At 49.2% G+C, this 60948-nt stretch overlaps 1 protein-coding gene across 1 annotated transcript; it reads right to left on the bottom strand.

Annotated features, from left to right (window-relative positions):
• Positions 1-41894: 41894 nt before the first annotated feature.
• Positions 41895-60654, bottom strand: CD101 (CD101 molecule). Its single transcript, XM_065675772.1, is given in 15 exon segments — positions 41895-42276; positions 43785-44180; positions 44991-45117; positions 46838-46865; positions 47008-47081; positions 48219-48352; positions 48593-48985; positions 49912-50280; positions 50970-51353; positions 54088-54119; positions 54121-54433; positions 55372-55443; positions 57104-57424; positions 57427-57480; positions 58583-60654. Coding segments are annotated over 15 exon segments (2964 nt in total). The 5' UTR covers positions 58629-60654; the 3' UTR covers positions 41895-42055.
• Between the last annotated feature and the right edge of the window lie 294 nt (positions 60655-60948).

A 60948-nucleotide genomic window follows, 5' to 3' on the forward strand; every position in this document is an offset into this window, starting at 1 on the left:
GTGCAGGGCTGAGGTCCTTGCTTATAAACTGCAGGCTATACACAACTTTTCCTGATGCTCTCCAGTGTTTACAAAGGCAGTTCAGGGCAATTCATCTGCTAAGGGTGCATTTATTTTTGAGAGCTACTTAGCTCTTTGTCCTGTCTCAGGAACTCAAAAACCTCAGGTCTTTATGTGCATTTCAAAGTGACCCTTAAAAGACAGAGCCCACTTTTGGAAATTTGGGCTGTGTTGCCAAAAAGGACTGAGGCTCGTGACAGGAATGCAGGGACACCTGTGCTCCAAGGCAGGTGGATATTTGGGCTAGATTGGCGCTGTCCAATTGGCACTAGAAACAGAAACTCTTGCTTAGTCCCCACAGTCAGAACAGCTGCTTCACAGCTCTTGGCTATGGAACCTGGAGCCCGAATTCAAATGCAGCTCTCAAAGGCAACACAGACCTAAGTTCCTCTAAAAGTTGGAACTTGATGATCTTAAGGTCCTTTCCAGCCCTAACCATTCTGTGATTCTGTTATTTCTGCATGTACAGGACATACACAGCAATCATTTTTATTTCAAAAGCATGAACCCTTCAAAATACCTTACAAGGTAGATATCCAGCAGCAGGACATTTGTGTATATCCACGCTTCTGTGAGTTTGCTCTCCAGCTCCACCCATTAAGACAATCCTGAGATGTAACACACCACTGGGCTACGAAGTTCACACACATATGTGAAAAGAGTTATACTGAGACCTCTTTGCCCCTTCACCAACATGCGGTGAAAAGAAAGCACTGCTGTTACCTCTTTCAACTTTTACCGCTTAATAAGAACCCATATAGACACAAATGGGTACACATTGCTGTTTAGCTTAAGCAGCTTGTCAAGGGTTTTTTGCAAAACTGAAGAACCCCAAAGTCTCAGTCACTGGCACCCTGGGAAGTGAGAGCTCGGGACAGCAGGTGTGTTGCAGCAAGGTAAAACCCCACCTGAGTAGCTACACCTTAGTATTGGTAAAACAACTGTGTATAGACAAGGCCATAGTTTCAGCACAGGCTTATCCTCTCTAGTTGCGTGGTCTCCCATGCTGTACTTAGCCTTCAGTTTGACATCCACAAAACTTACCTCTTCTAACTCATCTGCCCCTCTCTGTTTCTCTATGCCTCATTCACAGATAGGGTCCTCTGATCTGGTCTTTGCTGCTGTGGCAGACTTCTTGATGGCCACTGCTGCTCAGAAGAGCCTCTGTCCTGTTTCACCCAGCCCTCTCAAAACTTCAACCACCTCAAAACATTTTTTCTCACTATTCTATTCTTCTTTTCCTTCCCTTTCCAGGGACTTGAACCTACAAGGGACACAGGTGATGTGAGAGATGCCATTCACACTGAAATACTGGGAAGCCCACACTGCCCTTGAAGGGCTGTGGAACAAGGAGCTTCTGGGCTCCAGCCCCCCACTCACCTCCATCTTTTTCTGCCTTTGGGTTGAACACTTGGACCCCCAGACCGGATACCCACACAGTGATTGCAAGCTGCCTGGCATTATTGCTTCGCATTGCCCTCCTTGATGGTGCATTAGATCTCATGCTGAACAAACACCTCAGTGCCTGCTGAAGCTGGCTTTCCCTCCCTGCAGCCACCTGCCAGCACTGGCTTTCAGGGTGCCAGCTGTCACTCGCTCTGTGTCCTTCCTGCTTAGACACAGGCATAGCAGTGCAGCAGCAAAGGCACACAGGCAGGAAGACAGAGAAAGGCATTCAGAGAGCTGGAGCAGCACCAAGGGAGTGAGGAATAGCAAGAGAGGAGAGCTCTTCAAAGAGGAGCATCAAAGCATCTGAGATGGGAGAGAGAGCTGGGAATGACAGATCTGGTTTAAAGAGCCATTTATCTCCCAGCTCTTACTATGTAAATTACTCCTGCTCTCTGGCTGCTGCTGCTGTGGAGGTAATTGCTAATACATTTTGAAAGCACCTCCTGTGTGCCAGGACACCAGGCCCTCTGCCCCCAGCCCTCACAGTGGTGTCAGCGGCAGGGATGCCCCCCACTATGTGGGGCTATGCTGTCCACATTGTGCCAGCACTGGTATGATGCCTGCTCTTTGGTTGGCCTGTTCTCCATCTGCCCTCTCCAGCTTCCAGATCTCCACAGGCTTCTCACTGTGCTGTTATCCTCAGTCTTCCCATCCCGTCGGCTGACGTTACTGCATTCTCTCCTTCCCATCCTCCTCCATCCCACTGATCCTTCCACTTCCCACTCCTCATCCTCCTCTTCTGGGGGCTCTCTTGCACCCTGGCCTCTTTCTGTCTGCCTAGCTCAGTACAAGTCTGCCCGGGAAGGCCTTCTTCCACAGCCTGAACAGCATAGTGAGGGGAAAGAGATGCTCGCGAAGGCTGGAGTCAGCAACATTAAAACAGAAAGGCTGACAAAACTCTCTGTGCTTTCTTTTGTCGGGTTTACGGCACTTCAATCTCCCCGTTGAAACAGAGGCACAATATGGCACCTAACCGAGGACCAAGGAGGTGGGTATTGCCTTTTGGAGTCTCAGTCAGCCTGTTGCCCAAAGCTGGAGCTCCTTTCTTTCAGAGGAGCACTGCTCGTTTTGCTATCGCCACTCCTTCGAAGTGAGCCAAGCCAAAGCTGTTTACCACAGATCTCCCTTTTCCTTCTCAAGATGACCTGACTCCAAGGGCAACCACACATATCCTCACTGAGTCCCTGTTTTCTCTCCATGCACCTATATTTCCCCTCTCTCAGCTCTGGTGCCTTTACCCAAAATTGGATACTTTCTTCCCTCCTCACAAGGGCAAGTCCCTATGGTCCCTTTGCCCCTTTCCACACCTCAAGCATTCCCATGCCCAGCATGAGCTCTTCTCCCCATCCTTCCTCCTCCAGTTGCCCTTCAATGACTGTTTCCCATCCTGGGGAGAGCTAAGCACAACTACAAGTTAGAAGAGAAAAGCAAATGAGTACGTGGGGTGGGTGGGAGGCAAGTGGCTACTGCAGGAGGAGGTGGGAGGGCTCAAGTTTACTTGTCTCTGGGAGTCTTCCACACATTTGCTATAATATCAGGAATAATGTCTCACCCTGATCCCCAGAGAAAGCAATGGTTTTGAATGCACTGCCCTCCCAAGGGTTAAGATGTAACACATTTTTTTCCCTAGCTTCATCTAGCTTAGTGGAGGGAACAAGGCCCCAAAATTCACCTGATGGGCTGAAAATGAGCATAAGAAATTGCAGCCCAAAGGGTCAATTTTCCAGAAATATCTAAGTACCCAAGAACACGGGCTCAGAATGAAAGTGTCTCTCAAGCCATCTCTTCCTTCACTGCTGCGCTGTGATAATAAGGTGCTTTTTATGTAAGTGACCTATTTTCCAGGGAATCCAGTTCTCCAAGTGGGGAATTGGAAAATGACTAGTGCAGCAGTTTTGTACTTTAATATGTTTTCATTCTCCACAAGCAACAAGCAGCTACTGTACCCGGAGGACAGAAGAACTGTCTGCTCTCATCAGGGATGCTCCCTGGTGCCTCGCCCAGACAGGAGGCAGGAGGTGAGCAAACAGCATGTGCTGTGCAAGTCCCTGCCAGGCAGAGCTTTCCTCTTGCACCTGCTGACAGAAAAGCCTGTCCTCCCTCCCCAGCCCATTCCTGGCCTTTTTCCTGTGAAATCCTTTAACATGAGGTTGCGGGAAAGAAACTGAGGAGCCAGAAAGTTGCATGGAGTGAGAACAGTAAGGTGGCTGTGGGCTTCGGAAATAGTTCGGAAAGAGGGGACATGGCTGGTAGCAAGCACTGGCTGCCCACTATCAGTGGAGCAACGTGTCAGGCAGGGTGATCGGGCATGCTGAATGGAAGATGGGGTTGCTGTAAAAAGGAGGGACGTATGGACACCACTGCAGGAGGCTGAGCACCAAAAAGACACTGCCTCCTGGGTGTGCTTTGAATTTGATGTAAGTCCAGAGCACGGTTTTAGGGCATGAAAAAGATTGCTTTCCCAGTTCGAGGACAGTGATTCCTCAGGAATCTAACCCAACTCACTGCCTTCATCTCCCAGAAGTTTTGTGTGACACGAAGGCCATGAACACCAGAAATCAGCCGTCTCATACCTCATCTCCTAACTAAAAACTGCACTAGTCAGACACTGCCCACGAACCAGCTGGGTGGCACAACCACATGATGCTCACAGGGAAGACGAAGCCAAACTTCTAAGACACAAGAAGTCCTGTAAAGACTCACTTAGGTCCATCCCATAACTGCCAGCAAAAAGGGAAGCCTAAAAGGGAGGAATAAGCTCAAAGCCTGTGTGCAACAACCACAGTTCACTTTCACAGTGATCCCAACTGTGGCACAGTTGTGACTGCATTCCCACACTTCTCCAATCAGTGCCACTGCTCTCAGTGCCTTGAGGAGCACAGCAGACCCCCTCCACTTAGGAAAAGCCTTGCACAAGGTCAGGGGTAGCACCAGTCCCACAGCATCATTCGCTATTGCTGTCAAAGAGATGTGAAGCCCTCCCAAGATGAGGCTTGCCTTTCCTTTGTCATTTGCCTTGTGCAACCCAGCAGGTCTGTGCCCACCTGTGGCAGGTCAGCATGGGACCAGCAGGACACATGGCACTCCGCTCCTCCCGGCCACGTTAACCAGGCAGGAAAGCGCAATTGGGTTTTGACCATCAGTAAAATAGTGCCGGCATGGTAATTCAGATACCCTAAGGAGAAGAGGAAGAAGTACGCGTCTCTCCCAGAGGAGCTCCCTTCCTATTCAGGCACGTGGCATCACAGCAGTTCCACCCTGCTTGCACGCTAAGGGTTCTCCCTTTGCTGAAAACTCATATTTTTAAAATTTAAAAGCTGTGATTCTGGCACGAGAGATGCATTCACCAGGGACAAGTTTCAGCTCACCAAGCTGCTGTGAATCAGTAGACCCCTTTGCCCCAAGGCATCAAAAGAGATTAAAAACCATTAGTACACTAGAAAGACAACAGCGGTTTAATCAAAACATCTTGGGAGCAGCTTATGAATACTGTTAGCAGGCAATATTTTCTAGAGTATTTGTCCCTCATTAAGAAGGGACTAACTTAAGCAGCTTCCTTTTGAGTTTTTGCTTTCTCAGACTTGAATTTGATTTAATTGCTAGCTCAAAGGCCTGGCTGGCCACTCGCCGCCTTCTGTTCCTCCTGTATCTATCCCTTCAGTTCGGCATTCCTGATTTTTAGCCAGAATGCTGATCGCGGCCTCTTTTGTTTACTGGTTTCCTTCTCCTGGTATCTGCAATTCTAAATAAGTTGAATATTTATTATCAGCTTGTTGTTTCATACCGAGGACTGAGCTCCTCACAAGATGCACACCCAGACAGGCTTCTTGGAGTGAGGGGTGCCTTCCTCTGTTCTGCTGTGGCCCAGATGAAGTCCTCAGGGACCACAAGGGCCAGGGATGGTACTTCTGGGTTCACAGGGAGGAAAAAGTATTTGTTCAAAAGAGAAGGCCAAAACTGCACTCACTGTGCGTGCCCTGGCAGCCTCTGTGAGGCTGGCTCCATCCTGCCTGGCTTGGACTAGCTGCCACCCCAGAGGTCTCACACACCACCCCAGCATAAGGTGTGTAGGACCAGAGGCTGCTCTCTGCAACCCACAGAGGGCGCAGCATCGCTGCTGGTCTTGGTAGAGCTGCCTGCAGTGGCAGTGTCGGAAACTAAAGGGGCTTGCTGCCATCACACAGGGGAGGACAGTCGGGAACAGGCTGTGGACTGAAGGAAGCTATTGCTGGAGGTAAAGCCCCTTCATTTCCACTGCTATGGTATGGGCTGCCTTCACGTGCTGGCCAAACACTTGCTGCTGGACTTTCCTGGCTGAGCTGATAGGGGTGGCAGCACTGTGCAGAGGCTGGGAAAAGCCATCCTGGGACTCTTTGAGAAACCAGGGCAGGTAGGAAGGATAAGGTTGTTGTGATCAGGGGCAGCTTTACAGGGAAATAAGGCTGGGAAATCCTAACCACTGGGCTTTTCTTCCCTTGTCCACTGTGCACAGATGCAGAAATCAGCCTTGCTGCTTTGCTGCAGCTTTCTAGTAAAGCCATGCATGGACAAAACTGGGCAGCCTGAAAGGAAGCCACTGCAGAGTGGCATCCAGCAAAGTGGTATCCGCTCTTGTGCTGTGCACCAGCTGATGGGTACCTGATCTGTGCCCTTCTCCCACACCCCTTCCCTGCATCTGACCACTGCAGAGACATCCTTTTGTACAGCTGGCACAGAACGTGCCTAAACCTATGTTTAGGGAGACTATCCAAGTGGCCTTCCTCCAGTGTCTCTTGTATTCACAGTAAAGTGCACAATCTAAAACTTCAGAATGAAAATATTTCTTTTTCTGTAGGATTAGCATCTAAAGAAACCCCCCATTCAAACAAAAAAAATAGTGAACAGACCTTCCTCCTAACTCTGTATAGGAAAGTAAACAGCACTCAAAGTTGCTGAAAATGGAACAGCATACCCTCTGTCATCCTTTTTTGGACAAAATTGCCATGATTTTCACACCACTAGGCTAATGTACACCATCTAGTATTTGTCCAATCTTTTTTTTAAATAACCCAATCATAGAGAAAATTCCATCAGTTCCCCAAGATGCTGTTTTACACCCCTGATCACAACACTAGGAAATTCTCCTGTTCTTCAATCTCACATGTTGTTATGCGTTATTTCATTGCTGCAGTTACTCCACCTGCCAAACACCCAACACATCAGAGGGCTGTTCAGTTATAGTGCCTTGACATGCCACTGCGTGACTTCTGTGAAATATAGGGCTGAAATTCAATCTACGTGCCTGTAGCCCAAAGCTATTAAGACCAGGCTATAGATTTATAACAACATGCTTTTTCTCCTTGTCACTGGCCCAAGTGCTCAGCAGCTTCACCTGCTCTGCTGTGCCCTCTGGGACCCTGGTTGCTGGTTGCATGCACTGCCTGCCTGCTGAGCACTGGCTGGGATGCAGGAGGAACAGTGAGGTTGGAGGAACACTGGTAAGTGCCACATATGCCCCATCGGGCCTATACCGTCTCCCCCCACAGAAGTATCAGAGCAACAGGACAGCCTGGGGTCTGTCCCTGGCAGGACACAGAGGAATGTGTGCTCAGGCTGCCGCAATTAGGGACAACACAGGGGTAACATCTTGGGTTATATCAGGACCAAGTCAATCAATATAGTTGTGCAGATGGTTGTGTGCTTTGGGTGATTAATAGCATGAAGGATTCACACTGACCTTCCTTTCCCTCTGTGAGATTCACCAAGCTGAACAGACAGGTCCCAGCTGCATGTCTCCATCCTCCTCAAAGTCACAAGACCATGAGAAGTTTGACAGTTGCTGCAATAGCCATGCACAGCACATTTTGGACACTCCCCAAGCAAATGGTGAATGCAGAGAGAAATCGCACCTTTGACTGCGTTCATTAAAGGATTCTGGGTATTTGAGGCTCTTGGAGGACAAGCTGGGCAACCTACTCCATTGCCTGAGCCACAAATGCCCTTTTCCCACACCTTCCAGCTTGGCATGCTGTGGGAGAGGCCGATCACTGCACAGAAAACCCGAGTTACCATATTCAAGTTATAGCACACCTTCCGGCTCCTTCATTGGATCCTATTTTAGGAAATCTTCAAAATCCAGATCAGAGTAAGTCCCTGGGTAATAGCAATGCTCCCTAGGCCTTTGTACTTCCATCCAGCAGAGGATGGAACAAACACTTCTCTTGAGGAAGCTGCCTTTATACTAGGTTGCTTTTTCCCGCCTCCCGAGGAGCCATGAGATGTGCAGAAAGTTAATCATGCAGAACTCAAGCACCTTGAGTTAGGATGCACAAAATTATTAGAGTAGAAAAGAGGATGTTTCATATGTCCAAACCACTTTCAATTAATGACAATATGTAAGATCAGGACACAGGAGTGGTGGATCCCATATTACACTGTGGCATGCCTCACCACTCACAAAATCCATTTGGGCTTGTTGAGTGGCTTGTAGGGCACTGCATGCCCTTGCCCTGACTTGTACATCCCTGGCCCACGAGGCAAGGTAGCACCAGCTTTGCAGGTGAACCTGAACTGCTTGCAAAAGCCTCTAGTGGCCTTAAAGGCTGTGATGAGCTGCCTCTGCCTCACAGCACAAAGCATTTTGTCTAAGAATTTGGGGCGGCATGGAGAATTTCCAAGCACACTCAGGAGCCCAGCTCCTTGGAGGCACCATCTAATCTGCACATTTGACTGCAGCTCTGGTGCTGGTGGGGCAACTCCACCCCACAGATTTCTTCTCCTAATGAGCAAAGCCTTCTGCACACTTAGCAGATTCACCACATATAAACAAATAGGTCATTCCTGTAATCTTTTCATCTAGGTATTAAAAAGCTTGTCTGAATTTAAGCTTGGGGTGTGTCAGCCTTATTACTCCTTAAGACTTCTGTTCTGCCTGGCAGAGGCAATGCCAAGGCTGCTGAGGTTAATGAGAGCCTTTCCAGTGGCTGATGAGCGCCCTGCATCACACTTTTGGGACCTCCAACATAGCCCAGCTGCCCCGGTCCCAAACTGGGGTCTGGACAAACAGGCTGCTTTATTTCCAAGCACAGAGCACTCTGAGTCCACAATGAGGGACTCCCAAGCTGCTGCCAGGAAGACAGAGAGTTTTCTGAATAAATACTGCCTGGCATTTGGCTGCAAAGACTTGATTTTATCAGAGAAAACAGATGTGTGTGAATGGGTGGTGAGCAACGGCACGTGAGAGCGAGAGGGCACTTTGTTAGCAACTCAGCCTCTGAAAACCAGAGCCGGTAAGGGAGCTGACTCCAACTCAATATCCCACAGCAAATTGAGGGTACTTGTTGCACACAATGCAATTATTGTATCTGGGTCTAAATGAACTCAGCAATCGCTTCAGGATATAGTTATTATTACAGTTAACGGGAAGCTAACACCAGTTACTGTTCCAAAATGTACTCTTTTCGTGTCTCCTGATTGGATACCATTACTCTCCTGCCCCTAACAGTGATTACTTTCCACAGCCTCCATCCATTTTCCTTGCAACAAATACAGCTCCCTCGGTTTTTGACTCCTTCCTCATTGCATTGATCTAGCTTACATTTCTCTCCCTCTGTCCCACAGGCACCCACAGCCTCCAAAATGTGAAGCCCAAGCCAAAAAAAGTTAAAGCAGTAAATTTTCACCAGACAAATGTATGTACAGACGCTGTCACTCCAACACAGGGGACATCACACCACTGTGGATATATGTCACAAGTCAAAACCCATTTACAAGACAGTGTGTTCTTATATCCAAAGAATGGGCTCAGAATAATTTTCCCAACGCAAACTCCTCACTCTGGGATTTGAAATGATACTGCAGTAGGACTGCTTATTGTGGTCTACTGACAGAGCCCCACGGCTCAGTGGCTTTCTGGGGAATGCAGAATGAGTTGGTGTTGCAAACCCTGGCCCTTATTTGCTCCCTTTCTACTTTTGAAGGTTCACTTTCAAACACAACACCTCTCCAGACAGTTAAAGATTTCAGAAATCAACACAAAATGTTTTTCATGCTCTGGCTGAGATTCTCCTCCAAGGTACACACTGATCCTAGCTTCACCTTAAACAATATATACATTTCCATAAACGTTGCTGTTCATCTCAGTGGGGCAGATAGCCACTTAAAGAGCAGTTGTCTGGTTTTGCACTATTATGGAGAAGCATCAGAGTGGCAGACACAAACTAGGAGGTGGGTGGGTGCTTTGGCTGGCGACAGCCACTGCCCCCACCCTTGAAGGTGCAGCTGGAGCTCATGTGAGACTCACCTTTACAGGTGAGGAGCTGGTTTGGGCATTCAATCCCATGGCCAGAAGGAAGATTAGGGCATGGACATCCCCTGTCTCTGAGGCTGGAGGACAGAAGGGCAAGGAGAACTCTGCCCTATCATCATCAATCTACATACTGGATCTGCTGCCCCTACAGACAGCTACTCCTGCACTCTCCCTGCAAGGGTTAGAAAGCCAGTGGGGAGCAGTGATTACGGGTGGATAACCACCCTTCCTGCTCTGCCACCAGCAACCGGTGGGATGTTGCAGCAGACCACTCTGTGTGGCCATCTCCACTGCAAAGCACTGCTGATCCCTTCACAAAAGCGCCGACTCTTTCTATGATGTCTACAGAACATAAATCACAGGCAAACCCAGCAGCCACACGTGCTGGCACTGATAGGAGCACGGCCGCCAGCGGTGCCTTTGCTTGTAGGGCGGCACAAGGAGCATCTCAGACTGGCCCCCAACCAGCTTCGCCACTGACAGTGCCTCAACGCCCTCTCTTGGCAGCTGCATTTGCATGTCCGCAGTGACTCTGCCCGCAGAAACCACCGGCTCTTAACTGTAAGACATGCGCAGGGATAGGATGCTTGCCGGGACCAGCTGTGAGAACCACAAAGAAACAAATAAGGAACCAGCCTGCCAGAGAGTGGGGGATGCGTGGGACTCTTCTGACAGCGCAGTTGGCTTAAGTAACAGAAAGGAACGTTTTCTCGTGCTCTGAAGGTGGGACAGGACATTCACACTTGTGCAGCACACAAGGCATCAGACACCCGCCAGAGGAGAGGAGCTGTGCAGCAAGTGCTTGACAGTGAAGGATTAGACTCTTGCAACTGGCTAGGGAGCCTCCGAAGGAAATGTTGAGGAAAGGGAGGAATTTTTTTCGTTCTGAGATCAGGGAAGGGTTTCATAAGCTGCTTCCCCTGTAAAGCAGAGCTAGTGAATGTTGGTACTGGCTGGTGTCCTACTGGAAGAGTCTGTGTGCTGCAGTTAAACCCACAGGCTGACCAAGCAAAGCCTTGATACTTCTTGGGATGGGGCGTGTTAACCAGTGGATCAAAGAGCTCACTGCACATCAGCTCACTGGTGGCTGGGTTTCATTAGAGATTTTTCTGCAGGAGCTACCCGAGGCTTGCAAGAGATACAGTAACTAAAGCAACTTGCATCATCAGCTCCCTCTGTCGTCTGCTGGTGAGACAACCCCATGGTGCCAGCCAGTCAAGTTAATCAAGCAATACTTAGGGACCAAATAATTTGCACCAGTGTGGTTTGTCTGGCTACATGTGATAGATATGTCATCAGCCTATTTGCCCACAGAGGCAGAAAAGAGCCAGGCAGCAAAGGCTGTAACAGCCTGAGTACCAAGGGAGGCTGAGAGAAAAAAAGAATAGAGAAAAGACTGAAGATTGACAGATGAGGATTTTGGCAGCAGGAAAAGCACTCACTGTGTATGCTACGTGTACCTCGAGGCATCATTGCAAGGCTTAATTAATCACAGGGGCCCTGTGAAGTTCAGGTGCTATGGGAAACCAATGTGATGGCACCAGTCTTGTGACCACCGCCACCTTCAATGTGAGCTGCCCTGGGGGGATGGGGTAGAAAAAGATCCCTCTTATTTAGACGAGAGAGCTTGGCTGATGCAGGAAGAGGAATTGCACCTCTGCTTCATGAGTCTTCTTTATCTGTCCGGTTTGGGTACCAATAAGGGTAGAGAGATCATTTTGACAGCAGCGACAAGATTGCTCAGAAAATGGACCTGTAAAAATTGATTCCTGAGCTCATTGTTAGGGATGAAAAAAAGGAATAATATCATGCTGTCCAGAAATGCAGATTTTCCAGTTTGCTTGCTGACACCTACCATGGAAAAAATAAACATTGTGGGTTGGCTAAACCCTGGCTTTTGACACAAAAATTCAGTGCCATTTACTTAATTTTCAGGCCCTTTGTTTTGCCTGTTTGTTTTTTTTTATCGTCTTTCACAACAGAATATTATTTCAAAATGAAAAAGTGAAATGTTTTGTTTAGGAACTGTGGGAATAAAACATTTAGATTGAAAAAAAGCCAACCCTTGCCCATTATTTAAGCCCAAACTATTTGTTGAACTTGACATGTATTTGCAAATTGATTCAGTTGCCTTGAAAATTGAGGAGTTTTTTGCTTGCTGATAGCTGCTTCAGGGGGTGGAAGGAAAATAGCCTATTTCTGCCTTAGAGTTCATTCATTCTTGAAGCTCTTTAACTCAGCTGGAGTCAGAAATGTTCATCTTCACTGTGGGAATGAGCAGGCTGCAAAATCAGCCTGGAGGCGAGGGGTGACAAAGGTGAATCACCCCAGTGCATCTCCTTGCACCACAGTCTAGAATGGGGAGGGCTGCAGACCCTGCTTTGTTCCTGTGTCCTGACATCCCAGGAGGTTACAGAATTTGGGACTGCGCATTGAGGCCTGTCAGGAAAGCTTTTGGGAGCCAAAGCTCCCTGGCAATTCTGTTTGGCCACAGGGGGTGCAAAAGCATATTGTTTTCAAACAGAGCATGTCACCAGAGCTCCACTTGGCACAGACCCCCTGTACCCACCACTGCACTGGGCCAGGTGGCTTTCGTTAGGAGAAGCAGCAGTGAGGTGTGAAATCTCCCTGCAGGATATAGCAATGCCCTAATACCCCTTCCTACCAGGAGGGCAGCAGGGCAGCATCTCTCTTCAAGATAATGGTCTTCAGTGCTTATTCAACATTTCTGCTGTTTATTGTACTTTTGCACTTCTAATTAAGCTCCTTATTAAAGCAATTAATTCTCCAAACACAAAACTGCAGTGAGTGAAAATTACTACCAACCAAAGGCTGTTTGGTGGAGTGTGGTAAATGAGTCTCAGAGCATTGTATCTTAATCCTGGTCCCCGTGGATAAGGATTATTGCAAGAAAGACTTCCTCTGCTGCTGGGGCTCATCAGAAGGCAAGGACAAAGAAAGCGTGCTCTCTTTGCCCTTCTCTTTGACCTTCCTCCCCTGGGAGCAGCACTACGAGATCCTCCAAACCTCATCCCTGACAACACAGCATGAACACCCTCTTATTTTGTGAAATTCTGAGTACATTAGGGTTTAATAACAAGCTCAAAGCCACTCCTCCCTCTGGAAACCATCTCTTCCTTTTCATACTTTTCTCACCCCAAGCTGTTGGCTCTCCTAGACCTTACCCTAGCCAGAGGCAGGAAGAACTAAAGCTTCTTATTTTGCTAGTTAGATACGATGATCTTGTATAGCATAAAGAATCTTCTCCCTGTGAATCTACCATTCCCAAAGGCAGGCTGTGATAAGCCCAACCCTTAATTCTGGTCTCCTCCAAAAGAAAAGAGGTGGGTAAGAAACAGCAACACAAGAAGGATGAGAAGTAGCTAGGGCTGAACAAGCAACCCATCTAGCACAAGGAGGGAATTCACCTGCATTCTGACTTCCCTGTTTAGAGCATCCCATGATTTGCTTAAGCAGAGAGGCAGTGATAAATATATATTATATATTGAGTGACAAATGTAAGAAAACTCATTTCCCACCCTCACTCTGTTGATACTTGTTGTGTAGTATTCAAATAGTACCTTTTTTAGAGCAGACTCACTTCACCTGCTAAAGCTTTTTTTCTCTCCCTTGAGCATTATTCTCCCCACTCCAGACCTGCTGGAGTGGGCAAGGCACCTTTCCAGCCAGCCACAGCAAGCATTTGGCAAGCACAGAGCCTGTCAATGAAATCGAGAGGGGATGAGCTCCAGCACCAGCAAGCCAAATGCACTGCCAGCAGCCCTGCTGTCCTTTAACTTCATCCATCCCTTCCTAAAACTTTTCATGCTCTAGATCCACCACAGCATAATTCCCTGTCTGCAAATGTCCCTTTCCCACCATCCGGCTCTATTTCCCAGGGGAATGGTCCCTGCTGTGGTTTGGCAGACAAGACAAGCCCCACACTCTCCCCAGCTCTACATTCTCCAACATCTATAAAGATGTTGTCTATAAAGAGAGTATCACACACATGATCTACCTCATCACAGCTCTGCTTCTGCACCAGGTCCAGCTCAGGGACTGTCCCACAGAGAGGGGTGGATGCTATATGAGATGGCCAGCAAGCAAGCAGGTCTCTTTTAAACACTGCTAGAGATGGGGCAACAACCACCTCGTCAAGAAGACTGTTGCAGTATCTGACCCTCCTTTCAGTAAGAAAATGCTTTCTAATATCCAGTCCGGACCCCCCAAGCAACATCTTCAGAGAGTAAAAGGCTCCCTGACTAGTCAGCAGCAGCCCTTAAACTGTACCCAAAAAGCCCTGGAAAGCCCCTGCCAGCACGTGGAATGCTCCTCTGGATTTCTGCTGTCATTCAGGAAGAAACCAGGCTGACACGTGGCTAGCACAGCACAAGGAGACAGCAACGTGTGACAGACTGTGCCATGTGCTCCCTGGAGATGGCCCTGCCTCTTGCCCCAGGCACAGAAACAACACATCTTTATCTATTTTTATGGCCATTTCTGGATGCCAGCTGTGGAGCAGTGGTGGAAGGGAAAGCCTGCAGTGGAGCAGACTGCAGCAGGGCCAAGCAGGTATCCAACCTCCAGCATCCCTCTCTGGATGCTCATCTCATGCATCAACTAGATGCAGAGAGGCTGCCAACTGCTAATAGTGTTGCTTCTTTTCATTTGCACTTGAGAATAAAAAAAACCAAACAACTATTCTGATGCTTCTTCACATGCTTTGGTTCCTTGAGCGAACATGAGGTGGATCTCTGTGGATCTGTATAAGGTAAGCCTGTCAGGCAGGTGGGCTAGAGCATGGTGAAGGGGAGTCTTTGTGAGGCACTAAAAACATGTGTTGAAACCTATGCAACCTGTGGCCATGTGGATCAGCTTGTCACAGGCTGGTATCATCCTTTGTTGGGATGGAGGTGCCAAGCCCCGGAGCCCTGGCAGCTCCCCCATTCCATAGTGTGGAGGGAACACAAACCAGCCCATAAGCAGAATCATCAGTTAAGTTTCCTACTGGCATCCCATTCAGCAGCAGGAGGTGCAGCCAGACCCCGCTGTAACCACCAGTGGCTCACAGACGTAGTCAGCTCCTTCTTGACTCTTGCAGGGGCCCTTTCTCCCAGGAGAGGGGTGCAGCATGCTTCAAGGGGCCAGCAAGAGGAGCACGGCCCCTGCTGAAAGGCTCTGCTCTCCCCCTGTGCCTGAAGATGATGCAGTCACTAAACTTGAAGAGAGATTGGACAAATTCTGCCTAGAATACTCCCAAACCACACACATTCTCTTCTGTCTCTTGGTTTTAACAGTAGCTGCTGCAGTTTCACCTTTCCATATATGGCTTTAGACTTCATATCCATCCTCCAAACTTCTTCCTTCCACAGCACCCAGCAGAGGAACTTCTCAGAAATGCTTTGTGTGTGTTCAGTCCCCCCACCACTGACTCTAGCATGTCACAAACCCCTTTTCTGCCAAGGTCTGAGCAACCTCCAAGTGACTTGCTTTCTTTCATGCCAGCAGGAGACCTGCCTCTCTGCAATACACTGTAAGTCCTGGGTCCCACCTGCCCCTGGTTGCCAAGGACTCCCCACTGCCTGCAAGAGACCTTCTGCCCATCTGGATAAGGCAGAGCAACGAGCCCTCTGTACCACCACGACAAGCCCTCAGTGTGCATCTCATACATCCTTGAGCAGAGAGGTGGCAGCTCCCAGCTTGGCATGAGCCCAGGGGCCTCTCCCATATTGGTGGAATTCTGGACATTGATGCCAGCCAAGGGACTGCCCTGTTGGATGTATCAGTTCTAAGGAAGGTGGTGCCTTTCTTTCACTGCCAAACAGATGACCCCTTTCTAAGGCTGCCACCAGAGAGGCCAGTGCTGGGGAAAACCTCCTTCAGCCAAATAATCTCACTTGTCTGTCTGTTGGGAGATGACAGAAAGCAGCAAAACTCTTTGGGATGGCAGCCAGGAGCTGTCATACAGCAAACAGCTGGCTGGCTCTCCGCCAGTGACAACACAACTCAGCCTCAGCACAGGGAGCAGGAGGATGCAACATAAAGCTGCGTTGCTTGGAGCTTAGTGTTTGTGGGGAGGAGGTCTGTGTTCTTCCAGGTGCTGCTGCACCCCAGAGCAGGAGGCGGCTGAGAGCCGTGCAACTGTATCCCAGAAAGCAGAGTCACATCAGCAGTGAGGCAGCTCCATCCCTCCCTGCCTCAGCACTGACAAGCATTACAGAGAGGCAGGCAGCCTTTGTAGGAATAGCCAGGAGAGACGCAGCAGTACTCCTGGGGTCAAGCCATTTAACAAGCTGCTGAAACAAGCCTGGGCATTAGCTCCTGTACAGAAAACCCTGTGGAAATACCAGTGCAGGACCAGTGCTTCCTGCACCAGTGTGTCCTGTGAGGCTGTGGGCCTCCAGTTCCATCTGCAGATGCTAAGAGACCAGAAGGCAAGAAGCAAGCACCTGTGGGGCAGGCAAGTCCCAGCAACTATAGAATCATGCCCTCTAGGGCATGCTGCTGCATCCCTATGGATGGGGAACGGTGGTGGTGGAGGAAACAAAGCCAATCAAACCAGCCACCATCTTTTAGTCTTCCTTCTGGAAGCCAGTTGCCTCCTTGCCCCAGGGGAAAAGAGCTCCTCATGTGACTCTGAACTAAGTGCTTTACTATAAACCAGAAATCAAAGAATCACTGCTTCGGGAGGGAAGACAATAGCAAGGCACCAATTTTTCATCAGCCTCTCGTCTCCCATATCTCTAATTGACCTCAACAGAAAACACAGATGTGCTGTTCTTCTAGGAAAAAGGCAAACACATGCCTCAGTGTAATCTCAGATATTCCAAGGAGAGGTAATAGCCAGAGAAATTTGCTTGTTCACATCTATCCACAGGAGCTTTGTGTCCACAAAGACATTCCTATTGGGTTTCTGGCTGGTACCAAATGCATCCTCTTTGATGTGCATTTTTGGATCAATGAACTCCAACATCATCCAGGTTCCCTTTTATCCTACATGAGCGGCAGAACCTATTCTGATGGGAGAACTCATGTACAAATGACTCCAGAAAGCTGATCTCTCTCTGTACACTGTACCCCCTGGCTAAATGAGCCCCAGGAGACCCATTTCCCAGCAGACCCAGTATCAGGAGCTTTGCTGCTGCCCTGTGAGCCTGGTGCTGTGGAGGGACAAGAGCAGTGCCAGTGAGGTCTGGGGTGCTGGGAAGTGAGAGCTCTCGGTGCCTCTTGCACACAGGAGTTGTGCTGGGCCCTCACAGGCTGCTGTACCTCCTGGCTCTTACTCCTGGCATGGTTTTTATTCCCATTGCCTAAGACTTTTCTTTCCTGTTGCAGAGAAAGCCTTTCAGCTCTGAGCAATGCCAGCTAAATATTGAGGGTGACTTTCTTTACATATATGCTGGCTTTCTCTCTCTGTTAGTAATCTCAGGAAGCTCCCTGGCCAATCATTTGAGAGCATAATTTATAGCCACATGTGACAGTAAGGAGAGAAAATATGCTAATACATTCCCAACACAGGAAAAGAAACACTGGGTCAGACTGTGGGAAAGGCAGCAGTTTCCCAGAGGCAGCAGCCCTGCAAGGAGAAGCAGCTCTGCACTGGCAAGGAGATAGGCCACCAGCTGTGCTGGTAGCATTCCAGGCTAGGAAAGGGTGAGGTTTGCTGAGCTTTTCAAGTGAAATGTGGCTTTCCTTCATGCAGCGAGGGGATTTACCATGGAACAAGGCAGTGGGGAGACACAGGGGAACCACAGACCTTCTGGGTGAGCTTGCTTGATCTCCATCACTTATACCCCTGGCTGTAGGCACTGGAATGGGGCACAACTGGTGATAGGGGAGGGTGAACACCTCGTATTCACAGCTGGGGATTGTACTTGACAACATCTCAGACTCAAAAGAGGGAAATGCTTATTCCCTGCACATCAGAAAGGTAGCACTAGGGTGCAGGTTTGCTACTGGGGGAGGATGAAATCAGAGGCAACAGCTTTGGGAGCTGGATTACTTTTAGGACAAGGAAGATCATAGGCTGAATTTTCCCCACACCTATCAGCCGTACATAACTCAGACAAGCCTGAATCTTTATGTGCTTCCCAAACAAGTAACCTACAGGTTACATGCATGGAAGCACACCAACTTCTCCAGTGGTTTCAAGAAATTAAAAAGGGAAATAGGTTCTGCATGTGTAAGGGAGTACCAAGAGAAGGATATTGTATTTTCAGTCACTGCTTATGTCTTGTTTACTATTCCAGGCCAGGGATGTACACAGCCTCCTCATTGAAAAGCTTTTCTCCCCTCACATCTTCATTCATTAAGCAAGCTGTTGATAGAAGCCTGTAAGCACAAAGCCCAACCACAGCAGTGGGCTTGGGAGGCTGCTTTATTTTTAGAAATCAAAACCTCAAAACTACCATATTTCTCTGGAGAACTAACTCTAGAACCACTACTGGTAAAAGCTGCCTTGAAATAAAACTATTTTTAACGATGGCATTTAGTGACAATTTCAAAAGCTCAATGCTCTTGCAATTTCATCAGAGAAGGGGAAGGTACCTGGGGCCAGGGAAGGACTGCGGGGTAGGCAACTTCACTGTCCTTAGCTTGCCCATCACCATGCACAGCTATCTGTGATGCCTTTGCTCACAGAACCCAGAATTTTGCCTCTGGCTTTGCGTAATGCACCGAGATCTCAGATCCCTAGGTGGTTTGCAGTGCACAATCCTTTTTTCTCAGTAACTCTCTCATTACAGGCCAAATTCAACTTATAAATTCAATTATAAGCCAGTCCATTTGTGCAGACTGTCTTGCTGGAGGCAGATTTCTGTCTTTCTCCATCTCCTTCCCTTCCTCCTCTGCTGGAGCCCCTAACAAGGACAAGCATTTATGAATCTGGGACATCTCTTCCCTATTGTTTGCATTAAGCAGGGGCCAGCAGAAGGCAGAGCTTCGTCCAGGACCTGTGGACAAAATCAGAAAGGGACAGCCGAGCTGAAATCTTGCCATGCCCAAGAAAAGGCAGACACCGTCCTCCAAAGCAATGGGGATGCGTGTGGCTGAGCCCCCGCCCCTGGGCCAAACCAGGCTAACCAGTAATGAATGGGTCACCACCAGGTTGACCAGAGCTTGAAGCTGGCCCTGGGACTGTAAAGATGGGGCATCAGCCACCTTTGCCACTGCTCTGTGCTACCAAGGACACATTGACAGCGAAGCAGTGACCAGAAGGAGAAGAGGGTGATCTTTCATTCCCCGGCAGAGACCAGCCCTCGGGAGCCGCGGCTGCTCGCTGTTCCCAGTCCCCGGGCTCCTGCCCCTGGGCACAGCCACCTCCCCATACCCCCTTTATTTCCCAGGAAACCCCAGCAGATGGTGCCAGACTGTCAGAAACCCTCCGGGAGCCCGGCCCCGGCTCCCGTGCAGCTGTGGGCCTGGGAGCTGCCGTCTGCATCCCCACACCCGGCTGCAGCGGGGTGCAAGGGGGACACGTAGGGATGCGGAGTTTGGGAGGCACTTCATCCGTCAACCACTAGTAAAACCCTAGAGGCTGTGAGAAGGTCAGCTCCCACCCCTTCTAACTCAGCCAGCCCTCCTCAGCCAGCATCCCATTGTTTCCAGGGTTCTATTTTCCAGAGCAATGTTTGGTCCTCCTCACAGTGACCAGAGCAGTGGAGTTCCCCTACCCTCCCTTCTCTTGGCTGACTTTGCTCTGGGCAATTTATCTCGATCCTCAGTGCAAAATTTCCCTTTGCACCATTTCATCATATTATTCCAGAATAAATCAGAACCATTTCCATGGCGAATGCCAGCAGAGGAGCACCAGAGCAGGAGGGGGGAATTGCAATGCTGACTGCGGTTCAGCCAGTTAGGAGACATTCTCCTGCACTTAGGCACGGGGAGAAGGGGCCCGTTATGCTGACCACAGGGCTCCCTGGGCTCTCCACGGGTGCACAATCCCCTCCCAAAGCTCTTCAAGCAGGACTGTGCCAGAGGCTGGTGAAGATGCAGGAGGCTGTGTCATCTCACATACTAGCTGCCTGGGAAGCCACACCGAGGTTTTTCTGCAGCAATCCAAAGGGATAATTCAGTAACCAGCACTGCTGGGCTGGGCCTGGAAAAACAGCAGTCCAAGGTACAGATAGCCAGGCAGGCAGAGTAGCAGGCAGCACAATCATCACCATCCTCCTCTTCCTCACAGTTCTTGTGGGCTGGGCAAGTGCTCAAAGGGCAGCAGTGCCTGGGTGAAAGCAGTGTACAGGGCAAAAGAAGAGTCTGCTTCACCAGGATGGGCCTTCTAACTAAAAATACATCAATGTCACTCAGGACATGGGGTCCGTTCTGCACTGAGGGTGGGTCTGTGCCACACAGCAAGCACTAGGCATTTCCCCACAAAGCCAAAGGTTTTCATCCACTTGTGCTTTCCAGTCTGTTTTCCACACTGGGAAGTGTGGAAATGCAGAAATGCACACATCCCAGAGTGCTTTCCAGTGGAGGACACATGCCCTGGTGTCAGCAGGATTGCCAGCAGACTCACATACCTCAGACTCCAAAAAGCAGAGCAGGCATCCCCAGGAAGCCACACAGCAAGGAGAGAAAACTGCTAACCACATGGCCTTTGTTCTCCCAGCTGGTGTTGGCTCAACAAGTCATCTTTCAAACTACAGAGCAGAGCCCACCCATTTCTCACATACACCCGACAGCTGAGTTCACCCACATATTATTTAAAACCATGATGCCACAGTTCCAGGCATGCTGCTGCACGGAGCATGGGAGAGCTGAGCGAGCAGAGCCCCTCTGGAAAGCAGGGCTGGGACCAACAGCCCAGCATCCCAGGAGGCAACTTGGTGCTTGAGCCTGATGTGGGAGCTGTCTTGCAGAGAGCTGCCCACTCAGCTTTGCTTTCCCAAAGTAAGTGCCCTCACCTTCCTTTCAGTGCAGGTGCTTGTACAGGGCATTGCATCACTAAACACTTCTGTCTACTCTGAGGGCCTTCCGCAGTCTGATCCCCAGGCTGCTGTTGCTGTCTGCATATAAGAAAGCACATAGCCCAAACTCCTACACATATGAGCTCTGCCTGTCACTCCTCACTGTACACATTCCCCAAGCAGCACCATTCCAACCTCCTCCTCCAACAGACAGCCCAATTCTGTGTCCCCAACAACCCCAGCCATGTCCTCAGGATGTGGTCATCTTACCTCTGCCTTGCTCTTGCCTTGCACCTGCGGGCATAAGCCTGTATAAATCTTTCCTTCTTATTTGAGGATTGCAGCCTTGCTTTGTAAGCATCCATGTCTCTATTGAGGTTGGGCCAATGGTGACTGGCTGCCAGGGCTCTCTACCTCATGGTGGGGGTTTCTCCTTCACCTCCAGCACCTCCCAGCTGACACATGTGATCAAGCACTTGGCAGCTGAAGCATCCTTTCATGCAGCCTGCAGGTGTGGGTCAGTGCAATCACTGGCCTGTCTGGCAGGGATCTGTCTGTGCCACCCCAGCAGTGCTGCGAGGTGTCAGCAGCCATCCTGCAGATGCCAGCCTAAAAAGCACTCCTGTATCAAGCCTCACTCCGGCCAATTTACAGGTGGGTTTCTGCATTTAAAGAGGTTTAAAAGAACATTTTGCCTATCCCCATGGGTATACACTCACTGCCCTCTCTTTGAGTTGCAATGAAATTTGATTGAAAGCATAGCAATCTCAGCTATACTAAAGTCTCCTTGACTTATGTTCTATATTTCCACAAATGTAGGTGAGCGGATAAAGGATTGAGACCCTGACAGCACACTGGCCTTTCCTTGGCTGCCACCAGGCAGTTACAGCTCTCTGGGCCACGATTAAGTGTGTTGTCCCCACAGGGGCATTTTTAATCAGAGGCTTCAACTTGTTTGGTTGTTGCTGAGTAACTGCCACCAGTGGGGCCCTCAGCCACAAACCACAACCTCTGTGCTGCAGCAATGAAAGATGAGACATCACACAGCAGGACATGCTGGAGTTTGAACATTGCCACAGCAGAGCACTCCAGAGCAGAAAAATCGAGGACAATGGTGTGTTTTCACCTGTTTAACCTCCTAATAATTCACTCTATTACCTTTCAAATTCCAAATCCTGTTTCTCTCAAGGCTTTAACTCTTGGGATTAGACACCTAGGAAACACCTGTCCAGGACACATTGGTGGTTTGTCTAGTCCAGAACCCTGCTGTGACCATGGGAGAGAACACACAGGGTCAACCATTACTGGGGTGCACCCCACCATCCTCCCACAGTGTGCATCATTGTGGAGCCAAGGGTGTGAGAGCACACTTCCCCTCCCTTAGCGTACCCCAGTCCTGAGACTGCTGCCCTTGAATGTCCCTCACCCTGCCCGATCCTCCCAGTGCTGCCTGCCTCCCTGGGACAGCGAGGGCCAAGTGTCCAGGACCTAATGCATGAAGACGTGCTTCCTCTTGTAGCCTGTTCCAAAGAGGAGCAGGAGTTTCAGTGAGTGTTGCACTGTGGCTGTGCTGCAAGGCTGGGTGAACAACCCCCTGTTCACTCCCTCTGTGGTCTAGCAAACCTCTTTGTATTCTCTACCAGCCTTCTCCTCTCAAAAAACTGAAGCTTTTTCACATCCCTCAGACACCAGAAGGTACAGTTAGGGCTATGGGAGCCTAACCTGCATCCCTGGAAGAGCCAATACAACAACATCTAATTCCATACCAGCCCTGGTATTCAGGTAATTGCTATAGGATGATGTCAAGGACATGTCCAACAGAAGTGGTGAGATTCATCTGGGAGGCTGTGGGAGGACTCAGCCTGAAGACCACTGTACAAACTGGTGTAGATCTGGCATGTACCCATCAACTTTTACCAGGTGACTGCTATAGGTGTAACTCATCAATCTTCGTGTATGTTTGAGGTAAGAATTTTCCCTGCAATAGGAAAGGCAAGCTGCATCAGATCAACAACACAAATACACCCTGGAGTATCTGTGTGTCTGTGCTGGGTGTCCTTGTCCACAGCAGGGAAAGACCACCTGGCATTACCCCTAACATGAGATACCCTTGGAAAAGCCACAAGCTCTAGAGCTCTAGAGCCATGCCTCGTCCCCTTGTCCTGCTGTTCTCAGGGTGGTATCATACTTAGCCTCCTTGGCATCCTTGTTGGCTGCCTGCACAACATCATCTCCTTCCTCCATGACAGTAAAAACACCAGATCTGGACATGGGCGTTGCTGAGAACAGAACATCCTCCCCAAGGTGAGAAGCTTGGGAAGGCTGGGCGCTGGGTTGCCACTTCCCTGGTGGCTGATCATCCTGCCTTGACTCTCATGGAACTGTTACACCGCAGAGCAGCACATCCCTGGCTCTTCCACCACACACGATACAAAGCAACTTTGGTTACTCCTCTGGCCTGCTCTGCTCCCCAGCACATATCAGCGAGCCATCACAGTCCTTTGCAGCAGTAAACACCAGGGCAGGAGGGAACAGAAAGCTTATTCTTCACCCCCCAAGAACTGTCTGCAAAGTTGCCAAAGTATCTTTGCCGCAGTGGGAAGAGCTCTCTGTCCCCTTGCTTCTTACAGTGCTTTTATCTGCATGACATGAAAATGCTGCAATAGCTGGGACACAGCATCAGGTCCCAGAGATTGTGACCAGCAGTACCCCCTTCGCCTGTGTCGTGGTTTAAACCCAGTCAGCCACACAGTTTCTGCTCCCCCCCTTTCTTTCCACTCCCCCACCAACTCCTGGAGGGATGGGAAGGAGAATCGAAAGAATGTAACTCCCACGGGTTGAGATAAGAACAGCCCAGTAACTAAGGTATAACACAAATCACTGCTGCTACCACCAATAATAATAATGATACGGGAAATAACAAGGGAAGAGAATATGATACCACCTGCCGAAACGAGCCTGACCAAGCAGAGAGTGCCCTTCCGGGTAACTGCCAGTTACATCCTGAGCATGATGTGCTGTGGTATGGAATACCCTTTGGCTAGCTTGGGTCAGGTGTCCTGTCCCTGCTTCCTCCCGGCTTTCCCTCCTCCCTGGCAGAGCATGAGACTCACAAAGTCCTTGGTCAGAGTAAACATTGGTGTTATCAGCTCTGTTCCCAGGCCGAAAGTCAAAACACAGCGCTGCACCAGCTACTAAGGAGAAAAATGACTGCTACTGCTGAACCCAGGACAGCCAGCTGGCACCAGATCAGCGCATTCAGGCCTTCCTGTGAACTTGTGAAGGCCTGGCACCAAGCATCTCAGTTGCTTCATCATTCGAAACAGAACCATGGCCAGGTTGCTACACTTGGGAAAGCTTAGAAAAAAAAACCCATCCTAGAGTCACGTCAAAACTGTATTAAAAAGAAAACCAAAAAGTTCCTCAATGCCTCAAGCTCTAGATTACCCATTTCTTAGGGCTCCAGCTCAAGCATGTGGAATCCTCTTCCATCCTTGGAAGGGGAGCACCCCAGGGAGAAGCAGATCAAACAATCCTCAGAAGCACAAGCGAAGCATCAGCAGGCTGACAGCAGAAGGGACCTCGCTTCAAGGTCACAAAACTTCACTGCTTGGGCTAAAACACCAGGTCTCTCCGACTGGGGGCAGTGATCAAAACCAGTGATCTCTAATGCCTAGCTGCCAGAGCAGAGGAGGGACACACGTATTTATACACAAGCTGTCAGTGTGTGCTATGCTTGCAAAATAACCTGCCTGGGATGAGCTCCTCTAAGGTTTCAGACAATGGGCACCACCAAGCTAACAAGCTGATGAGCACCTCATCACTGTTGGCCTAGCTACCAGCATCTTACAAAGGGATTTTCAGTACAGATGCACAGCATTCACAATTCGTAACAGTAATGACATGCATCCCTTCCTTTGAAATAGGTTTGAATTCTGAAGCTGAGGGGATTTGTGAAGAAAAACGACCCAGGCACTTCAGCCTGCCTCCATGAAGCACGTGGCTGACAGCCAGCAGTATATCAGACTGGCAGAAGAGAGTGAACCTGGTGTTCAAACAGCTCACGATTCAGCCTGCTTGAGCTTGACAGAATTTAGGCTGCTTCAGACCATAAGCCCACAACCTCAGCCAAAACTGAGGAAAAAGCATAGGAGCAGCAGAAAACCCAGGGCCAGAACAGAAACATTAAATACAGTTTGCCTCGCCCATTTACAGAATCAACCCAAGGATCCCTGGTGAAGCCCAAGGGTCCTCATGAGCAGCCTGAGGAAGGGAGAACCACTTATTCATGTGAAGATGCAATGCCAAGAGAAACAACACCAGGGGACATTGCAGGAATCGGGTGGAATAAACATTGTTCAGGGCCTTGACAGTGACCCAGAGTACTGCCACCATAAGAGGAATTTCTTTATAAAGCACTCTCACCAGGGATTTATGGGCGAACATGACTATATATTTTCACAGTACATACATGGCCTCATCAGTCAATAATCTGCATTTAACTCAGTCCCTTCAGACTGTGATGGGCCATAACGCTTGTGAAACAGCTGCTACATTCTGAAATAATAATCAAGGAAGCAGAGAGCAGAGCTGATAATTGACTCTGCTAATGTGCCAGTCGGGAATTGAAGTTATTGATCAGATATGCTTCAGTGGCTCAGCAAGAACCCAGTCTCCTGCCTGGAGGTTATTGACTTGGATGTTACCAAGAAGGGGTCGTCTCCCTACATACTGCTTTTTCAGATCATCGCCTATTGTGTATTTCTTTCCATTTTCTCCTGTGACTGCTCTAACAGACCCCAGAAACTGCCCAGCAGAGTAGCTTTGTCTCTGCTGCCAGCCTGCTGGTGTCCTACACACCCAGATCTTCAGTATCAGGGATACAAACATGCAATGCTGAGGAGGTGACAACTTTTACCCCTCAGTACCTCTTCCTGTCAACCCTTTTTCCTCCTACCCTTCAAGTGAAACCATTGCTTCCCCCTTCAGGTCTTCCACTCACTTCTCCTAAGTGACCTAAGCTTCACTGCAGTTTTGGCATGTTTTCCCCTGTCCCCAGAGATTACCATGCCATGGCCGATCAAGGTGCTGTGTTTGCACCTCATACTGCACACCACCTCTGAGCTGGCATTGGAGCCATGGTGATAAGCCACTTCTTCCACTGTTAGCTGGATGTCTGCAGCCACCTCTTGAACATGCCCTGCAAAAAGCCTGTTGAAAAAGCCAAATGAATGATGTCAGACAGTTCTTTCTCAGCTAACTCACTGGTTTGGTCAAAGACTTGCAAGAATTCAGGAAATGTGGTTTCCTTTCACAGAATCTCTGCAAGCAGTCTTATCGTGTAAGCTTCACAGCCAATTCTCCTAATTTACTAGGTATTGTATTCATTTGCATGCATAACAGGCCTGTAATTCTTCACATCATCCCAAGAAGGGTTACAAATGAGAGTACAATATTCTCCATCCGTATCAAACACTGCTTTTCTCCTGCTTTGGGTGGGTTTGGTTTTTTTTTTTTTGGTTGGTTGGTTGGTTGGTATTTTTTGTTTTGGTTGGTTCTTTTGGTTTGTTTGGGTTTTGGTGGGTTTCTCTGTGTGTGTGTGTGTGTGAGGTTTTGGGGGGGGGGGGTTTGGTGTGGTTTTTTGTGGTTTGGTGGGGTGGTTTTTGTGGTTTTTTTTTTTGTTGTTTTTTTATTTTACTGGTTTGGGGTTTTTTGGGGAGTGGAGAGGGTTTCTGCAATAAGATGAGAATTATTTCTTTTAGAGATGCAGCCCTTTAATCCTCATGTTCCCCCAGACCTCCTGGCTGAACACCACTGTGACCTGGCAGTTTACTGATACTTATACAGTCTGGTTATTTCAGCTCTTCCTCTCTCAGTCTCTGATACTATTTCATCTGGGTCCAGAAAAGAGCCAAGTCTGCATATGCACTTCAAGAGCCACCTTTGTAGTAGGAAACTGATGTGAAGGAATTATTTAGCCCTTTAAGAACACCTTTAGTTTCCTTAATTGCTCTCTTTTAAGTACAGGTGATTCAATAGTCAAATATTTAAGCAAACCTCTTGGTGTGGGTTACTTGGGTAATCAATGCTTTTACACCTCCAGGCTTCTGCATGCTTAAACCCATTTTGATCTTCTAAGACTGGAAAAAATGCTGTCCACTGAAGGGCATGATGAGCTTAGTCTGGGTTGTCCAAAAACATTTATGAAATGCTTTAAGCAAATACCTTCACAAGAGTCTTTAATAATTCAGTGGAGAAAAGTAAAAGACAAGTCAGTGACTGAAAGTTAGAGCCAGACAAGCCCTATCACAAACAAAAAGCCATGTGCTCTTAGCTGAGAAGATAATTATCCACTGTAAGTTCACTCTAAGTGGGGGACTGGAGTCTCTCCATCTTGACATCTTCATCATAGCAACATTATTCAGATCTAACATGAGATATTTAAGTGAAAATCTCTGTCCTGACTGAGGTCAACCAAAACACTGTGGCATCCTTCCTGGCTGCAAGTCAGGAATCACACATATCCCATCCTGACAAATTGCTGCACACGCCTCACTCCATCCAAGACACTGGGAGTAGCCATGCAATGTGATCAGTGGCCACACAGCAAATAACAAGGGCCTCTCGCTCTCCTACACCACACTGAAAGGAGTTGAAGAGGGGTGAGCAATGTGTCCCTGCCACCATCCCAGCACAAAGGATCCCTCATAGGTCCCCCCCATCATCAAGGGCCAGATTAGGACATGGACCTGCTGGAACAAGTGCAGAGGAGGCCACGAGGATGATCAGGGGCGGGAGCACCTCCTGTATAAAGACAGGCTGAGAAAGTTGGGGCTGTTCAGCCTGGAGAAGAGAAGGCTACGTGGAGACCTCATAGCAGCCTTCCAGTATCTGAAGGGGGCCTATAGGGATGCTGGTGAGGGACTCTTCATTAGGGACTGTAGCGATACGATAAGGGTTAACGGGTTCAAACTGAAACAGGGGAAGTTTAGACTGGATATAAGGAGGAAGTTCTTTACTGTAAGGGTGCTGAGGCACTGGAGCGGGTTGGCCAAAGAAGTGGTGAATGCCCCATCCCTGGCAGTGTTCAAGGCCAGGTTGGACAGAGCCTTGGGCAACAGGGTGTAGGGTGAGGTGCCCCTGCCCACGGCAGGGGGTTAGAACTGGATGATCTTAAGATCCAACTTGAACCATTCTATGATTCTAGGATGTGCAGGGAGGGCTAATGAAGACCCGCAAGCCACCAGACCTCTGTAAAGAGGTGATGAAGAGAGGTGTGACATGTGGCCTGGTAACTGGGGTGGGAAAACGATCACAGAGCTGAGCTGTCTGTCAGCAGTGGCTGTGGGTCATGCTGTGAGTGGTGGTGGCAGCCATTGGCTCTGCACGGAAGCGGTTAGCTGTACCTAACTACCCTTTGCTTACTCAAATGACTCCTTACTGCTCTGTGGGTCATGGCTCTGGGGCCAGTCACAGGTCTCTAAGCCACTCTTCTTCAATTCTTCCTGAACAGGATTCAAAAAGAGAGGCTCTTCCTAACCCACAGTCAGATTTCAAAGGAAAAGGCAGGATTCAACAGCCAACAGAGCTGATAACAGTTCATGGGCTTCAGCTGAAAATCTGGCACTCCTCCTTGCCCACTTTAATACTTCTTTGTGGGGAGGATGGGGCAGGTTGAACTCCACAAAAAGCTAGCTGAAGACTCCAAGCATTGCTTCCACCATATGATATGCATCCACAATGGTCTCTGCTTTCCCTTCTGTGTGCAGAAGGATGGGTTCCCAATCAACCACAACCTGATGGATGCTATGAGACATACCAATGTCACCATAGCTCTACATGGCCCTTCTCATTTTCCAGCTTGTCTTGCTGACCAGATTCATCTACTGCCAGATATTGCTCATTTTGCTGAGTCTGCAGCTCATGCAGCTGCTAAATTTTCACAGAGGCTCAGAGTTGTTACCAAGAGTAGCACAGAGTTGACAAGACACTTGAAGTTTTGCTGTGGCTGATAGACAGCCGAGTTGAAGCAAGTGAAACAGGAAAGCTCTTGTTTAGCTTGCTCCCATGACACATGAAAAGCTGAGAAACAGCCAGGCAGATGGGAGTGATGGCTCCATATGGAGACTCAGGTTGCTGAGGGTCAGCTCTGCAACTCAGAGATGTAGAAGATGGGGATTTTGAAAATAAAAATGGCATTTTACAGAAACAGACATAAGCAGTTTCCACATAAGCATCAGGAAAATACTTTCCAAATGCCTGTGCCAGCTGGATGGAGCCTTGCCTGGAAGATGTGTACACCCAGCGCCTGCCATGGCAAGCAGCAGATCTGCATGGCAGAAGCCACAGCACAGATGCTGTTGGTCTGCCCCAGCTCCAGGCCTTAGCACTTCCCACAGGAAAGGAGATGCTGCTTCCCTGCAGCAGTGGGGGAGCCACGTGTCACAGCACCTTGGGGTTCCTGTTGCATCAAAGACTTCCTGACCAACATTGCCATTACTTTGTTCACGCTCAGCATGCAAACATCCCCTGTCACCCATGTCTGCTGGCTGTCTCTCCTCTCACTGGGGGATAGCAAGGCACTACAGCATGACAGCCAGCCAAACTGAGCAGCATCCCCTTTGGAAACACAGACCCTTCGGGCACACTGTCTGTCCCATAGGGCTCTCCTGACTCTGGTTGCATGAAGGGAGCCTAGGACCAGGGGGTCCTGATGGACAAGCTGAACATGAGTAGCAGTGGACCACTACAGCAAATCAGATCCTGGGCTGCATCCACAGGGACACTACTAGCAGAGTGTCGTGGTTTAAACCGATCCACACAGCTTGTCTACTCACCGCCTCCCCCCCCGACCCTCCCCGCTCCTGGAGGGATGGGGAGGAGAATCGAGAGAATGTAACTCCCACGGGTTGAGATAAGAACAACCCAGCAACTAAGGTATAACACAAACCACTGCTACTACCACCAACGGTAATATTGATAAGAGAAAATAACAAGAGAATACGATACCACCGCCGAATGAGTTTGACCCCCCTGAAGAGAGAGAGAGTGTGCCCTTCCAGGTAACTCCCAGTTACCTCCCTGGGCATGACGTGCTGTGGTATGGAATACCTCTTTGGCTAGTTTGGGTCAGGTGTCCTGTCTCTGCTTCCTCCCGGCCTCCCCTCGTCCCCGGCAGAGCATGAGGCTCAGAAAGTCCTTGACCAGAATAAGCATTACTTAACAACAATTAAAAACAATCGGTGTTATCAGCTCTCTGCCCAGGCTGGAAGTCAAAACACAGAGCTTGCACCAGTTACTAAGAAGGAGCAAAACGGCTCCTGGTAAACCCAGGGCACAGAGATAGATGTGATATAACTCTGAGTACTTGTCAGGTCATATCTAGCATACTGCGTCCAGTTCTGGGCCCCACAATTCAAAAAAAGACACAAACAGACTGAAGTGGGTCCAAAGGAAGGCCATAAAAATGATCAAAAGGCTAAAGAACTTCTCCTGTGAGGAAAGACTGAAGGAGTTAAGTCTTTTCTCCTTGTAGAAAGCTGGGGGGGAAACCTCATCAGTTTTCCAGTACCTAAAGGGTGGCTACAGATTAGACACAAGCTCTCTCTTCACAAGGAGCCACATGGAGGGGACAAGGGGCAATGGTTACAAGTTGTACCAGGAGAGATTTTACCAGTATATAAGAAATAATTATTTTTTTACAGTGAGAACAACCAGTCACTGGCACAACCTTCCCAGGGATGTGATGGAATCCCTGTCGCTGGAGGTTTTCAAGATGTGATGGGACAGGGTGCCAAATAATCTCACCTAGGTGTTTCCCCCATGAAGGCTGGACCAGATGATCTTTTGAGGTTCCTTCCAGCCTGGGCTGTTCTGTGCTTCTATGAGACCTGCCCTGTCTCCAGATCCCAGCCTCCCTCCAGGTCTTTGCACCTCCTGGCCACTGTGCAACGCTCCCTCAGTGCATTTCCCTACTACCCAGTGACACTGCCTCCGGCCATCCTTGCCAGGGCTCCCTCCCTGGGTGATCCATGACTGTACCATTTCCAGACAGCATGTGCTGCCCTTGACAGTGAAGCATTGTCTCTGCTTGCAGACCCATTGTTGCTTCTTTTCTTCCACAGAAGGATTTATTCCTTTGCAGGTCTTCCCATTTCCTCCTGAAAAAGAAGAGAATAAAATGAGAGACAAGCCTGCCACTTTGCCACACCTAATCAGAAGGGTGAAGGGAGTGGGAGAAACTGTATTTAGGAATGTATCTGAAGGCTGTTGGATGTCATTCCCACAAACCCATCCAGCTGGTGGATCCCGACTCCTCTGTCATTTATCCCAATATGCTTCATTGCGCTGCATAGCAGTCACCCTCCACCATGAGATCATGCAACTCTTACACCCACAGCAGTATACAGATCACCAGTCTTAACCCTGTCCTGAACAAATCATGCCTAATTATGTATTGCAGAGGAACAGGCAACACACCACCCACTGGCTGGCCACAAAGTGCCAAGGAAGTGCTTTATAGAGAGTGCTGCGAAACAGACACAGCATGGAAACATAGATCCCAGCTACAGGGCAGCTCCCAGCACTGAAGAGATGGCGCTGGTGGTTACCCAAAGCTTCACCATACATGTGTGTACATATCTCTATTACCCATGCTGCCCTGTCCAAATTCATATGTAGCTCCCTATAGCTCAAGCAAGGAATGCTTCTGCTCTGGAGCTTCTAATCTCCATCACATCAACAGGGACCAGACCTGGGGATGCTGTTCTAGATCATTCATCCCACTCAATGGCATCTGCAAATGAGATGGAGGTTGAATGGTCTGACTCAAACCCTGAACCAACTGCCTTGATGGTTTAGAACAAGTTTTCAGTCCTAATCCATTACTAAATGCTGGAAAGTTCAGAGTGCCTTACAAGCCTGCTAATGAAGCAAGTGCAATAGGTAGAGAAACATGAATCCCATTTCTTTGCCAAAAGTGAATTCAATTTTGTAGAGAAACTGCATATTCAATACCAGGCATCCTGTGATCACTCAGGTCCAGTCTGCTCTCTTCCTTCTCTAACAGGATTCTCCCAGCACTACTGACCTCATCCGCCTTTCATTGCTACTAAGCCAGGATTCCCAGACAATCTGTCCTAGTGCCTCAAAACAACTTTCTGTCTATCACTAACAGGTTTGTAGCACCCATATGTCCTGCAGCTGCCTCTGCTAACAGCAGTCTTAATCTTCCTTAACACCTGTTATCAAAGTAACACTCTGAGGCAGGAATAGATGCTAAATTTCAGATCATTAGCAGAAAACAGAACCAATTATGATAAAAAATAGACAAGAGATCTCACACTGAATTAAAAATAGATTATTTATGAAGACAGGCTGAGGAAGTTGGGGCTGTTCAGCCTGGAGAAGAGAAGGCTGTGTGGAGACCTCATAGCAGCCTTCCAGTATCTGAAGGGAGCCTAATAGGGATGCTGGGCAGGGACTCTTCATCAGGGACTGTAGTGACAGGACAAGGGGTAATGGGTTAAAACTTAAACAGGGGAAGTTTAGATTGGCTATAAGGAGGAAATTCTTTCCTGTTAGGGTGGTGAGACACTGGAATGGGTTCCCCAGGGAGGTTGTGAATGCTCCATCCCTGGCAGTGTTCAAGGCCAGGTTGGATGAAGCCACAAGTGGTATGGTTTAGTGTGAGGTGTCCCTGCCCATGGCAGGGGGGTTGGAACTAGATGATCTTGAGGTCCTTTCCAACCCCAACTATTCTATGATTCTCATGACTTCAGTTTGACATGCAAACAGCAGGCTTTGCAAGCTCAGAAGGGAAGTGTGCCTGGCTAGGGGGCTGGCAGTGGGGATGTACCCACCTGGCTCCTTCCTGCAGGATGCAGGAAGGTGTGTACAGCACCATGGCTTGTTCCATGGGCCTGGAATGCCTCCCCAGGGGGACCTGGGTGAAGACCAGCTGGGGAATGGCCAGGGTTATCCCTTGTGCTGGGTGGTCATCACTGCTGGGCCTGTGGGATCAGAGGAGGCAGCAAAAGGGTGACAAAAATTGCTCTTCCTATTCAAATCTGTTCAACACTTCATACACTGAGGAGGTCATGGGCCTTCTGCGGGGTTTGAAAGCATCTGAGTAGAAAGACTGTTCATCAGGCACCTGCAGTTCCCCTTTTGGTCTTACTGGAGGAATACGATATCCTTTGACAGCATCCTTTCTTCACACCTTGAAAAGCTCAGACTTGGAAAAACACCACCAAAGGAGAGACATAATTGCTGCAATTGCTAGTGTGTGCTTTTGATGGTAACAGCATGGCAGACACTGATAAAACAAAGTCTGTCCCAAAGCAGGGAGGAGAGAAGGATGCAAAGTGAGGCAAGCGCTCAGGAGCGCTGAGTCTCAGGGAGATGTGTCTTCCATGTGCCTGTCAGAGAAAAGTTTGGTAAAGAATAGTTTCCGGCTGTAAGGGACAGCCAAAGCCCAGCAGTGCTAGGGGACAGTTTTGGCTTCTGCTGCCCCTCTGCTGAGCTTCAGTACCAGTTTCACATCAGTGACGGTCACCATCCCAGTGTGTGCAAGATGGGGAGACTGTTCGTATGGACTCAACAGCAAGTCAATAGCTTCCATGTTGAACATTACAATAAGAAGGATTTTCCACGTGCCTTAAGTTTATTTTGCCTGGGACAGGCCCAGGGGCTCAGGGGAGGCAACAAGAAAACTAAACACAATTTCCACGAGGATTATTTGTTCTTCAACATCTGTGGGGTCTCCATAGTGCTGCTGGGAAATGCTTGAGGAGGTCTACAAATAAACACCTCCCCAAATAAAAAAGCTGAAAGCCAATGTGAAGTAAAGAGGGAATAAGAACATGGAAAGTCTGTGTGAAGAAGAGTAACTTAGACTAAAAACAATCATTTACCAGCACACAGTCACAATAAAAGCAATTAGCATGCAAGATATTAAGAAACTATCCTATCTTTAAAATGTCTATGGGTCACAAACAAAGGTGCACAAAAGATAGATTAGGAAGAAAATCTCAACTTCTTATGCCATCAGTTCTTGAGTTAATTATCTGATAATCACCGTGGCATTCATTTACAGAATAAATACCCCATGCAAATTTAAATCTTCATGTAAATAGAAAAAGAGTTAATTAAGGAAACAGTAAAGCACCCAGCAATGTAAACACTGCTGATTCCACTCCGCATTAGCTGGAAGAGTCTGCTGGAACTTGGTTCTGAAATCCCAGATTGAAGCACTGGGGTCCGTACTTTTAGCAGCAGAACATTAAAAAATGCATTGCAAGTTTGTCAGTGGCGAGGAAGCACAGGAAAGGCCAGATCCCTGTTCAACACAGCTTATCCTTATTTCTACCTCCATCAAATAAAGCACATAAGCCTCCATGGAAATCACATGCTTCCATCCTGAGCTGAATAGGGATAAGCAAAGAACACAATTAAATATTTTGCAGAATTAGATTCACAATCTTCATTTCATACTGCAGCAACTCATTTTCAGAAAAATCTGTTTCTATGGAAACTTTGGGTCCAGCAGAGAGATTTTCCCCTTTGATTCTCACTTTCAGAGTCAGTCTTTCCTCCTGTCTCCTTCTCTAGAGAGATTCTAAAAAAACAGATCTCTGATTTCTTTGCCTGTTTCATCACAGACCGCTGTGTCTAAGTTCCATTATTTCTTAAGCAGAGAAAATTCTGAACTACACTACTGTGATGGTGTGAAGTCCTTGAATGGAAGATGCTGTAGAAAAGGGAAGGATAATCTAAAAATTTCTTCTTGCTTAGTAGCCTATAGATTAACATGATTTACTCTACTGAAAAAGAGGATTCTAATGCTTTTAGAAGCATTTCAGGGGGAGGTGTGTGTGCAGAAAGCACCTTGTTAGGGGGTATAAAGGAAGAGAAAATGTGAAAATTTGAGTGAGTATGTGGTTTGCCGGGTTTTTTTTTTTTTTTTATTTACAAAGTAAACATGAATAAAAGAAGTAGTCTACATGGCCAGACTATCTACCTCCTCACCTTGCCTAATCAATGGCCAAAAGCACAGGCTTAAAAACAGAACCAGAGCAATCATATATGATACTTCCCCAAACTCCACCAATTACTAGCTCAAGTACTAGTAGGATGTCTACTTCATGGTTAGTAATGCTCAGTAGGTTCCCTCCTTTATTGTTTCCTCCTGGAAAAACCAAAATTATAGCACAACATCCCATAACAAGTTGCTTTCCAGCTTAACTTCATGTGGTGTGAGAACCCTGCTCCTTTTCATTCATTTTGTTTTGAGGCTTCTACCAGCGAGCTTCTGTGTCCCATAGCAGAATGATGCCCTCTATTTTGATCTGCATTTCCTGATAACCCACAGCTTCTTGTTTGCTATCTTGGCTGCTTTGAACATCATGCAGATGTTACATACACCTGGCAATTCTCACATCTCACTTCCCCCTGAGCAATAATGGTCAGCTCAGAGCCCATCATTTTATATGTGAAGCTGGGACTGATGTTTTTAACGATGTCTCACTTTACAGTCACCGAGAGATGACAATGTCATCTGCTCTTTTGTTACCCAATCAGTCAGTCTCATAACACCCCTGTGTATTTTGTCAGAGCCAGCCCTTGGTCCTAATGCCTCGACTAACTTAATATTATCTTTCTTTGCTGAGTAGTCATCCTCTTTTCCAGACCATTTGTGTGTTCACTGAGCAGCACAGGACTTCCCTTTTCTGTCAGAACTACTTATCTTCTTTGTAAAGTATTTTTAACAAATAGTTTATCCATGCAAAGCCCTGCCAGCTTTGTCCCACTGTTACTTGGTTTCCATAAGACCCTTTGATGGTGGACATTGTGGAGACTGTTTTGGCTCCACACAGACTACATTCATCTGATTTTTCTCACCCAGACACACACTGACTCCTTCAAAGAATCTAATAAGTTTATGAGCCACAACTGCCCTTTCCAACAGCCAGACCATTTCTGCCTTGCTTGGTGCAGAGGCCAATCTTCTCAGCTGCCTGCAGGTCTCTCAGCCCTCCCACATCTGGCTGGTGTAGCACAGCAGCTTGCAGAGCCATCCAAGCTTCTGAATATCCACACAAGATACACAACAAACGCTGGCCTGGTACTAGGCCTCGTGTTAGTGAGGAATGTAATAAATATCCTGTTAGGCATTCATTCTTCAAAACAGGTCAGATCTTTAGTCTTGAGAAGATGTGGCTGTCCGTCATGAGCTATCAGGCTCCCAGATCACTGGCTCAATGGCCCCATTCCCAGAAGCCTCTGGGTCTGCCCCAGAACAGCCTTGTCAGTCATGTAATAAATTTTGTCTTGCTCAAGACCAATTAAATGCCCAAATGATAGCACAAAATGAGCTACTTAGCCTCCTGCACTTTTGCCTCACCTGGGGAATGCACCAAGTTGATGTTCACACTCTGAGCCCAAAGAGCAGGATGACCTTGCATTACCTGCATAGGAAGCATGCCTTAAAACATAGATTGTGTAACAGTGGGGCAGTACGTTCATAGCTTTCTCTAGGGGCTTAGCCTAGGCACAGCTTCCCAAAAATAGAAAACAGGGGACTTTGTGCCACACTGATGGTGGTGAGAGTTACACTGCAATCTCCCCATCCTTCTTCCTTGTCTCTTTAGACCTTCAGTAATTCCTCCCTGAATTGCCTGCTTTTCCTAACATCACCAGGCAGAAGCTTCATCCCACTTCATTAAGCCTGTAAGCCACTGGCTGGATGATATCTGACTTGCATCCGTTTGCAATTTAAAACAGGCATTTACTTCAGATCAAAGAAGCAGTGGCAGCAGGAACAGAAATTAGCATCTTGCAGCCTCTCTCTCCTCTGTTTCATTGCCACAGTGGGTCTCCCTCATTACCAGGGAAATGAAACGTCTTTACAGTTCAGGCGGCCTCTGCCTTTTATCTGTCGGCCACAGCATGAGGCATTATTGCCACATTTAACAGCAACTGGTTACTGCCCTTCTCTTTCAAATGGGACAGTGGAGCTCTCCCCCCTATTAGCATCCCATGAGGGGGCTGCAAGGAGCCACAGCTCCTTGTGGTTTGCCATAGTGCTCCCAGCATCCACCCATTCATTCTCTCACACTTAAAATAATGATAACCCCAATGTTTTCACCCCTTCTGGGGAATTTTCACACTTAAGTCAACAGTCCCAGAAATGAATGTTCCTCCCATTCCTACAAGGAGAGGTAACAATACTCACAAGGCCAGAGACCAGGCCACCTCCTGCTTCCCCCTGAAGCCCCCCATGCTTTGCCTTCATGGTGGTCCCCAAAGAGGAGTCTGGAGACAGCACCCATCATGAGGGCAGGGTCCAGGGATAGCCAGAGAAGCAGCTCCCTTTCCCCTTGCTTTGCCCAGCAGCGCAGGCACCCTGTCTGCAGGTGGATTGAGAAGGGAGTCAATTAAAATCCTGCTTGGATTACTCTTTTAAAATAAGGTGCTTATGGAGGTGAGTAGTTTGCAATGGGAGTAGTGAGCTTGCACCCACTTATCCCTGGAGAGCTCACTGGCAATGGCTGCAGAGGAGGGCTCAGTTCCCTGTCGGTGTCACTTATAAACGCACAAAGCTCCTTAGAAACACACAGGGAAAAAGAATGTAATGAATGAAAGCGAAAACCCATATGAGCACATGATCAAAGCTGTTGCTTGTGAAATTCTGTTTCCTGACCACATTGCAGAAGCAAGTACTGACCAGACTTCTCTTTCAGGTTTGTATTTTTAAATAGGAGATGCAAGGGAAATACCCTTGTTAAAACCTCTAAACCTGCACGACCAGAAATCTGCTGGTTAACTGGGTAAAAACGGGACAGAAGAACGTACCTCACAGATGTAGAGCCCTTCATCTCTCTGCCCACCTTCTTCCCCCAGTCCACCAGACACAAAAACCTTGTGCCGTAGTAGAGTCTACAGCTTTTGATGTGATGATCATATGGCAGCAAAGACACCTCCACAGACCTGCAGCAGAGTGCTGAGGTGGCTAAGGGGCCAGTGTGGGCTTAGGGAACACACCAAACCCAACCAGGTCACTCATAAGCCGTGTGAGCCCTGTGGATACTGGTTAGGGTCTGTCCCACACCACCTCCCCACAACTCTGGTAAGTAGCAACTTCAATAAGTCAGATTTTTAAGCAGAAGGCTAGTCTCAGTGAGGTTCATCCTGAGACATGTAAAGAATGTGCTGTCAAGCTGCCTGTTGGTGTCTTAATGCAGTAGCTGAGGAGCTGTTAGACACCAAGGACAAGAAAAGGGCAAAATTATTTTCTAAAGGGAGAAACAAAACACCTGCTTATTCAGCCTGGAGAAGAGAAGGCTCCTTAAGGGGAGACCTTAGAGCAGCTCCAGTGCCTAAAGAGTCTGCAAGAAACCTGGAGAGGGGCTTTGGACATGGGCCTGTAGGGAGAGGACAAGGGGGAATGGCTTTAACCTGACAGAGGGGAGACTGAGATGAGCTCTTAGGCAGAAGCTCTTCCCTGTGAGGGTGCTGAGGTGCTGGCACAGGTTGCCCAAAGAAGCTGTGGCTGCCCCATCCCTGGCAGTGTTCAAGGTCAGGTTGGACACAGGGGCTTGGAGCAACCTGCTAGAGTGGAAGGTGTCCCTGCCCACAGCAGGGGGATGTAACTGGATGAGCTTTAAGGTCCCTTCCAACCCAAATCATTCTGTGATTCTGATTAACTGCAATCTTCATGCAAATATAGGGAGAATGTACTGACAAGCACATTAGAAGAATGCAAGAAAAAAAGAAACTGATTTTGTTTGTTTTAAAGAAGAACAAAGCATGTCAGACCTACCTACTGTCCCCTCCAAGAAATCTGCAAGCCTTATGGGAAGGGGTAAGCTGCAGGCATCATACATTCTTGACATTACCAAGGTTTAGGAACTATTCTCCCAAAGTACTCTTATGGGCAAGAAAACAATTCAAATGAAAACACAAAGGGATAGCACAAAATTGGTAGATTAAATATGTGCATAGATTAATTGTCAACAGTTTATGGTCCAAAATGGTTCTTCCTTTTCTTTCACATGCATTAACTGATATAACTTGCACTGCAACCTTCCCTTGGTGGGACAACTTGCCTGCCTCCTCCCCATCCAGCTACCACCTTTCAGGAAACTTGGAAGAGTTTAATACCCTGGAAGCATCTGTTTCTCTGTCAAAACAGACATGAGTTAAAACCTTATTGAGACAGGACTGAGACAGACAGTAGGAACTTCTGCAAACTGGTGCGCAAAGCTGTTAAACAGACCCATGCAAATGATGCTCCCACTAGATGGGAAGAGTCAACAGCCTGAACACACAGCAGAAACAACTTGCTAGACAGCAAGTCTGCAGGAGAGGAGCCTGCTGACTGCGAGCCAAGCACAAACAGTGCCATGTTCTCTCTCACACACACAGAAAACCAACCATCCCACTGGGATGTGTAAATGGATGTAACCCATGAGGCAGGGGGAACCTCTGCGGAGAGCCCCATGTGCTGCTCTGAGAACTCACACCGCAGGAGAGACAGCAGGTCTCTTGACAACAGCTCAAGGCAGCAAAGGGAAAAGCTGTACAAGGTCCAGAAAACACAACTAGCAGGGAAAGGCTGAGCAGGTGGGTGGCTGAACAGGGAAACAAGAGCAGTCATCTTCAAACTTAGGCCAAAAGTGCTTTTTCAAGGAGAGGGAGACTGAAGCACCTCCCATTTCCCTGTGACAGAGCAGGCAGCTTTTCTAAGTGTAAGGAAAGTGAAGAATATGAGCAAATTATCTAGAGAGGAGTGGTATCTCTTAACAACCTTCCCCCTGGTCAGAGGAAGCAGGTACATAAACATCTGCCATGAATTCCATATGGTGACTTTTGCTTCAGGATAGTGCATTCACAGAATCACAGAATCACAGAATCCCAAGGGTTGGAAGGGACCTCAAAAGATCATCTAGTCCAACCCCCCCGCAAGAGCAGGGTAACCTACAGTACATCACACAGGAACTTGTCCAGGCGGGCCTTGAATATCTCCAGTGTAGGAGACTCCACAACCCCCCTGGGCAACCTGTTCCAGTGCTCTGTCACTCCTGATGCCTGGCCTTACAACTTGCTGTGACCACACAGAATCATAGAATCACAGAATCACAGAATGGTTTGGGTTGGAAAGGACCTCAAGATCATCCAGTTCCAACCCCCCTGCCATGGGCAGGGACATCTCACACTAAACCATGTCACCCAAGGCTCTGTCCAACCTGGCCTTGAACACTGCCAGGGATGGAGCATTCACCACTTCTTCGGCCAACCTGTTCCAGTGCCTCACCACCCTCACAGTAAAGAACTTCTTCCTTGTATCTAAGCTGAACTTCCCACTTTGCATAACTAGGGGTTGACCTGTAAGTCCCTTGACTTACAGGGACTGGACTGAAATCTTCTTTCCTCTGATGCATCAGCCAGCCTTCAGGTAGCAGAGTGCCTCAACCTTGAAAAGGCGAGCCTGAGCTGGATGCTGGAGCACAGAGGAGCTGTCCCACAGACACATGACTTTTTTATTACATGGTACAACAAGGAGGCATCTAATACCAGGTCCGAGCTTCCTGACCCACAGATAGTTCAGGCATGAGAGGCTGGACTTCTACAGCAGACCTACCAAATGAAGGAGCTGGAAAATCTTTTTATGCTCATCTCCAAGATGTCTTGATGTCCACTTCTTCCTTCTGGGATCCAAAATTTCATGCAAGTCCTGTATTGGGTCTACAAGATTAATTTTTTGTGGGTGGTTGTGGTACCCCTGCTATGGACTTTCTTCAGGCCCAGCCAGCCTTGCTTAGTCCTCAGGTTCCTGTGACAGATTTTGTGATGAAGACCATTTCTTTTCAGAGAAGATGCTCCTTGGGCACAGGCACTCTCAGAAAGAAGGGACAGCAGTGTCTGAGCAAAACAATGGGCAAAAAAAGTGTCCTCAGCAAAAGGTGGGCAAAAGCAAGCATAATGCCTTAAACTGAGACACCAATACTCTGTTTCTAGTTTTGCCACTAGTTTCTAGCCACAGAGATTTTTGTCAAGTCACCTAAAATGTGTAGCAGTTAGATGCTTTGGTGTCACAGTGAAAAAAGAGCTGTTTTTCCCCTTATACTTGTCAAGGAATAACACCACTTCCATCCACAGTGGGAGACACATACTGCAAGGACCTCAAATACCCCACAATGAAAAGAGTGTGAAAAGGGTGGGTACCTAACCTAAGAGAGAGGAGCACTTGTTATGAAAACCCTATACGCTCAGTAATCCAAAGCTGCTTCATTCCACTGAAAGAAAACATACAATTTCAAGGATTCATTGCAAAAGCTACTACATAGAATCATAGAATAGTTAGGGTTGGAAAGGACCTCAAGATCATCTAGGTCCAACCCCCCTGCCATGGACAGGGACACCTCACACTAAACCATTCCACACAAGGCTTCATCCAACCTGGCCTTGAACACCGCCAGGGATGGAGCACTCACAACCCCCCTGGGCAACCGATTCCAGTGTCTCACCACCCTAACAGGAAAGAATTTCCTCCTTATAGCCAATCTAAACTTCCCCTATTTAAGTTTTAACCCATTACCCCTTGTCCTGTCACTACAGTCCCTGACGAAGAGACCCTCCCCAGCATCCCTATAGGTCCCCTTCAGGTACTGGAAGGCTGCTATGAGGTCTCCACGCAGCCTTCTCTTCTCCAGGCTGAACAGCCCCAACTTCCTCAGCCTGTCTTCATACGGGAGGTGCTCCAGTCCCCTGATCATCCTCGTGGCCCTCCTCTGGACTTGCTCCAACAGTTCCATGTCCTTTTTATGTTGAGGACATCAGAACTGCACACAATACTCCAGGTGAGGTCTCACAAGAGCAGACTAAAGGGGCAGGATCACATCTTTCGACCTGCTGGTCACGCTCCTTTTGATGCAGCCCAAGATATGCTTGGCTTTCTGGGCTGCGAGTGCACACTGAGGCCGGCTCATGTTCATTTTCTCATCAACCAGCACTCCCAAGTCCTTCTCTGCAGGGCCGCTCTGAATCTCTTCTTTGCCCAGTCTGTAGCTGTGCCTGGGATTGCTCCGACCCAGATGTAGGACCTTGCACTTGTCATGGTTGAACTTCATGAGGTTGGCATCAGCCCACCTCACAAGCGTGTCAAGGTCCCTCTGGATGGCATCCCTTCCCTCCAGCGTATCAACCGGACCACGCAGCTTGGTGTCATCGGCAAATTTGCTGAGGGCGCACTCAATCCCACTGTCCATGTCAGCGATGAAGATGTTAATGATAACAAACCCCTCTGCAAGTACTCAGTCCCCCTCAGCTGTCCAGCTCCACTCCTTCAATTATATCTGCCACTGCAGACCCTTGTTTTATCAACCCCTCCAGCCCCTTGCAGTTCCATCAGCTGGTCTCCTGTAATGTTACCCTTCTTGCTTCTTCTGAACTTGAAGCACCAACACAACACAGCAAGGGCCAGGAGAAGGATCAGCCCCAGTGGTAGGTACAGAATGAGGTTCAGCACTTGTGAGGATAAGCAGGTTCTATACAAAATGGTTGACTCTGGAGGAAAAAAGAAAGAAACAAGTGGTGAGGCCCCAAGCTAGTTTGAGTTTCTCTCTCTGTTTTTCTATAGGTTATTGTTTCCCCTCAATCTTCAACACCTATCAATTTTTTAAAATTCATATAGGCTACCTGAGGAGAAGGGGGAGAGAAACCATGTAATTTGCTTCAATTTCTTATTTTGGAAGGTCAGATAAAGCCCTGGTTTGTTCAGCTGAAGTTACTCCTGGTTGTAGGTATACTGGCACATGCTTATGTCATTGTCCCTTAGCAGTTGCTCAAACATTTGAATTAGTGATCCAGAGGGGGATTTTGAGATACCTGCATCACTGAAGAAACACATATGCACACAAGAGAAAAAGAAAGAGAAAGAACAAGCACCCAGCTGATCTTCACAGATTGGTTCGGGTTAGAAGCTCATCCAGTTCCAACCCCTTGCCACGGGCAGGGACACCTTCCACTTCAGCAGGTTGCTCCAAGCCCCTGTGTCCAACCTGACCTTGAACACTGCCAGGGATGGGGCAGCCACAGCTTCCCCTGGATTTTGTGAAAACCATGAAAACCACTTGTCAAAAACACACAAAAATTGGAGGAAAATTTTTCAGCAGTTACAAAGCAATTTTAGCAACAGTTAACTCCACCAGTAATGGGTCACAAGAGACAGAGGGAGCTGACGAAGAAGAAAAATCCAGGTGCTAGAGGGAGCCATGATGGACAACAGCAGGAACAAAACAGAAGGGGTATGAAGCACTGTCAGTCCCTCCCTGTGCAATTAAATCCAGATTAGGCCTGCTGTAGCTGCAGACACATGTGAATAGGCTCCATGCCTGCCTGTGCCAGTAGCAGGCACAAGGGGAGGGTCCTACAGGGTCCTCTGAGCTCTTCCACATTGGTCAGTATAGGTAACTCTTGCAGAAGCTACACACACACATAGGCACCCAGCTTTATCTTTGCATTTGTCATGCACCCAACTCACCCTAAGAGGACAAAGGCTGGTTTTAGAGACCTCATTGGAGACAGGCTTGCCTGCAAGAAATCATTTTTTCCCCAAAACAGTTAAGAGTTCTGGTCCCAATGGCACGTGGTTTGTGCCCGTGGTCCCACAGAGAGCGCACAAGCCACAGAGCACTTGCAGACACAAGGGCACTGAATGGTACCCGCTGGACCACATCACAGTCAGAGCCCTCGATATCTCACATAACCACAACCTCCAACATTTACAATGCCAATCACCTGGGTTTCAGCCCTGGCAGATCAACAACACTGGTACTCACTGCCTCGCCCACCATAGCACATATCCCTCAAAGGGCTCCACTTCCTTGCTCCCAACACAACTCTGGTGATATCCCGAGCACTGACTCCCTCCACAATCCCTTAGCAAGCCCCCATGGCCCCATGGCACCTTTGCCATTGCAGCCAGCATCACCAGCAGAGAGCTGCCATTCCCCCAGCATTGCTAAAGGAGAAGCAATGTGAGATGAGGAGCCCCTTGCACCCAGCAGCATTGCCCATCGGGATGGTCATGAGCTCGGTGTACTTCAAGCGCGTCAAGATTTGTAGAACCCAGTCCTTCCCCTCGCCCTGTTGCTGCCACTCCTGTACCCAGCAGTGGTACAGCCCAGCATCACCCTCCTCCATGCTGTGCAGTGCCAAGTTGAAGTCATTGGCAGCAGGGTGACAGAGGTACAGCCTCCCTGCCAGGCTCTCCCAGGGGTACTGGATGGAGCCATTGCGGTGGAGAGTGAGCTGGGGCCTGATGCAGCTGCTCTTATTGCCCCTAAACCATCTGGCTGAGAGGCAGGTGTCAGGCAGGCAGGCACCCTGCAACAGGCAGTGTAGTGTCAGCTCTTCTCCCTCCCTCACCGAGATGATGCGGCTGGTTTTCTCCAGCTGCAGTTCCTGCCCTGGAGTACGATGTGAGCAGAAAGATACGTTGAGTTGTCATATAAACACATCTGTCCGTGCCTGCAGGCTGATGGAAATCTAGTGCAAAGTGTGGGGAATTGGGATGGCAAGAGCCTCTGCAGGACACCCACAGACCCTTTGCTCCATGGGGTGTTCGCCCCCCAACATCATCTCTGCCTCCTATTCACAACCCTCTGCTGTAATAATTCCCACCTACTCCAAATATGTGATAGGGCATCCTTTAGACAAAATGCTATTTAGGAAGCTGGAATTCTCTGATCTGCTTTATTTGGGATTGCAACCCAGTGAGGCTGAGAGAGGGAAGAACTGAGCCAGGGACACCCAGTGTGCACCCCAGCAGTGCAGTGCTGAAGGAGGGAGCAGTTGTGTCTTCAGCCTTGTTCCCCACAGCAATGTGCTGCAGGATAAAGAAAACTGAATGTCTTGCTTCAGGATGCTCAGGAGTACCAGAAAAGGGCTTCTTCTCTATTCAGAGCACTGATAGCCAACAAAGCACACCACATGTTGGAGGAAAAAGAAAATGCCATGATTCACTCTGTTAGGAAGCATTAGACAGCATCTGTCAGTGGCAAAAATACCAGCTTTTCTGGTTTGGGAGGATGTGGTAAATCCTCCTAATTCCCTATTTCCCTTCAAGAAACACCTGACACCTCCTGCATCCCTAAGTTTCAGATCCAGCGCAGGAGCCACTGTTTCTCCCTAAGCCCTGCCAGCTTTGGGGAGGCCCCATAATAAACTTTTCCAGCCTTTTCCAGCAGCACTTATACAAGGGATAACCCTCTGCTCACCTGAGAGCTTGAACTCCAGCGTGGTCCTTCCTGATGCTTCCTCTGGGAGTTTGCTCTCAACGACTGTGTCAGCACCACGAGCAATTTCCACAGAGTGATCTTCTGTAGCCACCCAAAGCTTGCTTTTTAAAATGGAGAAACAAAATCATCATGCTGGCTGCAGCTGCCAATACGAAGATGCTGGAGAGGAAGGCTGGCCTGAGAGGCCCACTGAAATAGAAGGGAGAAAGAGGGTGCTAAGAGGACAGAGACCTGGTAAGGGGTGCTGTAACTGGGTGTGTGGGAGGAGGGAAAGAGCGAATCCACACACCCTTACTTGAACTGTGGCAGGGAATCACTTGGGTCCTGCTGGACAGGGAAGTAGCAGAGGAGCCTGGGGGACCCAGGGGGGAACACGGGGATGGAGGCAGCAACCATGTCAGAGCTTAGACACGAAGCCTCTGTCTGAAGCAAACATGTCCATCTACCACTACTTCTATTAGCAGGCTCACACATAAGTTGCAAAAACAGCACATCACTTTGGAGGCTGTGAATAAGTGTCTTAGCTCAGAGAGACCGCAGAGCCTGAGTGAGTTTCACTAACAGTTGCCATCTCGGGTCTTTGCTGTGGTTACTAACCCAAACCCACACAACACAGTCCTGAACACATTCGTTGTGATTACACCCAGCAATTATTCAATTTAGCAGTGAACATATCAGGAGAGGAGAGCTGTGGTGCTGCCTGCAGCTTTGCCCCCCAGGCAGGGTACACAGCTGCTCCTGGTTTGAGACTCCCTTCTACCTGCACACCACCTCTTGCTGACACTTTTCCTACTCCTCCAGCAACAGAAAGGCTGTGAACCCGTCTCTTCAAAGGGCTTCCAACTACCTGTGTTTCCCCTCAGCTGAGATACCACCTCTGTCAGATGAGGCCAGCAGTCAGGGGAAGAAGTACACACAGGTATCTACCCGTGGGTAAACAGAAATGACTTGGCATGAGACACCACCAGGATTTTAAGTGAACATAGGCTGAGTTTCCATTCTTACATTTTCCTTTCATACCAGCTGAGCAACAGGATGCCCTGTGCTGTGGAGGACAGGGGCAGGCAAGCTCTCTTAAGCTCATTCCGTGGGTGCCAGTTCGAGTACACACACCAAGATGTCCCTGCAGAGCATCTCAGCCCCTGCCCTCAGTTACAGGCTCAGCAGGGTGCTCTTCTCTGCAGCACTTCCACAAGGGATGCAATGGCAGCAGGTTATGTAGAGGGACCGTGGACCAGGAGGGAGCTGTGGCTTCTCCTACTAGGACTGGTGGGGAAGGGAGACACCACAGAATAAAGTCCATTCATGTCCCCTTTCTTCAAGCATTTTTTCTCAAAACTCATGCAATCCATTTCAGGGACCATCAGTCTCTCTCTTGAGACTGCTCAATGCAAAATATCCCAACTGATGACTCCTGACACCCCTCCATCTCAAGTATGCCAACAAAACCTCCCTGCTCATGTCCACTTATGCTGCTCATTTCTCTTTGCACCCTATTGCTCTTCCTCCCTCTTCTCTCCACACTGCATAGACACTTTTTCACCAAAAGGTTGACAGTTTCCTTCACAATGGGACTTGCACAAGTCCCAGTACCTGCTTACTACCTCATCTCAGCAGCAACATCCACTGGGAGGTCTAGGAGATTGCCAGTCCCAAGGGATCAGCAAAGTGCTGCCCTTCGTTTCACAGTGCACATTTGCTGCTCTGAAGAAACAGGTAAGGGCAAAAAGCAGAAAAGATGTGAAATCAATCACCATAATTAGAAAACTATGCAAATTCAATCAGATCAACACACATCGTGATAAAGCAGGCTTGAGTGCACTTACGAACCAGATGCAAGTTGATACCTTCTGACTTCAGCACTTAAAAGCATATCCAGCCCAGAGCCAGCCCTAAGGAAGCACAAGCCATCAGAGAGGGACACTGGGCATGGTCCTGGGCAGCCTGCTCTAGGTGGCCTTGCTTGAGCAGATGACTACTAGATTTCCCTGCCAACCTCAGCCACCTTGTTTCTGTGACAGGTGAGCTGATCACACTGGGAAAAACAAGAAACTTGGCTCTTAACTTCAGCTGCTCAGTAGAGAGGAGTATAACACAGCAGCCTCCTGATAGCCAGGAGCTTCATTCAGGGACACAAAAGGGAGGGCTGACACTATGGCTTGAGTATGGTCTATCCAGACACCCACAAGGGCAGAAAATAGTTGAGAAGCAAAAGCTACTAGAGCTCAGAGAGAAGCCACAGGAACTGCTGTGGTAAGCACTTGACTTTGATGAGGAAAATTTGTGTTATGCTCTTGGAGATCACCTCAATCGGAAGCAGAATACTTGCCATGAAGCTAGCTTTGTTTCACCTCCAGCTCTCCTCTCGCTACCACTAAAGATCAATTACTAAAAACGGCAAAGCAGCTGCCTCCATGTTCCTTTGGGACAGAAAGCCATGCTTTCCATTTCAGTTTAATTAACTGAGTCTCTCACTGCTGGGGCTGCGGGAAGAGACTGTGGATATGGCTGCGCCTCATCCCATTGCTCCTAGAGCCAGCCTCCTTCCCAGAACGACTTCTCTCCCTTCCTAAGTTTCCTTTGCTGGCTCACACTGCCTGAGAGAGACAGCACTAGAGCCAGCAGCCACCTCCCACTGTGCATTGTCCCCTCCCAGTTATCAACATCTTTAATAGCATTGCAGCTGCAATACCTTTGGAGTCAAATGTAGTATCTCCGCTGCTACTGTCTCCTCTGTGCAGACGCTCTACAATTACACCTGCTTATCTTTAGTGCCATTTAACCACTAACATGCGCTCACAGATACTATCTGTTGTCATCCCCGGCCTCAGTACATCCCACAGACCCCCTGGCCCTGGGTGGCTGTAGCTCAGGTGTAACACAGAGCATCCCAGCATCCAGCTTTGCAGGGGCGAGGAAAGAGCAGCAGTGGAACAGGAGGGAGAGCACCATGGAAACAAGCCTGAAAAGGGAAGGAAATGTTACCAGCTTATGATACAGCAAACCCATGAGTTGTAAAAAAAAAAAAAAAAAAAAACAAAAACCCCACAGAAAACACATAATTTCAGTTCACAGGGTTGCGATTCTGAAAATCCAAGGATTAGAGGAAGGAGCACTTAACGCATGAAAAAAAAGAGCAAGAACTCTCCTTTGCTGGCAGAACAGACAAGAGGGGAATAAAACCCAAACACATATTCTCACACCCACCTCCACAGGCTTAGAGGCTTTGGCCAGGACACCTCCTCCAGCAGCCCCATCCGTGTGCAGAGCAAGCTCACACCATGCAGCAGGGAGCAGGTGCAGGGAGGGTGGGCTGGAGGGCCCTTTATACTTGGCATAACCTGCAAATAAATAGGCATTGTCACTCCTCAACACGAAGTTTGCTGCAATGAGTGTTGTCAGGAGCTGTGGGTGCCGAGGAAGAAACAGGACAGGCAGCACCGTCTTGTGCAGCCCTGGGAGGTGACCCTGCTAGGGACACCCCAGACATCACTGGTCCTGGTTGCCCCAATCATGTTTGATGGATTTAAAGTTGCAGAAGAGGAGACCTCCACTGAAGAAACACCCACGGCACTGCTTACCTGGCAGCACCACCTTTATCCCCATAGGATTGGACCTGGTGGGGGCTGCTGGTGGCCCCAACAGCAGGGTGCTCTTCCTCCAGACCTCCACCTCACACAGGTATGACTTGTTGTTGGCATGCATGGCGCTGTGCAAGTGCAGCCTGAAGGAGATGTCAGCCTTCGTCAACAGAGCTTTCCCCTGCAAGTGTGGCTGTGCAGTCCCACAGGCCATGGTGCTGTGGTCCAGCTCCTGGTAGTGGCCACCTGACAGGCTGGGCTGGAAGAACCACCTCACAGACACTGGCATCTCCTTAAGGGTATAGTTAGCATTCACTTGGTAGATGAGCTCAAAACTCTGCCCGTATCTGACAGTGACAGTTCGGCTTCTCAGCATGGCATGCAGATCAAGACCTACTCGGGAAGAGAGAGCCTTTGGCACCAGGACAAAAATCCTGCCCCGTGCCACCCCCCTTCCCATGCGGGACATCCCCACTGCTTCAGCCACCTCAGCCCCATGGCAGCCAGCACTCCTGCTGCTCCTCTGCCAGTGCCACTGTCCCATGGGTTGCCCTGTGTTCTTCCAGCCCCACACTGATCCTGCCTCTCTCCTACCTCACCCCCTGCTCTCCCACAACCCAGGTGACCCTGAGTACCCTCTCTTCCAGGCTCCCCAGTTCCACCCTGCAAGAAGGAGCCAGGGATCCTCTGCTGATGCTGCTGCCCTGCTTGGGCCAACCAGTGCGCTTGGACATGCAGCCCAGCTATAAGAAAGGAAAACCACCCTAAATCACAGCCAAAAGCTGCCTCTCCATAAAGGCACACATTCCAGCAATCAAAAAAATGCTGTGGGCATTGCATGCCAGGGAGGTTAGCATTCAGGGAGGTTAGCAGCTCTGTGCACAGACAGGAGGTCAGGAAAAGTGATGCAATGCCTGCACCAGGGGTGTCTCTCTGACAAAGGCCACCATACAACATAGCAAGTGCATTTGTTGAGCTTAACTACTAGAAGTAATTATGCTGCTAGAACAGATATTTTGTATTTTAAGCTAAGAGACAGTCAGAAAGACCTCCTGAGCAAGCCACTACCTTCTAGGTCTCTGCATTTTAGCTGTTCTGTCCCAGTTGTCTCTCTGAAAACATGTCACATGGAGGACTTAAGCACTGTGCTAGAAATGGGGGTAATTGAAGCATTCCAGGGCCAAGTGATCAGCCCCATGTCATCCTGCAACAGCAGCAGTGGAGCTCAGAGCACAGCAGACTTCTGCCCACCCCCTTCTCCAGCCTTGCCTCCAGCACATCCGGCTTGAAAGCCCAGAAATAGGAGTGGCTCAACTCACCCATGGAGCTGATTGTCACTGCTGTCTACTTCTCTTTTGTCCAGCTCTGGCCTCGGGACTGCTCTGTCACTTAACAGCCATACTGCCCACCGTCATCCTCATCCAACGTGTTGGGAATCACCAGGGTGAAAGCACCACAGCTTGCTTTCTCCAGCCGGAGGCTCCCCTGAATTCTGCTGTCCTGGTAGGCAGTGCCCAGGCTCAGAGTACCATCTTGCTCCAGCACCCAAGGACCTGGGTGCTGCGGTGGCAGATGCCACCACTACACCAACACAGGGCTGGTGGTTCCTTGCACCTCACAAAGCAAGATCAGGGCATCTGCCACGACTGGCAGCATGCTGGTGGACACGGACAGGTGCAAGCGTCTCTCTGCAAACAACATTTACCAACTTGGAGGGGAAGTTGTTGTGCTCCTCAGAGAAAGCCAGAGATACTGCAGCATTAAATGGAGAGACTAGATAAGTCTTGATATTAGAAACAGAAAGGAGTGCCTTTCTTGGGACATGGATACATGAAGAAATGCTTATGAAATAGTCTCAACAGGCAGCTCCTGATAACATCAGAATTGTCATCGTACAGCTATGACAAGAAAACCAAGAGTCTCGTGCACATCTCTCAGAGTGGTTTCTTACAAGTAATCCCTCCAAAACCAAGAAATTATCCCGGTGGAAATGGCAACAATTCCCCTTATCCAGAAGTATCTGCTCTGTTGGGTCCATCCCATGATCCTCAGGAACAGCAACAGGCATTGCTCACAATTTTCCAAAGACACGGGGAGACCAAACCTCCTCAAAACTCTGTACCTATTTATCCCAAAACATTGCAAAGAGCCTGAGCTATAGATTTACGCTTTATTGAGAGCTGCAGCATTTGTCAAGCTAACGTTTGCCAGAAGCAAGTGCTTTTTACACTATTATCTACCAAAACCACATATTTGCACTCTTGCTGTAAACAGCTTGTGTGTTGCCCCTACCAAGATAAGGCCAGACTTGAAGTGTTCCCTAGTCAGGGATCATTGCAGGCTTTACCCAGAAGAGCAGCCGCTAGGATTTACCAACCTCTCTGCTTCACATTCACTTGGATGCCTGATGACAGAACAGTGTGGATGCTGTGAAAGTCTCCAGGAATCTTCACCTCCAAAACAGAGCAGCAGTAGGTCCCACTGTCCTTCAGCCCCACCTCATAGATAGTGAGGACATAAATCATGTTGCTTTGCTTGAATGATTGGGGCTGCCCCAGCTTCTCTCTCTCCTCATATTCTGCCTCCAAAATCAATACCTCATGGGGGTCAGCCTTGGCCACTTACATGCTGTTGAGGAGCCAAAGCACTTGAAAGTGCCTGCTGTTGCTCTTCTCAGCTCCCACCATGCAATTCAGCTGCGAGGCATCACCTTCAGAAAGGGAGCTTTCAGAAACAGCAATGTCCACGGGGATGTTTCTACCTGTGGGCAGTCAAAAGCAAAGAGTGTGCTAGGCAGCCCTGCTCATGCTTTTCTCCTGCCTGGCAGCACTGATGGCTGCGCAGAGGGAAACGGGAGGGAATTCTCTACTGAAACAGTTTTGACAAGAAAAGTCATCAGGATGGAAAACTTTGCCCATGGAGAGACAGCTTCCAGGCACTAACCAGCAGTCGCAGGTGGAGGAGGCACCACAGCCCCGTGGAGCTAAGCTCCCCTCTTTGCAGCAGAGCACCCACCAAGATGGCCTTGGGCCACAGCCACCCCTGGCTCAGCTCAGACATCCTAACCCAGAGGAATCAGCTTTTTGCAGAGGCTGCTCTGTCTCACTTCCTGGAGCTCTTCTGTTTCATATGACAAATACCCCTTAAGTCAGAAAGGGGCACAGAGGGTCTTTACCACTCAGTGGTGTTTTTAACTCTGCTGTCTGTGGAAAAGGCGAGTGGAGGTCTGGCACTCAAGTTGCTTCTCTGAATCTGATGCTGCTGGTCCCACATCCTGCAGCCCTCACTGGCTGCTGCAGGATGTAGGCAACAGATGCTCCCCAAGATAGAGAGGTTTTGGGGTAGTTCCCACAGGAAGCAGAAATATCAAGACTTGTAACAGCACATGGAAGTTGGAGGAAAGCAAGAGGAGGTGGAGATCATCTCCTAGCCCCTGCCCTGTTCCCCATACTGACAAGCAGCAGACATTGAGCAAAGAGGGTAGCACCACAGGGAGCACAAAGCCACCTTCTCCTTGGCAGACCCTCTTGGGGAGTCAGCTCCACCTAAAGTAAAGACCCAGTCTCTTGGTCCTATGATACATCTCACCTTCCTTGCAGGGCCTCAAAGCCTCTGCCTCTAATGCCCTCTGGTTCCCAGCACTGGTCTGGCTGAGGAGTGGCTACAGGCAGAGACCCACAGGGTGCCCCCAAACCTTGGGCCGTGACCCCACACAGCAGTGGCACAGCCAAAAAGCAGGGGTAGGGCTGAGCCTCTCCATGGGCAGGCAGTCTGGCCCACACCACTCCATCTCCTTGGGTCACTGTAGTGGCTCCCGTGTCTAACAAGGGCAAAGTTATGTGCTGTAGCTTGGAGGTAAAACAGAGCAGTGCCCAGAGTGCCACTGGAAGGGCTATTGAGAGCAGAGTACGCTGTGAATTTAAACACTGGTTCATAAACAGTTTGCAAACAGGAATCCCAGCCACTGCAGGTGTGTTTTGCATTCCGAAATATTTGTTGGAAAGTTTATAGAAACCAATGGAGTGGTTAGCCATGGTCAGAGTGGTCACTGGCTGCTGCTGTGGTGGGGCGCTCAGCCCTGCAGTCTGGGCTCTCCCATGGGACCATGCTGACAGGATGGAAGGCTCATACGTCCATTGCTATTTACCCCCCAGCAATACCAGCAGCTCTAATACAACCACCATGTTGTCCCCTTTCCACTATCGCCTGCCTTATACCCTTAACAGCTACCACAGGGCAAATAGTAAACTCTGACAAGGTTTCTCTACTTGTAAACAACCCTGTGGCACTGGTACCCAAAGCAACACTGGTCATGATGGACCCTCTAAAACAAGTGGATGCAGGAAAGCACACTGATTGCTATTGCTCACCAGGCAGCAGCAGACATGGAAAGCCATAGCTGCAAACAGTGTGTAATAAGGGGAATAAAGCTGTGCCAGGTTTTAGGAACCAGACTCTTGACAGTGTGAGACTGCACTTTGCTTCCCTCCCCCAGTACCTTGACCTTCCTGAGTCACAGACAGGATGCTTGGTCCTTACCTTTCTTTGGTTTCCTGCTCTGCCTCACCACCCTACCACAAGACGTGGGTTTCCCTCCCTGCCCCAGCTCTGCAGCTTCCCTCATCCTCCCTGAGGCATGGGAACAGGATACACCACATCCCCAGGCAGGTTTTCAGTGAAAGACTTGCTTCCATTTTACTACATATGTTAAAGGGTGTCAACTAGATGCAGACTTGTCTTGGCTGCTTTAAGGTAAAACTTACTTGTGAGAAAGGGAGGTTTTCCCTTCATCTGGGCACAGCTACACACACACAGCTGAGGGAAGAGTAGGGAAATGCAGCCAGCAAAGGGCATGTGTTCAGATGAGTGGCAGCAAACACAGCAAATACACTATAACCATCCCAGGGCAGTGGGGAGAGAGGGATTTTCTTATTGGTCCTGGGAAATGCAGCACAGAGCCTGGAGATGCCAGGAGCCATAGAGTCATAGAATAGTTTGTTTCGGAAGGGACCTTCAAAACTTATCCAGTCCAACCCCCCTGCAATGAGCAGGGACATCTTCAACTAGACAAGGTTGCCCAAAAGCATGGAACCAGAGCCATAGGAAGCTGCTGGGCAGAGGGAACAGGAGGCGCCTGGCAGAGAGTGGTGCTTGGGAGGATGGGCAGCACTTGCAAGAGGCTGTTTTTAAGCTTTCCTATTTTAATCCATCTTACACATGGTACGAAGTCCAAGTCTCCTCCTTCATACTACATTTTCCTAAATCGTAAGCCAGGAGTTTGGTGTACCTTCTTCAAAGTACAGTCTGACCCACAGTCCCATTACTACCATATGTGAACTACTAGAAAGGGGCACATGGATGGTCTAATAAACAGCAACACTAGTTGCTCTGAAATCCAGCAGACTGGTGACAGCATGAACAGACAAGGCTACTGCTATAGAGCCTTAAATGCACAAAGGAGTTGGAACAAACATGTGAGCTTGCAAGGACCTTACCCTGGCTCATGATCACCAGCAATGTCCTCCCAGATGTCCTTCCACATCCCATCACGATACTCAATCCACTCAGCTTTTTCACAATACAGCTGCCTCTGGTCGGACAGCTCCGCTCCTTCGATGGAGAGCTTGTATGTGGTGCTCCCAACCTTATTCAGCCACACATTTCCCACCAGAAACCTCTGCGTGTAAGAGGGCCCTGGCTTCAAGACAAAGTCCTTGGAGAGGGTGAGGACCTCCTCAGAGTGGTGCTTTCCTGCTCCATGAAGATGGTACCAACCAACATAAAGATGTGTGTGCTGGGCAGTGAGGTTGGACACCTTGCAGGCGAGCTCCACTGTATACCCTTCAGTTTGTTTAATATTGCTGTTTAATATTTTCATCAATGACCTGGATGAGGGAACTGAGTGCACCCTCAGCAAGTTCGCTGATGACACAAAACTGGGAGGAGTGGCTGACACACCAGAGGACTGTGCTGCCATTCAGCGAGACCTGGACAGGCTGGAGAGTTGGGCGGGGAGAAACTTGATGAAATTTAACAAGGGCAAGTGTAGAGTCTTGCATCTGGGGAAGAACAACCCCATGTACCAGTACAGGTTGGGGGGTGACCTGCTGGAAAGTAGCGAAGGGGAAAGGGACCTGGGGGTCCTGGTGGATAGGAGGATGACCGTGAGCCAGCAATGTGCTCTTGCGGCCAAGAAGGCAAATGGCATCTTAGGGGGCATTAGAAAGGGTGTGGTTAGTAGGTCAAGAGAGGTTCTCCTCCCCCTCTACTCAGCCTTGGTGAGGCCGCATCTGGAATATTGCATCCAGTTCTGGGCCCCTCTGTTCAAGAAGGACAGGGAATTGCTTGAAGGAGTCCAGCGCAGAGCCACAAAGATGATTAAGGGAGTGGAACATCTCCCTTATGAGGAGAGGCTGAGGGAGCTGGGTCTCTTTAGCTTGGAGAAGAGGAGACTGAGGGGTGACCTCATCAATGTTTACAAATATGTGAAGGGTAGGTGTCAGGATGATGGAGCTAGGCTTTTTTCAGTGATATCCAGTGATAGGACAAGGGGCAATGGGTGTAAACTGGAGCATAGGAAGTTCCACGTTAACATCAGGAAGAACTTCTTTACTGTAAGAGTGACAGAGCACTGGAACAGGTTGCCCAGGGGGGTTGTGGAGTCTCCTACACTGGAGATATTCAAGGCCCACCTGGACAAGTTCCTGTGTGATGTACTGTAGGTTACCCTGCTCTTGCGGGGGGGTTGGACTAGATGATCTTTTTAGGTCCCTTCCAACCCTTGGGATTCTGTGGTTCTGTGAGGGTCAAGGCCTGCGGTGCAATGGAAGCAGAGAGGGTGTCTGCGATCACTGAGCATGGGGAAGAAACAGAGAGCAGATGGTCAAAGGGAAAATTGTCTCGGGGCCTCAATGGGCAATATGCAAGACACTACAAAACTGTGGCCAGGCCCTAATGGATCTGACAGCATAGGAGAAATATCTTTTGTACTTGATTGACAAGGCTTCCATCAGCTGATGCAAAGGTGTGTGAAGTGCTTAAAAGCCCAGCAGGCAAGAAAGCACAATGCTCTTTGCAGTACCCTCTTTAGTCAAACTATGATCAGTATTAATTGGGCAACCCCAAAACAGATTAACATCCAGTCCCCCATAATCCCAAGCGCAGGCTGGTACACCACCAGCATAAAGAGAATACAGGGATTAATACCAAGGTGAATTACTACCATAGCATCATAGAATACCAGGTTGGAAGAGACCTGGCGTGGTTTAAGCTCAGCCGTAAATCACGCAGTCGCTCTCTCACTCCCCCCCCCCCCACCTTTCCTTCCCCCGCTCCCAGAGGGATGGGGTGGAGACTCTAAAAGAATGCAACTCCCATGGGTTGAGATAAGAACAGTTTAGTAACTTAGGTATAACACAAATCACTACTGCTACCACCAATAATAATAAAGACAAGGGAAATAACAAGGGAAGAGAATACAACCCCTCACCACCTGCTGACCGGTAATACCCAGCCCAACCCCAGCAGTGAACTAGCCCTTCCAGGTAACTGCCCCCAGTTTACATCCTGGGCATGACGTGCTGTGGTATGGAATACCTCTTTGGCTAGGTTGGGTCAGGTGTCCTGTCTCTGCTTTCTCCCAGCTTCCCCTCCTCCCTGGCAGAGCATGAGGCTCAGAAAGTCCTTGGTCAGAGCAAACATTACTGAGCAGTAACTAAAAACATCGCTGTTATCAGTGCTGCTCCCAGGCCAAAAGTCAAAACCACAGCACTGCACCAGCTACTAAGAAGGAGAAAAATGACTGCTACTGCTGAACCCAGGACAAGAGCTCAAGGATCATTTGGACCAACCTTTCAGGCAAAGCATGACCTAGATGAGATGTCCCAGCACCCTGTCCAGCTGAATATTAGAAACTTTCAACACTGTGGAGTCCACCACTTCCATGGGGAGATTATTCCAATGGCTGATTGTTCTCGTTGTGACCATACCACAACGTAACTCTGTAGGCTCATAGTAGAGCCTTTCCCTTTGCCTCTCCACCCTATTACCTTCCCCCTTCCCTGCTACTTGCCTCCGTATGTGGGTATCATGCTTGGGTCAAGTCCTACACCCTGACCTGAGAGGACATCAACAGCTAATGCACTGAGCCTGAAAACTCCTGTCTTCTTAAGTGCTTAGCTGAGAAATGCTGTGGCTGCATCAGGAGCTGAAGTTAAAAATCAGGCCATGGGACAGCAGAGGCTTCCTCTCTCTCCCCCTTGCCCTGGCTGGGAGGCAAAGGCCAGAGCAACCTACAAGGGGACATGACCAGGGGTATGCCCAGCAGTTAGCAGCAATCCCACAGTGGGAAGAGTAACAAAATTTGTGTCCACTGGTCCCATTAACCACCCCTTCTCCCAGCTGCCCCTCTGTCAGAGACCCAGAGAAGAGCACTTCTTGTGCTCTTGGAGGCAGTGGAAACCTGCCTGTGCCCCTGCCCAGCAGCAAGCAGGGCTCTCTTTCAGGACCCACCTGGCAGGTTCATCTTGGCGCTGTAACTCCCAAAGTACCTCTCGTCAGTGTTGGGCGTGTGGCACTCGTACTCGCCGGCATCCCGGTCCTGCAGGTCGGTGATGTGCAGCAGGACGGCGTCCCCCTGCACCCGCTCCACGTAGATCCCGCGGCTGCGCACGCGCTGGGTGTAGATGGCGTAGGGGAAGGACGGGTCGACAGTGCTGACGATCTGCACCTCCCGCTCGGGGGCCGAGGGCAGGTAGATGGACCACTGGAAGTTCTGCTCCGACGGGCTCTGGTAGCCGCTCACCTTGCACCACAGTGTGATGTGGGAACCCTCATGCAGTAGAGGGGCCCCTTCTTAACAGTCACCAGCTGCTGGCCAGAGCTCAAGCCTGTTGGCAAACAGTCAGCACATTGCAGGGGTATGTGCTGCCCAAGGGCTGCACACCCAAAATGGTAGTTGGTCTGGACGTGCATAAGACCATAACTGAAAAGAATTGCTGCGCAATCTCATTCTTTGAAGCATGAAGTCCAAGGGACATCACACGACTTGCGACTGCAAAAACAAGTCCTGTTACAACAGACCTCTAAACTTTCCTGTCTCTACCACACTGGGAGTCAAATAACAGAGATCAGAGCACCACGGCCAGAAGGTTATCAAGCCTGCTTGTGGCAGGAGAGCATCTCTTAGCCAGCAAACAGGCAGAGATCACTGGAGGAAGCTTGTGGAGTGTTACAATTTGGAAGGCCAAGCACTCAGGTCCTGCACAGCAGGGGGGATAGGGGAGCAGCTGCCAAAGCTGACCACTGCAAGGGAAGGAGATGCAATGCAGAAGCCAAGGGATGTGGGTAACAGGGAACCGGCAGGCTGGGTGCTGCAGAGGTGCTCCATGGACAGAAACTGGAGAGGATGTGGGAGATGGGGCCAGCAAGAGCTCCTCTGAAAGCAGAAGGCACCAGGAGGACCCAAGGGCTCCCCTCTCTTTCTGCCTGAAGAGGCTCTGGGGAGGTGATGGCCACCCATGCACCCTCCCCTCCTGCAGAGGAGGTCCCAATGGTGACACTTGCTCTGTTTCGGTGCCCAACAAGCACACCAAGCAAAATGCCCACTGGATGTGGTCACCGAGTAAAAAAACAGCCACAGAGACCAGCTCAGGGAAGAGAGCTGGTGGCAGCACAGCCTAAAGAACCCTCAGAAACCCCCTCCCAAGGGAAGGGGAGATGAAGTAGCCCCCTCCATGCTCCCCGCAGCCACACAACAGGGGCGCTCATATCACCTCACCAAAACCCTGCGAGGGTCCAGGCTAGCGCTTTGCAGTGAAAGCACACTGCTGAAAGCAGACCATGCTACCGCAGCTCTTCCCATGACCATCAAGCCAGAGCAGTGCTGGCCCAGCCGTCCACCTGCAAATGTCTCATCTGTACTGAGGGGGTGCTTTATATCCCCCCCACCCCAGGAAAGCCACCACCACCACCACTAGGCAGGACACTCACCCAGGAGGAGGAGGAAGGTGGCTGGCAGGCACTGCCCCAGCCCCATGGAAAACAGCTCTGCTTGGGTTTGCTCCCAGAGAACCGGTGGAAGTCTCTCACACACAATGGTGACAGCCACCCTTCTATTTTGAAAGTATCTAGGAGGAAGCTGCCTCGTGGTGGTGGTTTCCTCTGTTCAAAAAAGCCGGGGAGAGGTTGGGAAGCTGCGTGCAACATAACATGCCTGTGGGAGGTGACAGCGAGCACCACAGCCCCATGCTGCCAGGGTGATTGGTGCCCGTGGCTGTTGCTGCCTGGTGCCCAGCGGCTTTGCCGTTGGACAGCAGCTCAGAGGCTAACCCTCTTGCCTCATGACTTCCACTTTGTTCCATAAAACAGCTTGTTCCTGGCTAACAGAGAGGGTGAGGGGCCAGGCCCCAGTGAGGAACAGGGGCAGATTTTTAGGGATGTAGCAATCACCATGCACCAGAAATCAGCTGGGAATGCTCTCCTGTAAGCACATCCCATGGGTAGGCACCCATATGCAGGGCATCCCTGAGCAGTACTGCTTGCAGGGGTGACATGATCACAGGGAGCTGTGCTGGGAAGACTGAGGCCAGGAAGCTGCTGGCATAGCCCCAGAGGCAAGTGCTGTGGTTGTATCAGATACTGCACGGCATCGCGCCATCAGCACTGCATGGCCTGGGGCCAAGGACGTGGTGGGAGGCTGATGGGGCACATCCTGGGCAGCCACTGAGGCAAGTGACTCAAACCAGAGACACTCTCTGAACGGATTTGTTTGGAGCTGTTGTTTTGGTTCTGGGGTAGGTTTTTTAGTTTTTTCTGTTCTTCCCCAGAAAGGATGACAGCACAAAGCATTTACCCCTGAGCCATGCTGCTCCCGCTGTGCTGCTGGGGTATCCACTGAATGACTAAATTAGCTCAGGGATTCACAAACAATAACCAACCCTAAAACAAGTCCTTTTGCTTGATCCCACGGGACTCCTAGAGGGAATGAGATTCATGTAACGAAAACAAACACAAGGTCCCTCCTTTCCCTGTTTAATAAACTGATCCACATGACAGCCTGAGGGGCCAGAAAACAGAGGCTCCTCATTGCAAGGCTGGTGCCTCCGTTAGCCAGCTCCTCACCAGCACCACACAGCTCTCCAGAGCCAAATCCAGTCTGGGGGAATGGGCTGCTGCAGGAGGCAGAGAGGTCCCTGCAGGATATCACCCTTCCCCCTGCCACCTACCCTCACTGCAATGAAATGGAGCAGAGGAGCAGCACTGGTTTTGGGAGAAGATGATGCAACACAGGACAGAAACGTACGTGCTGGCTCCTCGGAGGTGGTGAGCAGATACAGCAGAGGCTGGGAAGCAGTGGAGTGCCCCAGCACTTCTGTTTGAGATGGGGGCCCGCACCCTATGGAATTAGGACACAGTTACAACCCTGTGGAAGGCTTCCATTCCCCATACAGGATGAAACCCTCCTGTTTCAGAAGAAAAGGGATGAAGGGGTTTGCTTTTCAAGAGCAACCCAACTGCCAGCAGTGCCCCAGGGGATGATCCTGCTGACAGAAAGCCAACCTGCTTACCACTCTGGAGGACGGAATAGAATCTCTGTTCTAGCAACAGGGTAAATTGAAAAGAAACTTGGAGTTCAACCTCAGTGAGCTTCTGACAGTCAGTGTGCAAACAAACACACACAAGGGGACAGTTTAATTCCAAGCTTGCAACTCTAATGATGCATGAGTAGCTGCTTACGTTTGAAATAGAGAAACCAGGGAGAATAGGATTGCCTCGCCCAGCCCTATCACTGGCAGTGATGATGCTCTGTGGACAAAACCAACAGCTCCTGCTCCTTTGGACTGTACAGTCTTAAACTTGCTCTCTTCCTCCCTGGGAAATCAGTGCAACCAGACATATGGCAGGACTATTAAACACACAAGGCAGGACGAAGGAAGATGATCAGAGAATCCCTTACAAAGATAGCACTGCCATTAGAAACATCAGGGAAGCCAAATCCATGGAGAGAGAGATCCCTTTACCCTATATTCCCAGGGATGACATCAGATGGGAAGTGAGGGGGAAACATGCATCTTGGACAGTTCAAAGGGTTCTTGTCTGTACCTACAAGGAGCAGAGGACTTGCTTACTCTGAACCAGGCTTGGTGAGCTGAAGTGCTGCACCAGGTCAATGGCAATTGACCACTATTGATCTGCAGCCCCTAGCACAGCTTGGCTACTGCCAGCATCTGAGCAGCAGGGCCAGCATCCAGCAGGGTGCCACCATCTCCCACTCTAGAGCACAAGGTCAAGCTGCCCACAGCATTGGCTTTGGCTTTCTTGCAGGTGATTATCATCTTTAATTGCATGCCCCCCTA

This window comes from Lathamus discolor, chromosome 4 (assembly GCF_037157495.1).
Source record: "Lathamus discolor isolate bLatDis1 chromosome 4, bLatDis1.hap1, whole genome shotgun sequence".
NCBI lineage: Eukaryota > Metazoa > Chordata > Aves > Psittaciformes > Psittacidae > Lathamus > Lathamus discolor.